The 72089-nt window shown below is 40.4% G+C and overlaps 3 protein-coding genes across 3 annotated transcripts in view; 2 read left to right on the top strand and 1 right to left on the bottom strand.

The window, feature by feature from the left end:
- Window positions 1–12212: 12212 nt before the first annotated feature.
- ugt1a2 (UDP glucuronosyltransferase 1 family, polypeptide A2) lies at window positions 12213–37935 on the top strand. Its single transcript, XM_073845280.1, has 5 exons — window positions 12213–13088; window positions 32975–33106; window positions 33482–33569; window positions 36835–37054; window positions 37450–37935. Exons 1-5 carry the CDS (start codon window positions 12246–12248, stop codon window positions 37727–37729), a joined length of 1563 nt encoding a protein of 520 aa, XP_073701381.1. The 5' UTR covers window positions 12213–12245; the 3' UTR covers window positions 37730–37935.
- A 2950-nt stretch (window positions 37936–40885) lies between these two features.
- prmt2 (protein arginine methyltransferase 2) lies at window positions 40886–47861 on the top strand. Its single transcript, XM_073845969.1, has 8 exons — window positions 40886–41069; window positions 41365–41541; window positions 41676–41837; window positions 42114–42278; window positions 42929–43104; window positions 44543–44672; window positions 44758–44894; window positions 45009–47861. Exons 1-8 carry the CDS (start codon window positions 40986–40988, stop codon window positions 45190–45192), a joined length of 1215 nt encoding a protein of 404 aa, XP_073702070.1. The 5' UTR covers window positions 40886–40985; the 3' UTR covers window positions 45193–47861.
- A 23347-nt stretch (window positions 47862–71208) lies between these two features.
- LOC141340588 (transcription termination factor 2-like) overlaps window positions 71209–72089 on the bottom strand; it is a 16358-nt gene continuing 15477 nt past the window's right edge. Inside the window, exon 23 of the mRNA XM_073845623.1 lies at window positions 71209–71515. Within this exon, the coding sequence (XP_073701724.1) occupies window positions 71371–71515 (145 nt within the window). The 3' untranslated portion in view covers window positions 71209–71370. The remainder of the gene's footprint in view (window positions 71516–72089) is intronic.

Below are 72089 nucleotides of genomic sequence, written 5' to 3'. Positions count from 1 at the left end.
CAGCAATCAGCATATAAGAAATATTTCTGAAGGATCAATGTGGTGTGACACTAAAGATAGCATTTTTTTTCTGACAATCAGTTACATTTAGCAGTTGCCATCAAAGGAATACATTTAAAATAGGAAAAGTTTATTTTAAACTTTAATAATTTTACAATATTACAGTTTTACGTTTTTTTTTTTTAATCAAATAAATGCAGCCTTGGTTAGCATAAGAGACTTCTATAAAACAGAAAATCTTGGATCTTACTGAAAGGTGACATTTTTCAGAACGTATGAGTGATCATTTAATGCACAAACATACCTTTGGAATCACCTGTGATTAGCTATGAATTAAAAAAACGGAGACAATATATATTATGTTTTTTTTTTTTTTATTGTTGTGGGTTTCATAAACTAATGTTATAATTAATAATAAAAATAAAAGGTAACTTGCAAACAGCAAACAAATCAATGGTATAATATTATAAAACAGTATTATAAAAATATTACTTTATAAACCACATTTTAAGAGCTTTGGTACACTGGACTGGAGCATAAGGAGAAAATGCTGAGCAATGCTGTTGACTGATGAAATTTGTCTTTATGCGTAAAAACACCAGAACACCAGAAGGACATGTAAACAACATTAAAATTGTTTCACTAATTATGGTCTTAAGGTTTAGTATTTTGCATAGTGCATAAATCAAACTCTAACCAGCTGTGGAAGGTCCACACCCACAGTAGAGTAAACACTAGGGTCTATGTCAGCATGATTCATCATGTCTGGTAACAAAAACAAAACTGTGTGCAATTTAAAAAAAAAAATTCAAAATAAAGTTGCTTAAAAAAAATTCAAAATTTGGGTTACAGTGAGGCGCTTACAAGGACGTGAAAGGGGCCAATGTAAATAATAAAATATAAAGCCTAGATAAATACATAATAAAAATATATCAATACATATATGTTAACATTTAAATTTTCTGTCAAATTATATATCATTTTACAACTTTACAACCAAAAACAGTACAACTACTTTCAAAAAAATATTTGATTTATAAATCAGACAAAACAATTATTAGTCTTTTTTTATACATAAAATCAAATGTAATCATAATGAGTGCCTCACCATTACCTCAAAAATGAGCGGTGAGTTGAATTATTACAAAATGAGGTAATTACAAAAATGCCCACTGTTTAAAAAAAAGTGTCAAAGTTCATTTGTACACTGGCTTTATCTTTGAAAAGAAAAAAAAGAGCCACACCTTCTTGGTTTTCCAGTCTTCCACTCACTCCCCTCTGTAGTACAGCTGATTTTTTTCCTTAATATCATCAAGTTTTCATTCATGATATCATTCTCAAATGTCAGATACATTTCTAGACTGTTTATAGCAAACAGTGATTTCTCTGCAGACTTTTTTTTTCTTGGTTGCCCTTTTGTGTTTGTTGCTTTCTATAACTTTTTCTCTCACGGCTAATTTCTATTTCGATGTTCATTCATGAGTAACTTTGAAATAGACGGGCAACTACTGTTTGAGAACATTCTGCTGCTGTTCAAATATAATATTAGAAATTATATTTCATATTTAAATGTACACTATCCTTTTATAAACACAATAAACACATAAAAATAACAGTGATGAGAAGTACCAAGTACTAAGAGGAAAAAAAGCATCCACAGTGTCGCAAGTTCTTCTGTTTGAGGGATTAGACTTTCAATCATTTCAGTTAAATTCAATTTAAACTATAAAGCAACTCTCCAAAGTATTTTATGTTTTTACTCGTGTCTGCTTCTTATCTAGATGGACCTAGAAAAATCATGAATGAGAAGGTGGAGCGAGCATATTGCGTAATCACCATGAACCAATGGCAGTTCGAGGGTGTTTATCAACCGGCGCAAAGTTTTCCGGTAGTGCTTTGAGGGTGTGGTTTTCCACGAACGAGTGGAAGGTGGATTACACGCTTTTGTGGCCCTGTCTTCTTTGTTGAGCGTAATAACATCTCCTAGAATTTCAACCAACTCTTGTGGACACTACCAGCTCATAGACTTGAAATTATTTTTGATTATAAATGATATGGTTGGTTGTCAAAATGGTTGCTTCTGTATTGTTCTTGTGTCTTTTCTACCTGGGATCAGCAGAGGCTGGGAAGTTATTGGTGATTCCAGCATTTGGCAGCCACTGGCGAGAGAGAAAGCCTTTGGTGGAGGAGCTTGGCTGTTCCACAACCTTTAACTCATTTTACTGACCGCATGAATCTCTTGTAAAGAAGTGTGAACCTGTACCCAGACAGCACACGTACATGTGCAGATGTCTGTTAAAGATCTCTTGATCTGGAAAGCATCTGCTGTGTACAAACATCTGGCAGATGTCTGTAAGATGTCAGTTTTACCTACATTCTGATTCAAGAACATCTTAAAGACATCTAATAGACATCTATTTGACAACTGATGGGAAACGTCTAATAGATGTATTGCAGATGAGCAAACTACCTCTTTCAGGTGTCTTGCAGATGTGAATGCAGATGTCAAATAGACGTCTCCGAGATGTATGTGTGCTATCAGGGTAAGGACTCAGCCTACGGCTTGTGGGCGTTTCTTTGCCCGTGCAGATGAGATCCGCCCACATGTACTTCAGAGAAAAACATCAATGGTGGAGATCATGAGCCGTGCAGCTCCCTGGTTTCTGTATTTTGACTTTGTGTTTGAATTACCTCGTCCATTGATGCCTAACATTATCATCATTGGAGGAATGGACAACAAGAAAGCAGCACCTTTGTCTAATAGCGCCACCATGTGTCTAAAAATTAAATGATTTAGAGTGCTATAATACTGTAGCCTGTTCTTTTAAATATTAACGGTTCTTTCAAAAGTAAATAAATAAATGGAAATTGTACATTAAATGTATCTAGCCAAAAATGAACGTATTAAATGTTTCTACATTGAATTGTGAACACTTTCTCACTAACTTTTGAAGTTTTTAAAGCAGTCTGTTTAGACACTCTTTTCTCAGTGTCCTGACTATAAGGAACACCACTTGAGCTATATTAATTTGCTTAGTGGATATTTAATCACATACTACATTTAATAAACAGCGGTATTGTAACAATTTCAGTTTTCGAACTGCTGTTCTGCTAAACTGTTTTTCTTAGTTTTGGCTGCAACCAAGAAAAACTCAACTAGGTTTTTCTTTCAACATGTAACTACTAGCATCATACCTGTGCCATCAGAGCATGAAGAGAACATGCCTTTTGTCAAATAACCAGAACATTTCACATAGTTTGGGTCCCCACTGCAGTGCAAACATGGCCATGCACAATTTATAGGTAAGTAATTAATGTGATTGCAAAAATGTGCTTGGTTGATGTGTTTTGTTTGCTGGAGTACTCACATCAGCTCAAAGTCTTTCTTCTGTCTATAAATGGTCTTTGTAAACAGAATCTATATAGTTTTTTTTATTTGTTATATAAAATGAAAACATAACTTGATAATTGTGCAGCTGTGTGGAAGAGAATTAGATGAGAAAATTAGATAAATTGGTGTCTTAAAAATAGTATAACAAGTATACTTTGCAAGGTCCAAACTCAGTGTATAGTCTATCTTATCATACCCTTTCTGTAAAATCTACAATAAAAAAAGTTTAAAAATGCATATAGTGGCACCAAAAAAGGCTCACTGTAAAATAATTTTGTCAACTGTTCTGGTCTTGCTGTGAATGATTCATCAGTGCACATTATATATAAATAAATAAAACTGGAAAGATTTGGATACTTTTCTTACTTTGTTATTAAGGCCGTGCTTTGCCGCTAAAGAATGAATGTTGTGATCTTTTCAGGCCCAACTTTGATTAGTTGTTGACACTCAAGACAAGCTTCTTATCAATACTTTCAGCAAACCTTGCTGATTATGAATGACAGGATTTTTAGGCTGTACAGATGTTCTTTAATCTTTGCAGATTGTTGCAAAAAGTTAAAAATGAACAAGAAGCATTTATAAGAAATATTTAACTGTGCAAATGTCAGGGTTGCCCAATAATATTTGCCCCACACTTTATTTTATTGATAACACAAGTTTTACATTTAACAAGAACAAGAAGCATAAGAAATGTTTAACTCGTGAGTCTGTTCCCCTTTTGTTCAGTTAAAACTTTGCAAAAGCATTGCTTCTGTTTCTGTGAACGTAGTTTGGGTTCATATTAATGAATATGTCAAATAGTGCCACCACGTGTCTAAAAAAGTAAATGATTTAGAGTGTTATAATACTGCAGCCTGTTAATTTAAATATTAACTGTTCTTTCAAAAGAAAATACATAAATAGAAATATTACACACAAATATGACATCTAGCCAGTGAGTGAAAGTAATAAATGTTTTTACACTGAATTGTGTTTTGCAACTGAGCAGACAGTGGAAATTTTCTCATCTAATTTTTGAAGTCTATAAAGCAATCTGTTTAGACATTATTTTCTCAGTGTCCTGATCATGGCCTCCTAATAATCCCCTTTCATTGGATTGGCTATATCACTCTCTCCTCTCCACCTGTAGCTGGTGTGTGGTGAGCGCACTGGCGCCGTTGTACTGTGGCTGCCGACGCATCATCCAAGTGGATGCTGCACACTGGTGGTGGTTGAGGAGAGATCCCCCCCATATGATTGTAAAGCGCTTTGGGTGTACGGAAATACACATGAAAGCGCTATACAAATGCATCATTCATTCATTCATTCATTCATTCATTATGTACTTTAAAGGAGAAGTCCGGTGTGATATTGACCTAAAGTGTAATGAATCATGATACCGAGTGTGAACTTACCCTTCATAGCTCATCTCTGCTTGTCCACTGCAGTCCGAAATCTGGGGTCAGTTAGCCGATGCTCACAACAGGTTATCAATGAGAGTCAATAGGGCATCGAAGTAGTCATGTAAATAAATCACTGTTTTACACCATTTACAAGGCACAAAGTAGCTCCACGCTTCATTGGTAGACTTCCAAGGGCCCTGACATTTAAAACGAGACATTGAGAACTCATAAAAAGCACCGGTAGTTTATTTATGAGAAGATTTATACAGACAGTAACTGCAAGAAGTTAAGCGATCGCCGCCATCTTGAATGTAGTCACGATAAGTCGAGCGACGAGACGAGTCTACCAATGAAGTGTGGAGCTACTTTGTGCTACTTAAATGTAATTAAAATGAAAACAGTTGTTTAGGACTGTAACACAAGGGAGCCCTTACCCAGTACAGATTGTTACTTCTCCCTCTGCAGCTTCTCTGGTTACTTCCTGTTTGGCAGTCATATAAAGAAGGCCATGCCAATCAGGAGGTTGTGAAGAATTGTTTTGCCCATGGGGACTCTACCAAGTGTTTTCTCTGTTTTCATTTGCCTTGTCTTGTTTCTTAGCCATAGCCATAGTCATAGCCATAGTCATAGTCTTAATCATAGTCTTAGTCTTGCCTTGTTGCATTGTTTTATTTAATTTGTTCCCTTGCCCTCTTGGATTTTGAAAAATTGGTATTGCTAACAAGAGTCAGAAGGTGTATGATGTTTGAAGTGTCATGCCATATTACAGTTGAATACAAAATCAGCTGCTTACAAACTATTACATTGCATGTGTTGTCCTTTACATTGTAGGCCATCCTAAGGTTAAGGCTTTTATTACACATGGTGGATCACATGGAATCTATGAAGGAATCTGTAATGGGGTGCCAATGTTGATGCTTCCTCTGTTTGGCAACCAAGGGGATAATGTCCAGCACTTAGTTTCTCAAAGAGTTGCAGAAACCCTGAGTATTTTTGATCTGACCTCAGAAAAACTGCTGGTTGCATTGAGAAAGGTCATCAATGACAAAAGGTAAACATTAGAATCATGTTCAGTCTGTGCATTTTCAATATTGAACCAAAATGAAATATTAGTCTATATTTTAGAGTACTGACTTGTACTGTATTATACTGAATTCCATGTTTTATTCAGCTTCCATTTCTTTGTGATTATTTGTAAAATTTACTAGCAATTTCTGTTTGAAAATAGTTTCAGTGTATATCGTACACCAAAATGTTTTTGCAGTGTGTTGATTATTGTTTTGAATCCATCAACATATAAACATACTTCCTAAATCTTTGACTCCACAGCTACAAGGAGAAGATGACAGAGCTTTCAGCTATTCACAGAGACCGTCTCATTGAGCCTCTGGACCTGGGGTCCGTTCTTCGTACCTCGCTAACTAAGTTAGCTGGATTTGATTGTTGACGATTTCGCGTGATCTTGGATCATTCGGTTCTTCGACGCTCATCCGGGACTTGCTGTCATAGCAACAGATCCGTAAGCGTAAACCTGCTCTGGAGCAGGCTTACTTTATGTAAACAGGATTAGATCGCGGACACTCAGTTATGTCTGCTTCATTTATACGAAAGCAACAGCGATATTTGCCCAATTAATTTGTACTATTATATTACAAGTCAAAGATGACCGCACATATATGTGATGCAGGGTAATTTTTTTTTTTTTTTTAAATGCAGTCTGTTGTTTGAAAAGTGCATATGTCACTTAAACATAGTTTGTGTAGTTTGTGTAACACTGTTTTTCCATAAATAAATATTATCAGTGTAACTAAAGATAATGCAGTATTTGATTCTCTTATTGATTTCATACAGATACATACAGGTGTCAGGGTTGCTGGGTGACACAGAGCTATAGTGAAAGTCCAAAAGCCAGGAGTATCCAAAGAACGTATTTATTTCCAAATGACAGATAGAGAATCCAAACAAACACCAGCAAACTAACTTTAAGACGACACAAAGACACAAAAGGGCAAACGACTTATAAAGGGTAACTAATGATAGAACACAGGTGACACAGATGACTAATAATCAAAGACAGGTGATACAGATAATGGCTAAACACAGGGCTAAACCAAATGAACACAGAGACAGGGGAAACCAGAAGGGAGAAACCAAATGATAAACAGTGCTAAACAAATGCAGAAGACATGTGGTGTCAGGTGAATCGTGACAGTACCTCCCCCTCCCGGTAGGCGCGTCTCGCGCCGTGATGGAAACACCGGGGAGGGGGGGCGGGCGCCCTGGAGGCTGTTACGGAGCAGGACCTTGCTGAGTTGGGAAGGCCTCCAGGCCGGAACAGGAAGCCATGGCGGGTCAGGCGGCCACGGCCGGACAGGTAGTTCGGGTGGCCATGGTGGGTCAGGAGGCCATGGCCGGACTGGCAGTTTAGGTGGCCGTGGCTGAGCAGTCCCCGTGGCTCTGGCCTCGGTCCTCGGCCAGGCCACGTGGACTCGGGGTATGTAGCCCCCCCCCAAAATTTTCTTGGGGAGGTTCAGCAGTTCATAGGGGGGATACTCTGGACGGCTGGACGGAACCAGCTGAGACACTGGCCGGCAGGAAGAGACCAGCTGAGACACTGGACGGCAGGAAGAGACCAGCTGAGACTCCGGACGGCTGGACGGGGCCAGCGAAGGCTCTGGACGGCGCTCTGGAGGAGCGGGCTCAGGACGGCGCTCTTGAGGAGCGGGCTCTGGACGGCGCTCTTGAGGAGCGGGCTCTGGACGGCTGGACGACCCCAGCGGGGATTCAGGAAGGCTGGGCGTCTCCAGCGAAGACACAGAATGAGTTAGCTCTGGGCGAGCGGTCACTGGAGGGCGCTCTGGCGGCGCAGTCACTGGAGGGCGCTCTGGCGGCGCAGTCACTGGAGGGCGCTCTGGCGGCGCAGTCACTGGAGGGCGCTCTGGCGGCGCAGTCACTGGAGGGTGCTCTGGAAGGCTGGGCTGGACCAGCGGGGTTTCAGGAAGGCTGAACAGGACCAGCGGAGGATCAGGAATGCTGGGCTGAACCAGCGGAGTCTCTGGAAGGCTGGGCTGAACCAGCGGAGTCTCTGGAAGGCTGGGCTGAACCAGCGGAGTCTCTGGAAGGCTGGGCTGAACCAGCGGAGTCTCTGGAAGGCTGGGCTGAACCAGCGGAGTCTCTGGAAGGCTGGGCTGAACCAGCGGAGTCTCTGGAAGGCTGGGCTGAACCAGCGGAGTCTCTGGAAGGCTGGGCTGAACCAGCGGAGTCTCCGGAAGGCTGGGCTGAACCAGCGGAGTCTCTGGAAGGCTGGGCTGAACCAGCGGAGTCTCTGGAAGGCTGGGCTGAACCAGCGGAGTCTCTGGAAGGCTGGGCTGAACCAGCGGAGTCTTTGGAAGGCTGGGCGGAACCAGCGGGGTCTCTGGAAGGCTGGGCGGAACCAGCGGGGTCTCTGGAAGGCTGGGCTGAACCAGCGGAGTGTCTGGAAGGCTGGGCGGAACCAGAGGAGGCTCAGGAAGGTGAATAGGTGCTGTGTACTCCTGAGAAATCGCCATCAGAGCCATAATGTCCTCCTTGGCCGGGAACTCAGGAATGGAGACCATCTCGACCGGAAATGCCTTGGGGTGTCTCCGGGTTGGCAGGTGGCCGGAACCATTGGTGGGGTATGTGGGGGGTCCTGGCTTATGGAAGGCTGGCACGATGTGCTGCGTGGCAGAGGGGGCTGGATGATGAGACTCAATCGGACTGATAGAATCAATTTCTTCGACTTCGAAATCAGACCCATTTAAAAACAGAATGAGATTGACTAGCTCGATCAAGGGGAATTGACAGGTAGGAAGATCGCAGCGAATAATCTCATCATCCAGTCCCAAAACAAACACAGCGCCGAGTGAAGCATCGTGCCAGCCCACCTGATGTGAAAGCTCGAGGAACTCCTCCACATACCTCTCCAATGTCCGACCACTCTGCCGTAGTCTCCATAGCCTGCCCTCAGCCATCTTTAATGTCTTGGTGTCGTCTTCTGTCAGGGTTGCTGGGTGACACAGAGCTATAGTGAAAGTCCAAAAGCCAGGAGTATCCAAAGAACGTATTTATTTCCAAATGACAGATAGAGAATCCAAACAAACACCAGCAAACTAACTTTAAGACGACACAAAGACACAAAAGGGCAAACGACTTATAAAGGGTAACTAATGATAGAACACAGGTGACACAGATGACTAATAATCAAAGACAGGTGATACAGATAATGGCTAAACACAGGGCTAAACCAAATGAACACAGAGACAGGGGAAACCAGAAGGGAGAAACCAAATGATAAACAGTGCTAAACAAATGCAGAAGACATGTGGTGTCAGGTGAATCGTGACAACAGGTCATTTTCTAAAAAAGGTAAATGTACTATTAATCATTCTATTTCATTTGATTATTTCACATTTAATTTATATTTTAGAGTAGTAATAGTAAATCACTTTGTGGAATAAAGATGAGAGACCACGGCTATAAAAGCGAAGGTGGGTTTACCTAGAAGCTTTTGTTTCTTTAGCTCAGTATACTCTATTTTTTGCTGGAGACTTCTCTTATAGAGCAAAAGGATGTCACCCTGTTTCATTTGTAGAGACAACATTTAATGGTCAATACATGTCATAAAGGAAGTAAAATTAATTGCAAGACTGTCCACCTCTGGGAACAGTTAAAAGTCATGGAGTGTTATGCAAAACTACACCAAAAAATAAAATAAATAAATAAATAAGTACAAAAAGCATTTTAATTAAGGCAACAACCAAATATTTTACATTGTACAAATAGAATTATAAGCTCATTTACCAGTTATGAAGGTGCTGCTGGTCTAAGGAAGAGCTGCCCCCAGGGATGCCCTCAACATTCAACCCTAGGGCCAGCTCCTCTGCCGGGGTATGAGGGGGTGCAGGACCACCACCTATCTTTTTTTGCTCTTCCCTTTTCTTGGTTGCTGTTATAAACAAACAAACAGATTTTTTCAGAGTCTCTTTTCAAGAGACTAAAAGCAATATAAGTGATAAATATTACCATTCTGTAGAATATTCTTATATTTCACTTTTACTTGTTCCTATATTCTAGTGGGTCCTGTTGTGACTCTAATGTGAAAGAGGATTCCCTTTTCTCTTCCCTGTAATATAATATAATTCCCTTTAAAATAATATAATTTTAGTCTCTTGAAAAGAGAAAGTTTGTTTGTTTATAAAAGCAAGCAAAAAAACGGAAGAGCAATATAATATAATATAATATAATATAATATAATATAATATAATATAATATAATTAATATAATAACTTACGAGTTTAATTTGTCTGCTTCGACATGTTCGCCGACCAATCAAAGAGTTGCCGATCAATGTTTCTACTATCGATACGTAGCCCCTTTTAAGCCACCCAGTGATTACTTCATCCAGCTATACTAATCATCAACAACAGGTGCGTTCGGAGAACCGGAATAGCGAGCTCATAGTTAGCGCGATGATTTGATCTTGGATGTGTCATTTGATCTTGGATGTAGTAAGCGAGGTACGAAGAACGGACCCCTGGTCCTGGGCGCCCCCCAACACTGCAAATTTTGTATGTCTTCCTTATCTGACACACCCATTTTAGGTCCTGGAGATATTTTCTAATGAGCTGATGAGTGCAATCAGGTGTGCTTGATTAGGGAGATACACAAATGTGCAGCACCCAGGACCAGGGTTAAGAAACATTGGTGTAGAGTACATGAAGGTATGTAAATTTGGGTACCTGGTGGTACAACTTTGTTGAACTAATGCGGTTCAAGGGGTTGGTTGCATAAACACATAGATTAGTCCAAATTGAATCTGAAAAATAAGACTGATTACCCCTTGGCTAATTGCTAGTTGGTTAGACTAGTTCTTAAGACACAGCCTTAACAAAGAGGTTAAGTTTATGCAACCGGATTGCATGACGGGGCAGGGTTTTTAACCCAAAGTTTGTGGATTCAAGTCTCGGGAGTCGATAAAGGCAACTTTGTCCATGTCTTTGACCTCTGTAAGATTCAGCCCAAGGTGGTGCCCAGGGGTCACCAATTTGGCCATGGCTTTGCCAGTCGCCTGCTGTTTCCTTTGTAGTCCACAGATCCAGGTCAGTTGCTGTGCAAGGCTCCTTAGAACCATCAGGACTTGGGCTGGACTTGTCCAGTTTCGGCTTGAAGCACCACAATCATGTGAAGCTCTGAGCCAGCCTGGATTTCCAGAGCCAACCATTCTAAGCTGTGTTCTGCTTTGTTTTTCTTCCTCTTTAGAGTCCAGTGAGGAGAAGATCTTCACACTAATGTACACAATTCTGATGAAATGGCATTTGGCATGACTTAGATGGTCAGCTTCGCCTGTTTTGTTGGACTGAAATGCAATTGGTTTGGGCAGCTACACAAATGTTAACAAATTAGGCTTCTGCTTTCAGAGTAAACAGGAGTTTCCCCATGAGCAGGTTTATGTAACATGACAGCCCATTTAAAAAGTAAACTGATATTTGGAATCATACTATCCATTTTATTGTTTATCATATATCTACCTTTTTTGCCAAATCCTGAATCCTGAACTAACTGGCAAATGTAAATGTTTCCTCTAGCCGTTTACAATATCACTCTAAAACTAATGCAGTTACCTTGCAGTACCTACAGAGGGAAGTCTCAATGTTTTAAACAGCGAGCCATGCAAGGTTTTGGATCGTTATTTTATAACCAATCATTCCGAATAATATCACAATTTACCTGGTCAAAAAATCCTTCTGTCGTTTATACTTGTTGATATGCCAGTATTTTTAAGACAGGCTGTGTTTTGCTTTACACTTTAAAAAGAAATGTTTGTAAAAAAAAAAGAATAAATAAAAAAAAAAAATTGCATTAGTAATGAACTTTATTTAATAACACATTGTTCTACTGATTTAGTGTCTACGTTTAGTGCTTCTTTAGGTTATAGATTATTGATAAATATTTACCAGTATTCTGATATATTTTAATGTCTGTTCAAATGGGAGGTAAACTTGCAAATATACATTTTAACATATCCTCATCTGTTTTAAAAACTTTTGTTGCTCTACAAACTCATCCTCTATTTAGCATATTTCAAAAAACAAGACCTTATGTTTGCCATGAGTTTTGCATTTGACAGAAACAAGAATTATTTGTAAAAAATATATATATTTATCTGTGCAATAGTTGCAATATGTTTTAATTCCTTTTTGTTATTTTTCCATTTTCATCCATGCCATTACAAGCCATATGCATCTGTCCCTCTTTAATTTTTTGCATGACATAACATGTTTCTAGACTTTGACCCTGATTGGTTGCTTCACCGCCTTATATAGACATAGTTCCACCTAGTTGCTGGGATCTCCACCTCTACTAACATAAACCAGACTCATTGTAAGATATTAGAGTCATTTCCTCTAGCTGGCAAAAGCCACAGTGAGAGATTTTATTATTCCACTGATAAAATGGCTGGCATGCGGCTGCTTCTAAGTCTCTTTGTCTTTGGTTTAGCTGAAGCTGGGAAACTGTTGGTTATACCATCAGATGGCAGTCACTGGTTGGGAATGAAGCCTGTTGTGGAGGAGCTGGGGAGAAGAGGAAACCAGGTGGTGGTTGTCATCCCAGATGCAAGTCTGAGTATGGGTCCTTCAGAGCATACCACCACTCTGACATATCCAGTGAACTACACCAAAGCTGAATTAGAAGCGAACTTAGCAGATCAGTTAAACACAATTCTGAGTATTGACATCTCCACAGACCTAGCCAGGTTTCAGACATTCATCATCTCACTGGATATTCTGCAAACTTTTTTATTGAGGAACGCAGAGGGTCTGCTCTTCAACAAGAATTTGATGAAAAAACTGCAAGATTACAACTTTGATGCGATTCTCACAGATCCATTTGAGCCTGTTGGAGCTATAGTTGGTGAATATCTCTCAATTCCAGCTATTTATATGCAAATAAACCTTCCTTGTGGTGTCGACACTCTTGCCAATCAATGTCCAGTTCCAGTTTCTTATGTTCCACAACCTTTTACTCACTTTACTGACCGCATGAATCTTTGGCAAAGAAGTGTGAACCTGGTCAGGGCCCTATTGAAGCCCACGGCTTGCAGACGTTTGTTTACTCTGGCTGATGAGATTGCTTCACGGGTACTGTGGAGAAAAACATCAGTGGTGGAGATCATGAGCCGAGCATCTCTCTGGTTTATGCGTTTCGACTTTGCCTTTGAATTCCCACGGCCGCTGATGCCAAATATGGTCATGATTGGAGGAATGGCAACCAAGAAACCAAAACCATTGCCACAAGTAAGTAAGAAACAATCGCATATTATAATTGTTTTAATATTTCCTAACAGGTCTGCATTTTTGCAAATTGTTTCTGTTTCATATTTCGGGTCTGTAACTTGTTTCATGAGGACAGTGATGCAGTCTAATTAATAGAGTCAGGTTGACAAGCAGAATACATCTGAATATAGTTGGTATAGCAGTGGTACTAAAAACCATGGTAGCGAATAATTTGTCAGAGAGGCGTAATGTAAATAATTTGATGCTATGCTGCATGTTACTTTATTTAAGAGCTGTCTTAATGGTAGAATCTTTTGAGTGCACTAATGTACATAATCACTTAATGCACAGTGAATAAGTGAAACCCCACAGTTGAATATGTCTAAAGTGAAAGTGAACAGTGCAGAGAAAAACGGATGCACACCTGTATATTGGATGCGTCCAGCTCTTAAAGCGACAGAACTAAACATGTTGCCGATTGTTTTTAAAGGGACAGTTCAGCCAAGAATGTACTCACTCACATGTTGTTCCAAAAGGGGGTCATATGATGATTTTTACAAAACTCTTTGTTGATGAAAAGTGAGGTGTTCTCCGGTGCGTTGTCATTGGCCGAATACATCAAGCATGTGAAGCATTTGTTACGTCCCTAACCATGTTGTGATGCCGTTTCTCAGCGCGAGTCAGAAACAATAAAACCCATTATAAACAAGGCATTTGTTGCATCCAGTGGGGACATAACTACTGATTATAATGACTCATATGGTCTTTTTAAGCGTTGCGCTGCACCGTCCCGCTGCGCCGCATAAACAGAACACCATGTCTGCATTTTCAGTCGTAGAACGATAAACAAGCACTCCCCTAAACTGCTCAAAACTCACATTTGAAAAGTCAGTAGCAAATTCTTTAAATTTGAAAACGGACTTACAGGCCATCAGTCAGAAGCGCTGTCCTTGCAACGTTGGAATTGCCCCATGCACTTCATAGCCTTAACCCTTTGTGTACATCTGGCATTGTAAGCTGCTCTCCCAAGTTCAGTAAACAGTCCTCTGTTAAATGTGCAGCACCCACTTGAATATTGTATTGTTCCGGAACAGTGTTGTAAATATTGCTTAACTATTGATTTCTAGTTCCGTCCTCATTTGATAAACAAAGTACTTTTGCTTTTGCAATGGAACACACTGTGTGTCCACAACATGGCGGGTGCAACTATAATACAACTGGTCAAGTTACGCCTTCTTTCTTTCCATATACATATGGGCGGTGTTAAGCAAATCTACCCACGCAGTGACATGAACATGGGGGCGTGTTTGAACAAGCTTTTTTTAGGAAGGTGTGGCTGAGTCTTAACTTTTATAATAAATATCTCTTTGGGTTTAAGACTTGAATCTTTGCAGGTATTATATATGCACAATCAGCTTGTAACACTCTAGAGACAAAAGAAAACAAGAAACCGCATCATATGACCACTTTTTGCTGAACACAAAAGAAGAATTTGGAAGAATGTAGATAATAGTAGCTGGTCCTCCCAGACTTTATTAGTGGGGGAAACAAATAATAAAATACTATGGAAGTAACTTGACTGCTCATGACTGAAGAACTTTAATACAGCTGCTTTGATAACAGTCAGTGTATAATATTTGCATATAATGTATACTGTATCGGGGTGTCAAACTCAGTTCCTCGAGGGCCACAGCCCTGCGAAGTTTTGTTCCAAACCTGTTCTAAAGCACTACTGTGCAGTTTTCAATTAAGCATAAATGACTTGATTAGTTGGATCAGCTGTGTTTAATAGGGTTTAGGGTTGCATCTAAATTCTGCAGAGCTCCACCCTTCCAGGAATTGAGTTGGACACTGCTGGTGTATATAGTATTTTATTTTATATTTGGTAATTCAATTTCTTGAGTGCTATTGCTAAATACACCTACCTGAAAATTAAGGACTGTTTGTTTTATTTGTATATTATATATCGGGGTATGTCATGTACAATAATGTAAAAAAACTGCTTGAAGCATATTGACAAGGTCTCCACCACAAGGTCTGCGTGCTGCTATGGCCATATATTATGATTCCGTCGGGTTGGAGACTTTCCTTCAGAAAACAACCAGGATTTCTCAACGCCTAGCCGTGGACGTAGACGTGGACGGATTCGCTACTCTTCACCCTTTGTCACACTACAAGTTGGATTATTTCACCAAGAACAGATTAAACTTCTGGTCAGGGATGGAAATTAGCACCCGCCACCAGCCAAATGCGGGTGATTTTGTGTTGTGGTGGGTAAACTCGCTTCACCCACCGGCCACAGTGGTGGGTAAATAAAAATAACATACTTCAACCGGACGGCGTGAGGCGGTAAAGCACCTTAACGTTGGTTGCTAACTGCCGTTAAAATACACGAAGAAGAAGAAGACTGCAGACACTTTTAGCGGAGGCACACCTTCAAAAAATGTGGCGATACATCACAGGCGTTAAGAGGTCTGTTAAAATATCTTTACAATCTGCTTTTGAAGAAATATATTGTATTTCGTGCTACAGCGCACATTCTGTCAGATGCAATTCATGGCGCGTCTTTCTCAATATACTGTACAACGCGGCATTCATTCACATCAGATAATAACTCGGTGGCAGAGATCCACTTACACAGGGGCGTAATTTCCACTGGGGACACGTTTTTCAAAATCCCGTTGGTGTCCACCCAAATGGTTTTGTTAAGTAATCTCTTGTATTTTAGAATGCACGCTCTACGCTGCCGAGAGTTTCGCGCTATAGTAAAAACGAAACCAAAAGTAAAACGCGCACATGCATTCAAAAGCAACTTTAATACCCTGCGTTTAGAGAGCGACTCCCCAATGCGCGCAAATTAGGCTACATAAAATATCTAGGCTGTTATAGTATGTGGGCTATAAGTTGTGTAGTTGTGAAGATAGCTCTGTATCATGATAGAAAAGTTCGGTGAAAATGTCAGCATTTTATTGAGACTTGAGATTAAATAAACTGCTCAAGTATAGTAGATCTTGCAGTATTAATTTTCACATGCAGCTACACATTGTCGGTTAAAAACATAAAGTGGCTGGTAAAAACATTTAGTGGCTGGTAGATTTTGAAATCCACCAGCCACACTGGCCGGTGGACAAAAAAGTTAATTTCCATCCCTGCTTCTGGTACTGGATAATTCCACTGTTGACATCATCCAATGACGTCCTTGGCTCCATCGTCACCATCCGGAGTTCTGCTGGGACCCATGTGACATCATCAGCTGGAGAAAGCATTGTTTGAAGAATTGTTTTACTCTTTACCATCTCCAGTTTCTGTTCCTCTATCCATAGCTTCCACCAAGATTGTGAGTCCGGAAACGGACAGTAAGGTTGAGGCCCCAGCGGAGTACTTGGACTATTTGGATGTGTTCAGCAAGCAAGCTGCCACCCATCTTCCTCCACATCGGCCATGTGCCATAGATCTGCTACCTGGTGCTCAACTACCCAAGGGACGCATCTATCCATTGTCCAACCCGGAGCGCCAGGCGATGGAGGAGTACATCCAGGAGGCTCTAAAGCAGGGATTTATTCGACCATCCACCTCACCAGCTGCTTCCAGCTTCTTCTTCGTGGGTAAGAAAGATGGAGGTCTCCGCCCTTGTCTTGACTACAGACAGCTAAATTCACAAATCATTCAACAGCCATATCCTCCCCACTCGTTCCCGCCACCCTAGAGGAACCCCGTGGGGCTCGCAGCTTCTCCAAGTTGGACCTGCGGGGTGCATACAACCTTGTTCGTATTCGTGAGGGAGACGAGTGGAAAACGGCCTTCATAACACCTACAGACCACTACGAATCTCTGGTAATGCCCTATGGTTTGTCCATCAGTCCTTCAGTCTTCCAAACGTTTATGAATGAGGTGTTCCGGGAATTTCTTCACAAATTTGTGGTAGTCTACATTGATGACATTTTGATTTATTCCCGGAACCAGGCCGAACATCGCCAGCACGTCCGTCAGGTCCTTCAAGTCCTACGTCACCACCAGCTCTATCTGAAGCTGGAGAAATGTGAGTGTCACCAAAAGGAGGTTCAGTTCCTGGGCTATAACATCAGCCCCGAGGGTCTGCAGATGAACCAAGACAAGGTGCAATCTATCCTGAATTGCCTCCAACCCAGTACAATCAAAATTCCTCAGATTTACCAACTTCTATCGTCGCTTCATCCAGAACTACAGCTTCATTACAGCACCTCTGACCTCCCTCCTATGTGGCCCACCCAAGCACCTTGTCTGGAACAACTCTGCCCACAAAGCTTTCCAACTACTTAAGAAGATCTTCAGCACTGCTCCCCTCCTACGTCATCCAGATCCTAGTCAAGTCAAGATTATTTATACAGCGCTTTTTACAATACAAGTTGTGTCAAAGCAACCTTACAGTATTAAAATAATAAAGTAAAATGTCAATAATAATGCAAGAGATCCATATTGCAACAAAGTCAAATTGGAGAGGACTCATCTGATTCCCATGGCCTTGTGCCAGTGGCCGTTTAGGGTAGGAGTTCTTTCTTAATGATGTGTCTCTGGGGCTCATCTAGTTGACACGGTATCCACTGACATTCGGCTGTAGGTGTTGATCCACCATCTGCTCTTGGTTTGGACTGGATCCGGGGGACTGCAGTGACCATCTGATCTGGATACGGACTGGATCTGGTGGCTATGGTGACCTGGGAATAAGAAACAAACAGACTAATATTAATGTAGATGCAAGAGTTCCAAGTTGCCACAAAATCAGATTGGAGAGGACTCATCTGGTTTTCGCTGTCTTGCGTCGATGACCGTCTAGGTAGGTAATGAGGTTTTCACTGATGATCTGTCTCTGGGGCTCTTCTAGTTGATGTGGTCTCTGCTGACATTCAGGGCTGTAGAAGATATCTCTGGGTGCTGATGGGTACGGACTAGATCCGGGAGACTGCACTGACCGTCTGATCTGGATACAGGTGGCTACGGTGACCTCGGAATAAGAAGGAAAGATACTAATATTAGCGTAGATGCCATTCTTCTTCTGATGCAACGAGTACATCAGGTGTTATAGGAAGTGTCCCCGGTTCCGGTTGACCTAAATAATGCAGCCTAACAATCCTTTAACGGATTTGGATTATGAAATGTATTAAGTGTAGGCCAAGTCAAAGAGATGGGTCTTTAATCTAGATTTAAACTGACAGAGTGTGTCTGCCTCCCGAACAGTGTTAGGTAGATTGTTCCAGAGTTTGGGCGCTAAATGTGAAGGTTTCAGGTTTCTCAGTGGGTGCGTCACTGAGTGGGGAGAACCTGTTTGATGTTCTGATCGGAACGGAAGAGCGGTGTTTTGACCTGCGACTATGCCATCTCACAGTCACCCAGTTGCCCTGCTACACGGGCGCTGTAACTACCGGAACCGAACAATTTGCATGTCTCCCTGAGCTAGTCACATCCAAAGCTGTATCTAAGTCCCTCACATTCTTACTATCCTCCATTAAAGTTTGGATGTGTGTCTCTAGTTCTGAAATCTTCTCTGTCAGCCTAGCTATTTCCTAGCATTTATCACATGTATAAGGCTCACTGCCGACAAAGATAGATAGCAAGAGAAGAAGCCATTACTCACTGTTTTTGTAGAATGGTTCCAACTTACCACTGTTGTTTTGATGAACTCTTGAAGAGAGGGATGGGACCCAGACCGTCCCTTCGTAGTTGAGGTTGATGCATCTACCATCGGCGTCGGAGCAGTGCTGTCGCAAGCAGCTGGTGACTCCACTCTCCTCCATCCCTGTGCCTATTTCTCGAAGAAACTGTCTCCGGCGGAGTTGAACTACGACATAGGCAATCGTGAGTGACTCGCCATCAAACTCGCCTTGGAAGAGTGGCGTCATTGGTTGGAAGGGGCTAACCATCCATTTCTGAACATCACAGACCATAAGAACCTCCAATACCTCCGTGACACAAAGTCTCTATCCACGACAAGCCAGATGGGCTCTGTTCTTCACCCGATTCCACTTCAAAATTACCTACCGTCCAGGATCCAAGAACATACCTGCTGATGCTTTATCCAGACAATTCTCCAACGATTCTTCAGCTGAACCAGAGAACATCATCCCTCCAGACCTGATTGTTAGCCCCATCCAGTGGGACATCGACACCTGGATCCAAGAAGCCACTCTCCAAGATCCTGCTCCGCCAGAATGTCCAGAAGGTAAAATCTACGTACCCAGCTCCCAATGTCAAAACCTTCTGGACACAGTTCATCAATCTCCGGGCTCTGGACACCCAGGTAGCAGACGGACCCTCTCGCTCATCCAACCTCGTTACTGGTGGTCCAGTATGAATGGAGATGTCATCAGGTACGTCCAAAGCTGCTCAGTCAGTGCAATTACTAACACTCTTTGTCATCTGCCTACAGGAAATCTGGTCCCACTGCCCATCCCACAAAGACCCTGGTCCCATCTCGGGGTAGACCTTGTGACGGATCTTCCGGACTCCAAAGGTAACGCTTGCGTGCTGGTAATAGTAGATCGTTTCTCGAAGGCCTGCAAGTTCATCCCCTTGTCAGGCCTACCAACGGCAATGAACACCGCCGAGCTACTATTCCAGCATGTTTTCCGTCACTTTGGTCTCCCAGAGGAGATCGTGTCGGACCGGGGTCCACAGTTCATTTCACATGTCTGGAAAGCTTTCTTCAAATCACTTGGTGTTTCTGTCAATCTCTCCTCAGGATACCACCTCAAACCAACAGCCAGACTGAGAGGAAGATCCAAGAGCTTTGGTCATACTGTTCAGCCGACCAACACAGCTGAAGCAGGTTCCTCCCATGGGCCGAGTATGCACAGAACTCCCTACGCCAGGATACCACCGGATTAACTTCCTTCCAGTGCATACTCGGTTTTCAGCCTCCGCTGTTCCCCTGGACGGAGGAACCTACCAATGTTCCAGCTGTAGACTACTGGTTTCGAGAGATTGTGGGACTCAGCTCATCGTCACCTCCAACGTGCCATCCAACGCCACAAGGAATTCGCCGATGTCCGTAGAAGACCAACTCCATCATACCAACCAGGAGATAAGTCTGGTTATCTACAAAAGACATCAGGTTGAGGTTACCTTGTCGAAATCTGAGTCCCCGCTACATCGGTCCATTCGAGGTCCATTCTGAGGCAGATAAACGAAGTGACATATAAGCTTCAGCTCCCACCCAGGTACAGAATCCATCCCACCTTTCACGTTTCTCTCCTAAAGCCCTATTTTCCCTCTGCCACAGAGAACCCCGGAGCTGAAGCTGAGCCTCCTCCTCCTGAGATCCTGGATCAACCCTCAGTCTACATTGTACGAGAGATCTTGGATTCCCGGCGTCAAGATAGTCGCCTGGAATACCTTGTAGACTGGGAAGGGTATGGAGCCGATGAGAGATCTTGGGTGGCCAGAGACGACATCCTCGATCCCCAACTCCTGACGGATTTTTATCAGAGCCACCAAGAGTGTCCTGCCTCTCGTGGTCGAGGTCGCCCTCGATGTTGGAAAGGGGTGTCGGGAGCCACCCCTGGAGGAGGGGGTAATGTCAGAGTTCTACCACAGCCAGACACACAGACCACGCCCTCTGAAGACACATACACGTTCACAATCACCTGACTATTGAACTCACCTGATCCCAATTGCCACACCCCTATAAATACCTGGATTGTTCACTCAGCTAGTGTCTGGTCTACAGATCACATCCCTTGCGATCGCTGCTCTACTCATCTGGCTTGGACTCTGTTTTTCTCCATCCATTCCGTTGGATGTGCTTACCTATGCTGTTGGACTTCTCAGATAAGATTACTCACCACAATACCTGCTGCATGTTACTTACCATTCTGTTAATAAACTTACCTTTGATGTTTTATATTTACCTCCATCTCTGCCTTAATCTATGCTGTGACAATTGCTCTGTGTCATTATTTATTTAGCAAAATATAAAGCCATGTGTGACAAAGTTAGGACATCCTTACTGCAATGTAGGAATTTAGAGTGTAAGTAGCAGCCAGGCACTGCTAGTCAAATATCTTTGATTAACTGATCATCAGCAAGTGTGTGAGCACATCCAAAAAAGAAGAGGTTTGGACAGTTTGCTGGTCTGGAGCCTTCAGGTGTGTGTGAAACGGCAAATCAAGGGGTTGCAGCAAGGGATGACCACCTGGCACTAGATCTGTTGCGGGACAGTAGATATGATTTTGCCAAACAACCCTGTTGAGAAAACTAGCATATGCTGATTAGGTATAGGTTTTAGGAATTGGATGACAGCATGGTTGCTTGTGCTAAGGCAAGTTTAGCGTCCTCAAAAGATTTAGTCATCTTCTCTGACCAGGTGATCTGCTTGTTCCCTTTGAGGGCCTTGTACAAAGGATGCATTTGTGCAGCTGCCCATGGAATGAATTTTCAATAGGCTAAACAATGTTATCACAGTAGTCTTTGGCATGTCCTCATGGTAGACTGGCTCCTGATGGTATCCTTAGGTCAACTTTTAAGAAAATAGTTTTTCCAGCCAGGTTGGGGGAAAAATTCTGAATGTGTGAAACTGGGTATGGCTCTGGCATAGTGACATCAAGCCGTCGATAATCCCCATGGGGTGGCAGCTACCATCTACTTTGGGGGCCATGTGAAGGGGTGATGCCCAAGGACTATTACTACACCCAGTCCTCGAGCCCGATCTAATGTGTGATCCCATGGCTGGCCACTGCTGAGGAGAAGGTGGGCTCAGTAAGATTGGATAATTTACCTAGCAGCTAAGTGAACTCACAGCCATCTGTCAATGCACTGGACAGAGTAGTCGCGGAAAAGATACACTTTGACAGGGTGAAACATTGAAGCCTTCCGCAGTTACTGAACAGTTTTTCACATCAACCAACAGTTCATTAGTGCACAGAAAGTCTGCACCAAGAAGGGGCCTACTCATATCCACTAACACAAACTCCCATGTAAAAGATTGTCCGTTAAAGCAAAGTGGTACTAGCCTTTTCTCATTTGACTTAATAATATTTTGTGTCCTTCGCGGTAATGTGAAGTGAGTCTCTGCTTGAGGGAACCACACGACCGCTTGTTGCTCCCAAAATTGAAGCTAGAAGTCATGAAATTACAAAAAAGGCTATTAAAGCCACAAACTGTGCATACATGTATTTGCATTACATTAAAGAACATTTCTCAAATGTATGTACTAAAATATATTCTGCAATTTGAGATCACAATACAAGGTGCAAGCTGGCTATGTATTTTTTTTAATTGTGTGTTAATGCATCAGTAAATGTGAGCATAGTGCATTTATATTAAAAAATATGCACTAAATAAATAATATAAATATGCACTTTTTTTCTCTCATTAATTTGTAAAGTACAAACAAAAAATAAAACCATTTCATAAAATAACTCATTTTACATTCTGGCATTTATGTGCTGTTGACTTCCGGCCTTTTTCACATTCTTATCACTATTTGCATCTCCCATCCATGAGTATTCAATGTTGGAGAACACGCTTTTGGGGGTTTTGAGAACCATAAACAAGCTGACTGTGCACTAGTGAGCCCCTACAAAAACTGTCATATTCATTCAGTATTACTTGAACTAATTCAAAAAATATCTCAATAACAATTAAGTAGAAATTAATTGAATTCAGTTGTACCCTGGAAATCCAGAGGTCTCGCGAGAGCACAATTTGAATTGTCTCTGCAAGACACTCTGGCATCGAGCAATGATGCAGGTTACTGCAATACGTAAGCAATTGTGGGAACCAATCAAATCGGTGTATCTGATGTAGGCGGGCCAGAGGCGAGCTAAGCTGATGATGACAGCACTGCGACGTCCGAATCATATAGTAAACTTTGAAAGATTGCTGTCGCTACAGATGAACAACAAGTTGTTTGAAACGGCTTTGCCCGCTACAATGAACGAGTTAGACTTGGCTTTCCATATAAAAGAGGAAAAGAAAACCAAAAACTCGAATCGTTCCTTTGCAAGAAGGACATTTTTGCTGTTTTGCCAACTGGATACGGCAAGAGTTTAATCTATCAGTTCACGAGTTCACGCTTACATATAATTAGCCGGAGAATAGTAGTGCATGTTTGGCGTGCTGTCCGGTGAAGGGCTCCGAGCTCGGGAGTGGCCCGAACCCAGAGTACATTACCCCCCAATAGGAGTAGCGAGAACTCGGAGTGATGAGATGGGGTGGTGGAGGTTTACTGATAAACCATTGAGTGAATTGAGGTGGGTCAGCTGTATTTAAACCTATGGCGCTGATTGACTTGTGATGTTTACGCTAAGCATCTGACGCGCTTCTCCCGAACTTTGTTAATGAAACATCATTTAGCTCTGCTGGTAGCTAAGCGTGTATTGTTGTGATTGGTCGTGGCGTTATCCAATTGCGTGCAGTTAGAGTTTCAAATGCATGCTTGGTGCCACCCCTCGAGTTAGGCAGTTTTCATTGCTCGATCCCAGACGCTTAATCTTAATAGATTAGGGTCTGGATTTTTCCAGGCTAATTCAGTTGTGTTTTAGTCACTAAAACAGTCCAATACTTTACAGTCAAGCACATTTTTATTTTGAAATAATGAGGTATTCTGTGCCACCTCAGACTGGTTGCTAGCTGGTTGAGCTAGGTTAAACTCTAACTTCAGCCTAAAAGTATTGTTAAAAATATTGTTTATTTTTGGTTCATGACACCTAATGCATTAAGTAATGGTTACATGTTGAACCTTACTGAAAAGTGTTTCCAATATATTTACCTGTTACAGACATTTGGTCCTCTTTGTCATTGTATGAACAAAGCTATCTCTAGATAACTTTGACAATTCTTAAATGCTTGTATGTTCTTGAAATAATTAATCCAGAGCTACATTTCACCCACTTGTTAGACTTTAAACCGCAGTGCAGCGACAGTGTCAATGTCTGAGGTCATTAGCTGTGTTGTATGCACATGCTGCCAGTGATCTATCAACACTCACTCCCATTTTGTTTAGTTTTGAGACCTGTATCTCAGTATGCTGTGTACAAACATTAGAGGGATGGTGAGAGTACTCAGTGTTTCTGCTCTGGGGCTTCTAGCCTGGCTGTGCTTGTTTGCTTAGAGCCTCTACAGGCAGGAAAGTTGCTTGTTATTCCAGTGAATGGCAGTCACTGCCCAAGCATGAAGATCCTGGAGCTTTCTCAGAGTCATGAGATGGTGATCCTGGTCCCAAAAAACAGTGTTCTTATTAGGGTATTAGGGTAATTGGCCCTTTTTGTGAGTTTTACCCATGCTGAGCTCAGTGCCAAATTTGACCACATAAAGTAGAATTCGTTTGAGAAGAATCCAATGATATCTTTGCAATTTCCAATTATATCTTTGTTACTCAGATAAGATGACTTTCCCTCAGAGTAAGAAACACGCTCATGGCAGTTTCCGAAGTGTTCCTCTCCCACAAAAGTAGATATTTGCAAATAGATATTTTTCTGTAATTTTACAGAATTTACATGATCTTGTAGGTGTTAGATTTGCTCACATTTAGATTTACTCATGTACTGAATTGCTCTGAAACCAGTGCAAGCTTTTAGATTTAGATGTGTTTGGTTCTAGATGTTGTTAATTTCTATTAATTCATTAGAAATTTGATCAATCACACTGATTTGCATTAGACTTTCTTGTTTCTTCCAATATAAATTGTTTTTATCTCTTCTAGGTATTCTTATTATGAAATAATGATTCTGTAGCAAACAGATCCTTGTGTGTAAAAATGTTCTCTGTAACCATTGTCTAAGCGCTTTCTTTCAGAGTAGTTTGATTTTGTATGTGAGAGTTCATTTTGTTTTTGCACGACTGCCTTGTGTTCCTGTGTGTTTAGGGAGGAGCTATAATTAATCACTTGACAAGCATCTCAATCAGCTCCCTAGTTCTGCCACAAATTTTGGCCATTTTTGTTGAACTGGTCAGTAGATATTTGCAGAAGGACTACCTACAAAGAGCTATTAGGTCACGGTGCATTCTGGCTTCTAATGTATGATTTTACCTTTAAATACCCCAAAACCCAGATTTATAAAAAGGGCCAAGCGGTTAGGCTAAGGGGTCATGTACAGTTAGCAGATTGTTATTCAAAAGAAACCTCTTTAGGGTTATACAAGACCCCGCTGCAAAATTATTCTGGTTATTATCTGGCTACTTGCCACATAAGTTAACAATTGGACATGAAAATTAATTTTTAGGACTGGGTTTTGACACAATTCGGTTAAATTTTGATTCACAAGCTTGTGATTTGATTAGATTCTGATATGGATAACTTTGGATATATATCAGCTACAGTACTTACATTTTCTTAAGGAAAAAAAAAACGAATGCTGTAAAATATACATGATAGTCAATGATAGGCATGTATATTTAGCAAAATGTTGATACTTATAAGCTGTTATACTGAACTCGTTCCGTGTTTGAAACACTGATTGAATGATTAAATGAAACTGAATGGATTGGATGGATTTCGGTAAGTTGTACTTGTTCTTGTTTCTTTTTCATACCTTCATATGTTCATTCATATGTATGTAATTCTGTAACTGCGTAGCTGAGGTGATGCCGCTTCTCTTGAAATAAGGTTACAGCGACCTGTCATTCCACATTAAACAGTGTCAAATGGTATTTATTGTTGGAATACGAAAAAATAAAAATGGACAGAATTTGAAATCTGAGACCTTGTTTCATAATAATATTAATAAATCACAAAGCTTATTGTAATATTTTAGATGGGATACACGCTATAATGTTCCATTCATTACCTGAAAACATGCTGAACAAATCAATTCTTTGGATATTCGTAAAATATATATACACAGTAGTACACACATATATTATGTTAATACAAACTTTTTCACTTCAAGGCCAGTCAACTGAGGACTGTGAAGGAGCTATATATGTATAGCTATATATATATATATATATATATATATATATATATATATAGACACACACACACACACACACTGACATACAATTCAGGTACGAACAACAGGTGTGTCTTATTTGCACTCTGAGTGTGAGAGTTGGTGAGTGACAGCGAGAACAGGCAGGTCAAAGTGCACATGTGACACTGCTCTAATCTAAGTTGATGCCATGAATTCATGAATTTATGAGCATTAACGTTACACCATATAACCAACCATACTTGGCCACACGTCACGTCCTTTCCAATTGAACAAGGAACACACTGTCTAATCTTGTTGTGTGAAGTTCTTCTACATGCATAAATATGAATAATCCACAAACAATAATGAATAATCAACGAACAATAATCAATAAGACCCATTGATTACTTCAAAATTTGGATTGAGCCCATCCTTCTAGTTGCAAACATCATCACCCTTTGAACCCAGTCCTGGCTCATTTACAGTATGAATGTTCTTTAAATTTAACTTGTGTGCTTACACTCTGTGAGTGTTTTCCTTCCTTGATCTTTTTCAACTATCACTGTACTTCACACCACTGATAGAATGACTGGCATGTGGTTGCTTTTGAGTATGTTTCTTTTTTGGTTCTACTAAATCTTGGAAACTGTTATTTTATTCCATCATAATGAGTCACTGGTTAGGGATTAAGCATATTGTGGGGTAGCTGGGCAGGGCCAGATTTACATAAGAGGCTTGTTCAAGATGAATTACACTAGCCTGGTGAGATCTGCCAGTTGCAAGTGGGGGAGGAATAAAGAGAATGCCATCAGGTTGGACACTTTGTGCCATTTATTTTCCAAATATAAGCAATAGGTTAACCAGAACATTTTCTTCAAAACTTTTACTCTTATACAATAAGAATATATATTACTAGATGGCCTAATCTTATTTTTTGTTAATGTTTTGTGTGTTTTGTTTGAATATCATATATTTAGTATCAAGATTGAATTAAAACAGGAACTTGTCCAAGAAAAACACACAACATATGTAATCTTAACACAACAGACTCTGACCAATAAGAATAAAGTGTGTTGTCATTAAGGCTTTCGCAGCCAATTTTGAGTAACTGCAGTGTCTAATCTAAGTGACTGGTCTTGTTTACACTCTGCAAGTTCACCGCAGGTCTTGTGCCAAGAACCAACCAATCAGCTTCAACCTTTACATAACAACATTGAAAGCTCAGCAAAGATGGAAGAACGGCTGATCACAGCTGTACAGAGAGGTAGTCATTTTTAAATAAAATTAGCAGAGCTCCTGTCAGTGATTTTCAGTGCTGGAAATCCATTGATCCTTTGCTGAAACTTCCATGCAAGCTCCTAAATGTTTTGCAAAAAAAAAAAAAAAAAAAGGAAGAAGGAGAAAGCTCTGCACCTAGCATTTTCCATACATTTTTTGGTGCAAAATGTGAATGGCCCCAAAAACATCATAATTGGTCCACTAGTTCTAGATCGACAGCTCCTCCTCTAGCCAATCAGTCGAAGAGAGGAGTGTGTGCCTCCTTAGCTGCCGATCAGTGTTGCCAAGTCCGTGCCTTTTCCGTGGAATTGGGCTATTTTAAGGGTGCTTGCACACCTGTGTGTCAATTGCTTTTTCCGAAACAGGGAATTAAATTACAATGTTTACACACGCAAGTAAACTGTCCTCTCACTGGTCAAAGTTCCACGGTTTATTTTTAGGGATTCTGCTCGTAGCTGACTTTTTAATGTTGAAGATGTGCATACCCACAGACATTCAGCTGCTGCTTTTTACGGAACTTACATAATTACCCAACATACTTTGTGATATAGCCTTGTTTGTTGGTCGGTTGGTTTCGGATTGTTTTCTCACTACAACCGAATGGCTACAGAGTTTGTTTTCAATCAAGCTGAGACCGCCTCTTTCAGGTGATCTCCGACCAGTTGTTTTGCCGTGGATATGAGTGCGATTGCAATGTTCACATATGCCCAAAGAACCGAGCTAAGGGGGGAAATGCACCAGGTTCCGAAACAATGGGCCAGGTGCGTAAGGACCCTAAGACTGTAGCTGCAGGTTGTTTTTAATGTTTGTGAGTTGAAACGACCCAAAATATAATAAAATTATATTTTGCTAATGAAATGCTAAATTTTGCCATTGGAACCCCACCAAAAAAACGCGTATTTTACCCCACGAAATGCAGCTCCCTCCAAAGCACATTAGGGCTAGTTTTGTCATGACTCTGGGCTGTGGGTTCCCTCAGCCACCCGAGGTCGCTGTTTCCCTTTCCCTTGCACTGCACTTCCCTGATTGTATACACCTGTCTGTGATCGTTAGCACTCATCATACCCACACCTGTTCACTATTATATGGACTATAAGAACTCTCATTCCCCACTAATCATCCTGGCTGCATTGTCTTCGTGTGTCTTCAGTTCTGTCTGTGTGTTCCCGGATCCTGTTCTTGACCGTGTTTCAGTTCTGTTTATTTTGTATTACATTTAAGTCGTGTTGTGCCGTGTTGGCCTTTTGTTTATGTTTTGGTTTGTTTGTTTAATTAAAAATACTTACCTGCATTTGGACCCTGACCTCATCTCTCAGCCCTGCAAACGTGACAGAATGCAGCCAGCAACTATGGGTCTAGCAGGGAAGTTTTTTTTTTCAAAGCAGCGATGCCCGCTCACCCTATTCCCGATGCAGCGGCGTCCGATCACTCTGTGCCCGAGTGGATGGCAGTCATCAACGCTCGTTTGGCGGCGGAGGACGCTCGCTTGGCGGCGGCATCCGCTCACTCTGTTTCCGATGCAGCGGTGTCCGATCACGCTGTGCCCGAGTGGATGGCAGTCATCAACGCTCGTCTGGCGGCAGAGGACGCTCACTCTGTGCCCGAGGCGGCGGCGTCCGCTGTCTCTGTGCCTGACGTGGCGGCGACCGCTCTCTCTGTTCCCGAAGCGGCGGTGACCGCTATCTCTGTTCCCGAGGCGGCGGCGACCACTATCTCCGTTCCTGACGCGGCAGAGACCTCTCGCTCTGTGCCCGAGGTGGCAGCGTCCGCTATCCCTGTGCCTGACGCGGCGGTGACCGCTATTTCTGTTCCTGATGCGGAGGCGACCGCTCTCTCTGTTCCCGGGGTGGCGGTGACCGCTATCTCTGTTCCCGAAGGGGCGATGACAGCTTTCTCTGTTCCTGACGCGGCGGTGACCGCTATCTCTGTTCCCGAAGGGGCGATGACCGCTTTCTCTGTTCCTGACGCGGTGGTGACCGCTATCTCTGTTCCCGAAGGGGCGATGACCGCTTTCTCTGTTCCTGACGCGGCAGTGACCGCTATCTCTGTTCCCGAAGGGGCGATGACCGCTTTCTCTGTTCCTGACGCGGCAGTGACCGCTATCTCTGTTCCCGAGGCGGCGGCGACCACTATCTCCGTTCCTGACGCGGCAGAGACCTCTCGCTCTGTGCCCGAGGTGGCAGCGTCCGCTATCCCTGTGCCTGACGCGGCGGTGACCGCTATCTCTGTTCCTGATGCGGCGGCGACCGCTCTCTCTGTTCCCGGGGTGGCGGTGACCGCTATCTCTGTTCCCGAAGGGGCGATGACCGCTTTCTCTGTTCCTGACGCGGCGGTGACCGCTATCTCTGTTCCCGAAGGGGCGATGACCGCTTTCTCTGTTCCTGACGCGGCGGTGACCGCTATCTCTGTTCCCGAAGGGGCGATGACCGCTTTCTCTGTTCCTGACGCGGCGGTGACCGCTATCTCTGTTCCTGATGCGGCGGCGACCGCTCTCTCTGTTCCCGAGGTGGCGGTGACCGCTATCTCTGTTCCTGACGCGGCGGTGACCGCTATCTCTGTTCCCGAGGCGGAGGTGACCACTCTCTCTGTTCCTGACGCGGCGGTGACTGCTATCTCTGTTCCTGATGCGGCGGTGACCGCTATCTCTGTTCCTGATGCGGCGGCGACCGCTATCCCTGTGCCTGACGCGGCGGTGACCGCTATCTCTGTTCCTGATGCGGCGGTGACCGCTATCTCTGTTCCTGATGCGGCGGTGACCGCTATCTCTGTTCCTGACGCGGCGGTGACCGCTATCCCTGTGCCTGACGCGGCGGTGACCGCTATCTCTGTTCCCGAGGTGGCGGTGACCGCTATCTCTGTTCCCGAAGGGGCGATGACCGCTTTCTCTGTTCCTGACGCGGCGGTGACCGCTATCTCTGTTCCCGAAGGGGCGATGACCGCTTTCTCTGTTCCTGACGCGGCGGTGACCGCTATCTCTGTTCCTGATGCGGCGGTGACCGCTATCCCTGTGCCTGACGCGGCGGTGACCGCTATCTCTGTTCCTGATGCGGCGATGACCGCTTTCTCTGTTCCTGATGCGGCGGTGACCGCTATCCCTGTGCCTGACGCAGCGGTGACCGCTATCTCTGTTCCTGACGCGGCGGTGACCGCTATCTCTGTTCCTGATGCGGCGGCGACCGCTATCCCTGTGCCTGACGCGGCGATGACCGCTTTCTCTGTTCCTGACGCGGCGGTGACCGCTATCTCTGTTCCCGAGGCGGAGGTGACCACTCTCTCTGTTCCTGACGCGGCGGTGACCGCTATCTCTGTTCCTGATGCGGCGGTGACCGCTATCTCTGTTCCTGATGCGGCGGTGACCGCTATCTCTGTTCCTGATGCGGCGGTGACCGCTATCTCTGTTCCTGATGCGGCGGTGACCGCTATCCCTGTGCCTGACGCGGCGGTGACCGCTATCTCTGTTCCTGATGCGGCGGTGACCGCTATCTCTGTTCCTGATGCGGCGGTGACCGCTATCTCTGTTCCTGATGCGGCGGTGACCGCTATCTCTGTTCCTGATGCGGCGGTGACCGCTATCCCTGTTCCTGACGCGGCGGTGACCGCTATCTCTTTTCCCGAAGGGGCGATGACCGCTTTCTCTGTTCCTGACGCGGCCACGGACGTTTCTCTGGCGGCGGTGCCCGCTGACGTTTCTCTGGCGGCGGTGCCCACGGACGTTTCTCTGGCGGCGGTGCCCGCTGGCGTTTCTCTGGCGGCGGTGCCCACGGACGTTTCTCTGGCGGCGGTGCCCGCTGGCGTTTCTCTGGCGGCGGTGCCCGCGGACGTTTCTCTGGCGGCGGTGCCCGCTGGCGTTTCTCTGGCGGCGGTGCCCACGGACGTTTCTCTGGCGGCGGTGCCCGCTGGCGTTTCTCTGGCGGCGGTGCCCACAGACGTTTCTCTGGCGGCGGTGCCCGCTGGCGTTTCTCTGGCAGCGGTGCCCACGGACGTTTCTCTGGCGGCGGTGCCCGCTGACGTTTCTCTGGCGGCGGTGCCCGCGGACGTTTCTCTGACGGCAGCGATGTCCGTGGACGTTTCTCTGGCGGCGGTGCCCGCTGACGTTTCTCTGGCGGCGGTGCCCACGGACGTTTCTCTGGCGGCGGTGCCCGCTGGCGTTCTTCTGACGGCGGCGGTGCCCGCTGGCGTTCTTCTGACGGCGGCGATGCCCGCTGACGTTCCTCTGGCGGCGGCGCCCGCTGAGGTTCCTCTGGCGGCGATGCCAGCTCACGTTCCTCTGACGGCGGTGCCCGCTGATGGTTCTCTGGCGGCGATGCCAGCTCACGTTCCTCTGGCAGCTGTGTCAACTGATGTTCCTCCGTTGCACGGGCCTGGCCCACTGTCCCTCCCCCTGTTTTCGCCAGTCCTCCGTTCCACCTCCCACCAGACATTATGGAACGTCTGGTATCCGTTCCGTAGAGAGGGGGTACTGTCATGACTCTGGGCTGTGGGTTCCCTCAGCCACCTGAGGTCAATGTTTCCCTTTCCCTTGCACTGCACTTCCCTGATTGTATACACCTGTCTGTGATCGTTAGCACTCATCATACCCACACCTGTTCACTATTATATGGACTATAAGAACTCTCATTCCCCACTAATCATCCTGGCTGCATTGTCTTCGTGTGTCTTCAGTTCTGTCTGTGTGTTCCTGGATCCTGTTCTTGACCGTGTTTCAGTTCTGTTTATTTTGTATTACATTTAAGTCGTGTTGTGCCGTGTTGGCCTTTTGTTTATGTTTTGGTTTGTCTGTTTAATTAAAAATACTTACCTGCATTTGGACCCTGACCTCATCTCTCAGCCCTGCAAACGTGACAAGTTTTGAGTAGCAGTTGGGCGGGTTTCATTGTGAAAACCTGGCAACCCTGCTGCTGATGCTCAGTGTTCACTTGTACAAGTTGAAAATGGATATCCATCAGCAGGGGTGACATCTTTCTGTACAAGACACTGTTATTTGCATAAGCTTCTATTCTTTTGTCAGCTTTTAACTTTTGATGAGACATGTTTTGAACCTTTGGCTTTAAACAGTGATGTAAATAGCAAATGAGGCAGACAATAAGGCACAAGAAGTCAAAGACTTTCTTTTTTCATCACCATTAGGCTTCAATTAAAATCTATTATTTGACGTGTGAGTCTTCAAAAATATCAAGGGTTTAAGCCACCAAAGCTACTTATCAGTTGCAGATTACAGAAGGATGATGCATCTGTTGTTATTTTCTGAGCTATTTTAGATGTGTCTGTGGTCATTTGTGTCATGTTTAATAGCACTCCATTATGATGATTGTCATTGATGCCTGCCATATCTGAGCATCGCCTAATTGAATCCTCCCCCCATCAAAAACTTTGTTCATACATAGTCACATTAAAACCTTTATTAAACCTTATTTTATTTTTTAGGTTTTTGATGACTTTGAATGCATAGTAAAAATAAAAAACTGGGAAATCATTAGGAAATCCTTGCGGGTCTGTGGCAGTGTTATGCAAATTTATGATGTGGCTATAGCCCTAGTGCCACCACAGTCTTAACAAGACGTAGTTTGCTGCATTACAATAGTTCATGTAGGTATTTATTTGTGTGAGTAAGCAATGTAATGCAAGGAAGAACTGCTTACATTGGAAAGAGTAGTTAACAATGAAAAAAAAAAAAAAAAAAAAACCTTTGTATCCTTAGAACATAATGCCTGTGTTCAATGCTGAAATCTGTCCTCTGTGCAGGAACTGGAGGAGTTTGTTAATGGTTCTGGAGAACATGGATTTGTAGTCTTCACTCTGGGCTCCTTGATATCACAGTTACCTGAGGCCAAAGCCAGAGAATTTTTTGAGGCATTTAGACAGATACCTCAGAGGGTAAGTGAGAATGCATTTACAAATAAAAGACTACTTTTAAATGCTTAAAGGTATAGTAACCAAAAAATGAAAATTCTGTCATTAATTACTCACCCTTATGTTGTTCTAAACCTGTAAGACCTTTCACAAATCAAGATATTTCTGATAAAATCTGAGAGCTTTCTGACACTGCATAGACAGCAATGTGACTGAAATGTTTTCAGGTAAAGAAAAAAAACAAACCCAAAGTCCCTTATAATAAGAAGACTTGGGAACTCTGATGGCCCACCACGTGTTTTCTGAAACAAAACATTATACATATTTAACCATGTCATCATATGATTAGGTTTATATGGCTTCATATTATTAACCTTCATAACTTTCTTTGATTTGTAGGTACTATGGAGGTACACTGGACCAGTCCCTGAAAATGCTCCAAAGAATGTCAAACTGATGAAGTGGCTACCACAAAATGATCTCTTGGGTATGTTTGTAATATTCTTTGATCAGGGGTGTCCAATCCTGGTCCTAGAGGGCCAATGTCTTGCAGATTGCAGCTCCAACCAGCCTCAACACACTTTTCTAGAAGTTTCTAGTGAATCAGATATACTTAATTCACAGGTCTTCAACCCTGCTCCAATGGACACACTGTCCTGCAGAGCTTAGCTCCAACCTTAATCAAACATTCCTGAACCAGCTAATCAAGGTCTTCAAGGCTAATCAAGGCTTGTCATGCTTGTCCTGCGACACACAACAGCCATCATAGCACTGTATAACCGATAGGCTGTGACAGGACAGGCAAGGTATAGAAGGCAAGGAATGACCTCCTTAGCTATGACAGAGCAGACTGAGAACTTGGCCTCTATGACCATGACAGGGCAATCAAGGGTTTCACAGGTCATCAAGCTCAATAGTGACTTCTGTGATTGAGACAGGATGGGCAAAGAACTCAAAACAGGACAGAGTTGTGGTGCTTGAGCAGACTCTGGTGTGGGCCCTGAAGCAGACTCATGAACTGGAGTGGGCTGGGCTCTGGAGCAGACTCATGAATTCATAGAGCGGAGCAGATGCAGATGTTTTGTCCAGACAGATCCATTGTTTTGGGAGCATGAAACCGCTATACTTTTTTAAACCACGTCCCAGAGTGGATAAATCTGAAAAGGACAACTTTGCATTTTCATGCATACAGCCAATCTATATATTTTGTGAAACGATAATGTCATCACCCCATGTCTCAACCCCAGTAAGCCTTTGTTATGTCACATAATGGCAGCAGCAACAAGAACAAAGCAGACTGATTGCTTGTGTTTGTGCTGCAGAAGCTAGTGAGCCTATTAGCTTTACTAACTTTACTAGCTTTTATTATTAGCTATGTTTCCATCCAAAAATGCGAATTTAACTTATGCGCAAAACTGGAACATCGCATGAGACATTTGCGCACAAAGCACCGTTTCCATCCAACGAGACAAAGAGAACAAAATCGTCACTTCCTGATAAACTTTCACTAAATATTAAAAAAAACAAAAAAAAAAACAAAAAAAAACAAAAACAAGGAGAAGTCATGTAAATAATAATTTTCAGAAATTCAGATTTCCCCAGCGGTTAATTGACATGTGACAACACGGGCAGTACCGGTATCACCGAGGGAAAGGTTGAGGGATAGTTTTCTCTCGTTTCCACGCTTTTATTCGCTTTTAAAAGCTTGTAAATGTCCGTAAGCATTTGACTTTCACTTTCGATTTAGCGGCAGTTCGGCGCCAATTGATTGAATGGACAACAACAAAACAGTACGACAAACTCACTTAGTCTATTTTAAACATATAATTATTAATTTATTAACAAAAACAAATAAACAACTGTTAAATAACTTCCACAAAGTTTCATTATGAAATATAGACCTACTGAAAATTGGCAAACACGGTGGAACCAAATAAATAAGAAATGAATGTTCTTCCAACCCTGGTGAAAAAAACAGCTAAAACCAGCCTAGGTTGGTTGGCTGGTTTTAGCTGGTCAACCAGCCTGGTTTTAGCTGGTCATAGCTGGAAGGCAGGCTGGTTTTAGAGGGGTTTTGGCCACTTTTCCAGCCTGGCCAGGCTGGGAGACCGGCTAAAACCAGCTACTTCCAGCTTAAACCAGCTAAGACCAGCAAACCAGCCTAGGCTGGTATTAGCTGTTTTTTTCAGCAGGGAATGAGCTTCCAAAATCACCTTAGATAAACGAAAACAGTCAACAGGCCAAAATACTTTTAAAACTAAATCTTTCGGCAACGTCTTGCCTTTCTCACCTCACTCCTCATGTGATAAATGAAATCGCACTCATACCGCGGATGTGACCGTTAAGGCACACTGCATTGAGCAGCCGCGTTCAGTTTTTAATTGTACTGTTTGTTCTGTAACTGAACTAAATGATTTTTATTTCTATAAAATAATCAAAACGACCACAGGGCCGGTGCCGTGGTGGGCAAGTGACGAAACCACTGAAGGAAACATTTCAGAATGACCAAAACAACATTTCTGATGCTGTGCAACAAGATGGGTCTGCTGGTTAGTCAAGTTATTCCGTTCCAGCGTGCAAAGTCACATGACTTTTTTAATGAGCATGGAGGAATTTATTCGGTAAAGTGTTTCCATCGTAGTTTATGCGCATTTTTTCTTATCGGATAAAAAATTTATCCTACTTAGTTGTGCGCGTGAGTTTTTTATGCGCATTTTCAGACTTTATGCGCATTTTCGCATTTCCATTCAGAGATTTTTTATGCGATATTCCAAAATGCGCATAAAAATAGGTGGATGGAAACACAGCTATTGTTGTGTTGGGTTTGTATACAGCATGCAAGGTTTATGTGCATGCTCCATGTCTTCTTCTCTATTTTTAGTGAATCTCAGCACCACAAACTGGACTGGCATTTATACTACATTGTTTTGAGTTGGTTTCAGTGGTTTCATGTGTACACAGGTATTTCTTGAGATAGTGCCGTGTTTACGGAAGAACAGGAAAAAAAAAGCTCTGTCTCCATGTGGGAGGGGCCTAAGGCTGCGGAGCTGGGGATGCCAACCGCCCGTACCAACATCAGTCTGCCAAACACTGGTCCACTAAACAAGAAGCCAGCCATCAAACACTTGGTGTGGTGGCCATGATGTGAGCTGGCTCTGGTGCAAGAACCACAGGACAGGAAGGTATAAAAAGCACAGGACTAGTGATCATTATAAGTGGAACTGCAGGTGACTATGGTGGGCTCAACAGCTTGGTGTGTGGTGAGGTCCATGTTACAAGTACAGTGAACAAGGATGGAGTGCCCTCTGGAGGAGCTCACAGATGGTGCGCTAAATTTCTATAGGAGTCTGTGCTCTTTGGGCATCAAGGGACAAAGGGGAAGGTGCTCAAGTAAACACTCAACACCCAAGACAAACAATCAGGTGTACAACAATAATTAAAAATGAAAAACAACAGTGAAAATATACAAAATAAAAAGTAAAATAATAAATAAGGGAAAATAAATATAATAAAAAAATGAAAACTAGTCACATTAATGAGTAAATGACAAAAATACACAAAACAAATTAAGGCATAATATGCTGCAAAATGTATAACATGTGCTAATAATTATATAAAAAAATACATACCCATTAACAAAAAAATAATAATGCTGTCAGAGAGTGAATTTGCACTCTCAATCAGCCTAACTGCTGTTTTTGTTTCCTGCTGTTATTTTTTAATGTATAATTGAATGAAATGTTGTGTTTTAGGCCATCCTAAAGTTAAGGCTTTTATTACACATGGTGGATCTCATGGAATCTATGAAGGAATCTCTAACGGAGTGCCAATGGTGATGCTTCCTCTGTTTGGCGACCAAGGGGATAATGTTCAGCGCTTAGTGTCTCGAGGAGTTGCAGAAACCCTGAGAATCTATGATCTGACCTCAGAAAAACTGCTGGTTGCATTAAGAAAGGTCATCAATGACAAAAGGTAAGCATAAGAATCATGTTTAGCCTGTGCATGAAATCAGTTTATATTCATGCAACATTTAATATTGAACTTAAAATGGAATAGTAGTCTATTAGAGTACTGTACTGTAAAAACATATTTTCAAAGTTGTAAAATTATAATATTATTATGGGAGTATGTTTAAATATTATGGGAGTATGCTTTAAAAAAGATGCTAATTCAGTCTTCAAAAATTTGCATGTAATACAATTATTAATAAAAATTTGCATGTAATTACAATTATTTGTGAAATTTAGTAGCAATTTCTGAGTGAAATTGTTTCAAAGTAAAATGTAAACTGTGTAGATTATTTTAAGGACTGCAGTCCTTTTGAATGCAATGAAATATATAAACAAACTCCATCTTTGACTCAACAGCTACAAGGAGAAGATGGCAGAGCTTTCAGCTATTCACAGAGACCGTCCCATTGAGCCTCTGGACCTGGCTGTGTTCTGGACTGAGTTTGTTATGAGACACAAAGGGGCAGCGCATCTCAGACCTGCAGCCCACGAGCTGAACTGGATTCAGTATCATTCTCTGGACGTCATTGGCTTTCTCCTTCTCATTCTAGTGACTGTTATTTTTGTGACTGTCAAAAGCTGCATGTTCTGTTTTAGGAAATGCTGCAAGAAGACTCAGAAAAAGAAGAGGGAGTAGATATATTAAATCAATGTTTTGTTTTTATTTGTGGGGTGATTGTTTAGAGATTTGTTTAATCTGTGTTTTTATAACTTGAATCCTTCCCTCTGGATTAATGACTACTGAAAACCTACTGAGTGTGTCAGGTAAGCATTTACATTTTTGTTATGTTTTATTTAGGACTGGCTATGTTATTTCAAATCAGATAAAAAACTAAATTATAGTAATAGGACATATATTGTAAAAAAAAAAAAAAACTTTGATCATGAATCTGTTATACATATCATTAGTTTTAGATAATATGGCATAATGGTGCTATGCAAGTGTATCTGAAGTTTACTTAGCAGGTGCCTTTATACAATTGCTAACTGTTAAGTCATTGACTAACAATGTATTTACAGATTTAAAACAGGAGAATATTATTGCAAATCCTCATTCAGGGTCTATGACAAGGGTTATTACAACACTACTCATTTTTAAACAATATGTGTGAGTTTTCTGTTCATAAACATTTTCTAGAGCAGAAATCAGCATATAAGAAATATTTCTGAAAGATCATGTGACACTGAAGATAGCATTTTTTTTCTGACAATTCAGTTACATTTAGCATTTAACATCAAAGGAATACATTTAAAAAAGGAAGAGGTTTTACAATATTACAGTTTTACGTTATTTTTTATCAAATAAATGCAGCCTTGCTGAGCAAAAGAGACTTTAATAAAACATCTTGGATCTTCCTGAAAGGTGACGTTTTTGAATTTATGAGTGATCATTTAATGCACAAACAAAGGGAATATTTACATAAACAATGAAAAAGACACAATGGGTGGGTAATTGTTACTGTAAGTCTAGGGCAGATATACACATTTCAAACATGCATACAGGTGTACGGTTCAGGAACATGCACTGCACCTTCAGTTTGATAATAAGAGCATGAAGACTAATCTGTTTTAGGTCTAATCTGTCTAACTGGTTTGTAAACAAACTTTTACTTCTGAGGTAAAGTGACCAGATATCTGAAATGGAAACCAGGGACATACCTTTGGAATCACCTGTCACAATATATATTATGTTTTTGTTTTTAATTGTTGTGGGTTTCATAAACTAATATTATAATTAATAATCAAAATGAAAAATAAAGGTAACTCTTGCAAACAGCAAATCAGTCGTATAATATTATAAAACAGTATTATAAAAAATATTACTTTATAAACCGCATTTTTAAGAGTTTTGATACACTGGACCATAAGGAGAAAATGCTCAGCAATGCTCTTGACTGATGAAATTTGTCTTTAAGCATAGGTTAGTAAAAACACCAGGCAGACATGTAAACAGTGTTGGGAAGTAACTAGTTACATGTAACAAAATTACGTAATTTAATTACAAAATAAATGTAATTCTAAAAAGTTACAGTTACTGAGAAAATAATGTGTGATTTTATTTATAAAAATGTTGATGATTACAAAGGGGGTCACTTCTGAATTTTTCACACACACACACACACACACACACACACACACACACACACACACACACACACACACACAGACAGGAATTTAGGATACAGAACAGGACATGCTTTTTAAATTTATTTTCCATTTGGGTTTATGTATAGGCCTTTGCTATATATATTTTTTCCAAGGCACTGTTTGATGCCAGTGTTTCCTGTCATATCTATGCAAAGATCTGAATTCAAAAACAATATCATAGCTGTTGAACTATTTCTTGTTATGATTTCTTGTTTTCATTCTCAGAACGATCTTAACATAAAAAGACGTGCTAAAGTCTGATTTTGTGATGTGCTTTAAATTACATTATTATAATGTCATTTCAATTGATGAAGTACTACTGTAAGGTTAACCCTGCCTTCTTTAAATGTTTGAAAACGATCAACAGTCGAAAACATTAGAAATTAGAAAAGTGATTAAAAAGCAATCAAATGAAATCAGTTTCATTACTTTAATAAAGTAACTGAAATAGTTACTAAATAGTTTAGCTAGGGTAATTTGTAATCTGTAATCTTACATTTCCAAAGTTACCTTTCCAACACTGAGACATTAACTAGGTCACGGTTTAAAAAGTTCAGAACGTTGTGTACATGCTAGGGTGACCATACGACCTCTTTTCCCCGGACATGTCCTCTTTTTGGACTTAAAAAAATGCGTCCGGCCGGGATTCCTAAATCGCCCAAAATGTCCGGGGTTCGGCTTTTGCTTTCTACAGTCGCCATTCATTGTCTCCGTTTTTGTATTAAAGCCTTGCGCGGGACTGTTGTCTCCCGCAAACATTCTAATATTGAATATAATCTTCGCGACATCATGGAGTCGCTATCAATATGCAGAGTATTTAAATCGCTTTGGATGCATTTCGTGTTGGATGTAGGGTTGCCAAATCCGCATTTTTTCCACGGAATTGGGCTGATTTTAACAGTTGCGGCGGGTTGATTTTTGAAAGTTTGAAATATTGCATACATTCCATTTGGCTGAAATGCTTGTATTGAAACATTTTGCATTCTGTGATAAAACTGTGGTAGATAGTTTTGTGAAGGATGGCCACTGTGGTACACACAAAAATAAAGATGCTTTAAAAGGTTCTTCATAGCGATGCCATGAAGAACCATTCAGTCAAAGGTTCTTTAAAGAACCATCTCTTTCTTACCTTTTTATAATCTGAAGAACCTTCTTTCGCCAATAAAATTCACAAATAAATTTATGGAACCATTTTAACAAAAAAGGTTCTTCTATGGCATTGTGAAGCACCTTTATTTTTAAGAGTGTAGGAAGCTTTTTAGCTGTGTTTATGATCAATCTCTATAACAGTGACTGTAAAATATGTAGTTTTGGTATGGAAATGACATATTTTGATACCAAAACTAGGACCCCACCCCCCACCCCTCGTCCTACGTCCTCTTTTTTGAAATCTAAAATATGGTCACCCTAGTACATGCAGTGTTGTACACAACGTTCTAAACTTTTTAAACCATGACCTAGTTAATGTCTGACCCTTTTTGTAACACATACAATAACGAATTAATAACTCCAGTCGATTACCGGCCATAAAATTACCACATTTTACCTATAAACTTCTTAATCGCATGCAGCAGCATAGTTTCTTCACAAGTCACAAATTGCAACAGGACTTTAATTTTGAAAATTGTGTGGTGGGCGGGGAACCGTGAAAGAATGCAACAGTTCCTGCTACTTTTTGTTGCAGAGATTTAATACGTTTGCGTTTCGTGATTGCTGTTTGTATGTAGCAGTTTTGAACTGCTGAAATGATTCAAAATGAAAGCAGTGATAGTCATGAAGCAGAAGAGTATGTCGGACTTGCGGATTTTGTGGCTGAAGGAGATGAGCAGGTACTGTGCACATGATGATCGCCTTTCAAAATAAACACAAAGTAGAGTATTTCATTTTTTGGGATAGAAGACTGATCAAATGACTTGGCTCATAAAACATCTGTAAATATCCTATCCCTATATTTTACTTTCCCTATATTTCCCTATACTTTCCCTATATCTTCTAAAACCATACAATAGTTTTAGGCAGAACGATTGAAAATGAAACGTATTAACAAGATACGCAAAAAAAAAAGAACAAATAAAAAATAAATGAACAGAAATGTATTTTATTTTCTTTTTCTTCAATCAACAGCTTAGTTTCTCAGTTGGTGATAAACTGAAGGTCCATGACAGGAGTTCAGACGTGTGGTGGTGGGCTGAACTGCAGGGTCACTTTGGTTATGTCCCATCCAGCTATTTGCATCAAAGAGCTGAGGACGAGGAAGATGCTTGGCAAGATGACGAATACTTTGGAAATTATGGGACATTAGTAAGTACTAAAATGTTAAGGTAAATAATCTAAAACTTAACATCCATTAAAAATTGTTTTAGAAATTAAAATCAAAGAATTCTTGATGCAGAAGCAAACTTTTGATTAACATAACATCTCCATCCTGCTATCAGAGGCTTCATCTGGAGATGCTTACAGATAAACCCCGCACAGAAACATACAGACAGGTGATCCTGAATAATAGCACTGCCCTGAGGGGAAAGGTGGTCATGGATTTGGGCTGCGGGACGGGGGTTATCAGCCTCTTCTGTGCCCGTCTATCTCAACCTGAAGCGGTGAGACAAACTAAATATTTGCTTTAAAATCATGAAATCTCATCACTGGTTTAGAATTATAGCAAATGTTTAGAAATAGCACCAAACTCTTTATATTATCATTGTCATGTGTATCTGTAGGCCTATGCCTGTTTATATCTAAATTATTACACAAATAGGCTCTAAATTCTTAAGTCTTTTTGCTGTTGCTGCTGGTTTGGAAAAGAAATAAAGCACTCTCGAAAACTTGCTTGTAATAAAATCGCAGCACCTGGCTTATTTGTTTTGTTCCTGTAGGTTTATGCTGTGGAGGCCAGCTCAATGGCAGAACACACTGAGAAACTCGTGAGGCAGAATGGCTGTGATGGAGTCGTGACAGTGTTTCAGGACAGAGCCGAGAATCTCTCTCTGCCTGGGAAAGTGGATGTTCTGGTGTCAGAGTGGATGGGCAACTGCCTTCTGGTATGAATATGGATGTTTTGAACAGACAAAAATCAACTGCATATCACAGAACACAGATAGTAGGTGTGTTGAGTAGATAAATAATGTCACCTTTCTTGAAAAATAATTTTCATTTTAATTGTAATATGACTTTGCATTCTTCTAAATAGTGGGTTTTACGTTGATTAGTGACCTTTTGTCACTTTTTTTTTTCATGTTTTAAAAAACTAAGAGTGACCAGGCTTTCTTGGTGGCTGGTCTTAGGCTCCGGAATAGTCTTACTCTTTAATTTTTCTGTTAAAATCCTCATTGGAGTCAGCGGCGATAGCCTTGTTGTGTGCCAACATATAGCGCAACTGTGCTCACGGCGACCCGAGTTCAATTCCCACCTCGAGGTCCTTTGCCAATCCTGCTCCCCTCTCTCTGCTCATTGATTTCCTGTCATCTCTCTACTGTCCTGTCCATTAAAGGCATAAAAAAATGTAAAAATCCTTTTTGAAGATTTGTTTTTATTCTTTATGTTTTAACTATTTTAAGGGTGTAAAATGTTCATTTGTCCATTTTGTATCATTACATGTCTAGTTAAATCTGTTTTACATTTCTTGTACAGTACACTGCTGTTTTCAGAATGTGCTTTGTAAATAATCTAAACAAAACTCTCTGTTTCTTAGTTTGAGTATATGGTGGAGTCAGTGCTGCTGGCACGTGATCGCTGGCTGAAGGAGGGTGGAATGATGTGGCCGTCCTCTGCCTGTCTGACTGTTGTTCCATGCCAGGCCTTCTCAGACTACAGGCAAAAAATGGAATTCTGGGAGAAACCATATGGCCTAGACTTCAGCTACCTACAGTGAGGCCTTACATATTGAAATACAGCTCTTTCTAACCTACAGTCAAACCAAAAATTATTCAGATTTTTGAACATATTTTAACTAGTGGGCGCAGAACACTATAGTTCATTTATGTAAGTGAGGATAGCAAAATAAACAGTGACATATTATACCCCAAAATTCAATTGATAAAAAAGTAAAACTGATACAAATTTGGGACCAGACACTTTGGCCTGACCATGTTTTGCTTAAATGTTTTTTCTTGCTAATGTGACCTTTCTACACCACAGACGGAACAACATTAAGGATTGATTGATAATTGGTTGACCTAAATAGGTATTATCTGATTGTATACTTAAATTTAACAGCTGGCTGCTGACAGCTATTCAACCTAATTCATTTGTGAGACCGTCTAAAAGAAGGATGGCATTATCAAGATGAATTTGTTCTTGTCATATTTTATTACCATGTTCCAACTATAGCGAATAAACTGTAAATAGATTTTGGTTTGATTGTAATTGTAGTGGGTATTTAAGCAACTTGACATTGCATTAGGTGGAAAAAATATCAAGTGGGTTGGAAATGATGATATTTAAAATTAAAGACATTTTTAAAATTATTATTAGACTTTGTGGTTGTCAGACATTAGGGGAACATTTATTTATGAATGTTTATATTTGATGTGATGCATTATACCTGTGGTTACTCCTATAGGACAACTGTGTTTAACTTCATATGTGACCCTGGACCACAAAACCAGTCATAAGGTTAAATTTGAGAAAACTGAGATATATACGTCATATGAAAGCTCAATAAATAAGCTTTCTATTGATGTATGGTTTGTTAGGATAGGACAATATTTGGCCGAGATACATCTATTTGAAAATCTGAAATCTAAGGGTGCAAAAAATCAAAATACTGAGAAAATCACCTTTAAAGTTGTCCAAATTAAGTTCTTAACAATGCATATTACTAATCAAAAATTACATTTTGATATAATTACAGTAGGAATTTTACAAAAAATCTTCATGGAACATGATCTTTACTTAATTTCCTAATGATTTTGGGCATAAAAGAAAAATCAATAATTTTGACCCATACAATGTATTTTTGGCCATTGCTACAAATATACCCCAGCGACTTAAGACTGGTTTTGTGGTCCAGGGTCACATATATCCACTAAAAATCAACTTGGGACCATTTGGGTTAAAGTCATTACAACAATTATTCAGAAGTTCTTAAAGTATTGTGCAATGCATTATAAAAAATAAATAAATATGCTAAATTAATAATAATATTATTTTTAAAATAAAAGTAGTTTATTTTATTGAATGAATAAATAAGTAATAAAAGTAATTAAAAACTGATTTGATACAAAATTACTATTCATTAGCTATATACATCACTGTTGTTCATAACTCTGTTTATGTATGTATATAACTCTGCTTTGTTTTGTAGGTCACTTGCACAGAAGGAGTTTCTCTCCAAGCCTAAATTTAGCCATCATCTTCTACCCAAGGATTGTTTGTCCACACCAGCCAATGTTATCACTCTTGATATGATCACGATACAGGTCTCAGACTTAGAGGTAAATGTTAGAATTTGGGTTAAATGAAATAACCATTATTTAAAAGGAGCTGCATGTTAACTACACTTTTTTGACTTCTGTTCAGAGACTCAAAGGAGAGTTTAGTTTCACTGTTGAGAAGTCAGGCATGTTTCATGGCTTCACTGTTTGGTTCAGTGCATATTTCCAGAGTTTAGAAGAGGATGGACCATCACTGGAGTTGAACACTGGACCATATTCAGAGTATGATGCATACAAGCTCTAATTTTAAATGTACAGTTTACAGGGCAATCTGTGTGTAAAAAAAAATGTTTTACTTTTAGGATTCAGATTAAACAAAACCTTCATTTTCCCCAGGATTACACATTGGAAACAGACTCTCTTCATGTTGGATGCACCAGTAACAGTTGAGGAAGGGGACATTATTGCAGGGTCCATACGTCTGCAGAGAAATCCAGTATGGAGACGTCACTTGTCAATCACATTTTCATGGAATATAAATAGCACAGAAGATTCTAAAGTAAGTTTCTACATTTCTTGATCTTCTTAAAAACAATTACATTCAGTGATTGAAATTAACTTTTTACTCACCAGCCAATTTGGCCACTAAATTTTTAAGTTACCAGCCATTCACTAGACAAAAAAAAAACTGAAATTAACCCGTTCAAATAATTATTGTGCTGATATCTTAAGGACTACCATAGACAGCTGACTACTAAAGTTTTTAATATTCTTCATATTCTGTGGTCAGTTCGCAGCAGTGATAGAAATTTTTCCCCAGTAAGTTTAAATTGATTTTTACCTTTATAAACCCATATTTAAGTGTGCATCATCTTTTGAGTCAAATTCTTACATTTAATCAGTCAATTATAATACATTTAGGCTGTTACTAAACAAGTGTGGAATCAGTATTAACAAAATTATTTTTTGCAGAAGTTGCATTTGAAGTGGCATTTAGATGTATTTTAATGTTCAGAGGGACATGGAATGCTTTAACCTGCAGTTACAGATGCATAAATAATGTTGTGATGTTTTAAACATAAAACGTAGAATATTTTAAATTATTAAAAAACTGAAAAGACACTTTAAATGTGAAATTAAAACCGCCAGTAGGTGGCAGGTGTGTTTTGTTTGGTTTTTGTGATATACTGATAATGTCAAGATGTCACACGAGTTTAGTATTTGTGCTAAACCTGTGCAGATTTGGCTTGCATGAACTTCCCCAATAAATGAACATAACCCGCCAAATTGGCTAGTGATTTCACAGCGTTACCTGCCACAGCTGATTTTTACCCGGATTTAGCAGGTGTTAATTTCAAACCCTGATTATTTTACTTGTTTTTCCATTGTTCAGCTTCATTTTGGCTATTGCTTTATTTTATTTATCACATTATCTTAGATTTTTGCCTTGTTTGCATTAAAATTCTCAGAGGTAATACCATACCACCATGAATATTTGAAGCAATCTTTATTCACATTCTGAATATTTTTGCAGGTCCAGACAAAGTGTTTTCCAATGTGGAGGTGACCCATCCATGAACTTTTTTAGTAAACCTTTTATTTCTTTTTGCAGTTATACAATCAGGAGTGCACAAAACTTTACACTACAAATCCTAATCTTATAAAAAGTATTTCTTAGATTTCTTTTAGCTAGATAAAACTAATTAATCACTAGATTAATAGCAAATATTTGCTCTAAAAATCTTTGAATCTAAAAAATGTTATTAAAAATTCCAGAAAACATGGATTTTGTGCAGATCTCAGTTATTTGACATTTGTCAGTATTTTTTTAAATATAGTAAATAAATAAGTGTGATGGTATAAAAGGGTCATTCTTCTATTGGGGTGGCAAATGAGAGGTAGAATTTGTAAAAAAAAAAAAAAAAAAAATTTAAATAAAATGTATTGCTATGCGTATAAAATTAGTTTAATATGCTAAATCCGTTAAAATTAAGCTTAATTTTAAATTATTTTACAAATTGAATCAAACACTAATGACAAAACCACTTATGTCTATGGTATTTGGGCAAGCAAACGCCCCCCTTGGTACAAATTAAAATGAATTAAAACTCTGGACATTTTTCATACTTTGTTTATAATTTGTCATTGTCACTAAAACTATGATAACTTTTCTGAACACATTTAACTTTTTTTTTCACAGAAAAAAATTCTTAAGGGGGGTGTTTTCACTCTACCCTACCAAGAAAGACCGTAACACCACAGACAACTTAGGCTAAATCCAGACTTTTCATGATGATGATGATTATGATGATTTCAAGATCAGGGGACATTTTCGAAATATTTGTAAGTATGTATTTATTAAAATTGTAATTAAAATATGTCAGATCTGTAAGTTATCGACATAAAACCACAGACACTAATAAATTGCGACACATGAAATTGTCAGAAATGTAGCTAACTTTAAGAAAATGAATAAGAAAGAATCTACTCACCATGCACCCCTGAGATCAACCAGCACCTGCAATGGCCTTTACACAAAGGTAATTGTCCAAAAAGATTTCCCCCTTTTCTTAAAGGGGCAACATCCATTGTTGTTTCTTAGATATAACAAAATATGTATTTTTTAAAAACAATTTAATAAAACTGTACATATTAAATAAAATCTATATTCACAATGCATTTTTGTTACAAATGCAATCTTATAAACTCAAATGTATTTTAAAACAAAAATGTAACTATTAACAGTGCACAATTGTGTTCACCCTACAGAAAACAAGCATGCAAACATTTTATGATTTATTGGTATTTAAAGTTTATTTCAACTGTTGTAAAGTAGATAGACATCACTTGCCACCACAAATGAAGAATGACCCGAATAACAATGATGGAGTAGGCAAAGCCCCTTTATTCTGTAATTGTTTTATTAACAGTAGTCCAGCATTTTGTAGAGCAACAGCATACTCTGTAGCCGGAGATGTGTATTGCAACTCTAGTTCAGGATATTATCTGACTGGAGGTGGTTTTCTGTCAGGCTTGCATTCTTGTGTGGGCTCATGAATACTTGCTCTCACTGTGAGGGCATGTGCTAATTGAATAGCAAGGAAGGGCTCATCAATGTGGTGCTTCAACAGTGGTCATACTGCATATGATTAGCTGTCTTACTGATGTTATATGATGATGCATAGCATGTACAGTCGTGGCCAAAAGTTTTGAGAATTACATAAATATTGGAAATTGGAAAAGTTGCTGCTTAAGATTTTATAATAGCAATTTGCATATACTCCAAAATGTTATGAAAAGTGATCAGATGAATTGCATAGTCCATCTTTGCCATGAAAATTAACTTAATCCCGAAAAAACTTTCCACTGCATTTCATTGCTGTCATTGAAGGACCTGCTGAGATCATTTCAGTAATCGTCTTGTTAACTCAGGTGAGAATGTTGATGAGCACAAGGCTGGAGATCATTATGTCAGGCTGATTGGGTTAGAATGGCAGACTTGACATGTTAAAAGGAGGGTGATGCTCAAAATCATTGTTCTTCCATTGTTAACCATGGTGACCTGCAAAGAAACGCGTGCAGCCATCGTTGCGTTCAATTCTTGTTAAGAAGGCTTCAGGGCATCCAAGAAAGTCCAGCAAGCGCCAGGATGGTCTCCTAAAGAGGATTGAGCTGCGGGATCGGAGTGCCACCAGTGCAGAGCTTGCTCAGGAATGGCAGCAGGCAGGTGTGAGCGCATCTGAACACACAGTGAGGCCAAGACTTTTGGAAGATGACCTGGTGTCAAGAAGGGCAGCAAAGAAGCCACTTCTCTCCAAAAAAACATCAGGGACAGATTGATCTTGTGCAAAAAGTATGGCGAATGGACTGCTGAGGACTGGGGCAAAGTCATATTCTCTCAATTCTGACAAACTCCAAGAAGTGATTATGAAAGAATGGGTTGCTATCAGTCAGGATTTGGCCCAGAAGTTGATTGAGAGCATGCCCAGTCGAATTGCAGAGGTCCTGAAAAAGAAGGGCCAACACTGCAAATACTGACTCTTTGCGTAAATGTCATGTAATTGTCGATAAAAGCCTTTGAAACGTAGGAAGTGCTTGTAATTATATTTCAGTACATCACAGAAACAACTGAAACAAAGATCTAGGAGGAACTTGTACAGTACTTAATGGCATAGGAATAAGAATAAAAATTGTGTCAGTAATTACTTGCCCTCATGTTGTTTTAAACCCGTAAGATCTTTGTTCATCTTTGGAACACATATTAAGATATTTTTGACTACATTTTGGTCTTCTACATATACAGTGCATTCAGAAAGTATTCAGACCCCCTTCAATTTTTTTTCAATTTTGTAATGTTGCAGCCTGATACTACAGTGGTTTAAATATTTTTTTCCCTCTCATTAATACTCCGTCCCTAATAATGACGAAGTGAAAACAGGATTTTAGAAATCACTGAAATATCACATTTACATAATTATTCAGACCCTTTACCCAGTACTTAGCTGAAGCACCTTTGGCAGCAATTTTAGCCTCAAGAGTTTTTGGGTATACAACAAGCTTTGCACACCTGGATTGGGGGATTTTCTGCCATTCTTCTTAGCAACTCCTTTCAAGCTCAGTCAAGTTGGATGGGGACCGTCGGTGGACAGCCATTTTCAGGTCTCTCCAAAGATGTTTGATAAGGTTCAAGTCAGGGCTCTGGCTGGGCCACTCTAGGACATTCACAGAGTTGTCCCTAAGCCACTTCTGTGTCACCTGGGCTATGTCCTTAGGGTGTCCTGTTTGAATGTGAACCTTTGGCCCAGTCTGAGGTTCTGAATGTTCTGGACTATATGTAGGTTTCATTAAGGCTATCTCAATATTTTTGTGAAATATGCTTTTCTTCTACTCTGACGAGTCTTTTAGTCCCTGCAGCTGAAAAACAGCCTCACAGCATGAGGCTGCTACTAGCACACTTTACTTTTGGGATAGTACTCTGCAGGTGATGAGGAGTTCCTGGTTTCCTCCAAACATGATGCTTAGAATTGAGGTTGATCAGACCAGAGAATTGAGTTTGGCCACGGCGCCATTAAGCCCAGATCAGTGTTGTAGTGATGTTTGTCCTTCTGTAGGTTTCTCCTATCTGCATATATGATAATGGAGCTCAACTAGAGTGACCATCAGCTTCTTAGTCACCAGTCTATACAAGGCCCTTCTCCATCAATTGCTCAATTTGGCTGGGTGACCAACTCTTGGAAGAGTCCTGGTGTTGCCAAACTTCGTCCATTTGAAAATTATGGAAGCAGAATTTTTTTTGTAGCCTTCCCCAGATCTGTGCCTTGATACAATCCTCTCTGAGCTCTGCATGCTGTTCCTTTGATCTCATGGCTTGGTTTTCCCTCTGACATGCACTGTCATCTGTGAGACCTTTTATATAGAGGTGTATGCCTTTTCTAAATCATGTCCAATAAATTTAATTTACCACAGGTGGACTCCAATCAAAGTGTAGAAGCATCTCAGCAATGATCAAGAGAAATGGGAGGCACTTGCGCTGAATTTGAAATGTTGTTGCAATACTTATGTAAATGTGAAATTTTAGTTTTTTTTTCTTTTTAAAAAATGCCCAGCCTTTTTTAAATGAAAAATTTCTGAATGCACTGTATTAATTTAGTATTTATAAATACACCACTATATTGAGTATTGAAAGGCCTATGTTTAAATAACCATGGCATAATACTGTAAAACAAAGAGTTTTTATTCATTAGACTGTACAGGCTGTCAAATGCATAAGATATGCTAATTATGCGCATGCAGTTCACCTAAACAGTTGCAAATATTTTCTCTTTGTGCCAAACAAGGATGTGGGTTTGTTTCCAACCACACAAGACTAAGTTCTCATGTTGGGCATTTTGCTTGGTGCTTACAGCTGCAGCTTAGTAAGCAGTGGCATCAATTGTAGAAAACGAGTGATAAACAAGTCAGGTTTAGCCTGAAATGCTTTGATACTGCGGCATTGCTATAAAGGCTTCAGAATTTTCAAAAACTTAACCGGTAAATTGACAAATGATGTGTATTTACCTTAGTATCTAGACAATCTGCAAGGAAGTTCAATAGGTACCTGTATCTCCTCAACTACAATGACTTATAAATTATCAGGAAAAGTTTACTGGGACAGCTAAACTTCACAGGGCCTTGTGGAAAAGGGTCTAGCGACACCCCTGGTATATTATTTGTGATTAAAAGGTTATTGTAAGGGTATTGTGATTACAGGTTTTATTAACTTAATGGGGTATGTTGCAAAGATACACACACACTTTCCTCATTTAGTTTATTGCATATACATGTGAAGTACCTGCATAAGGAAAAACAATGTTATTTAGATGGAATCCTGTTTCTTTAACACCGAAGTCAGCCTATGGGTGAGACTTCTGGTTCATTAGCCGCTGTAGGGAAAAAATTAGAAGATAGCAATGCACAGTAAATGCTAAAACTGTTTGTACTACAAACCAGTGTGCTCATAATTAAGATAATACATTGAAATAATATGGTAGGACACACCAATTTCCAATATCAAGCATGAAAAACAGCTGTTCTGTATAGCTAAGAATAGCTGGGCCCGGATGTGACTGGAACTGGATGTGACTCATACGGGAAGAAAAAGGTGGCAATGTAAATTGTAAAATTACCTAAATCAGCATATTCTGGTTTTGAAATTTAAACATCTGGCTGACTGTATGGAAGGATTGGCTGAATGCACACATTTGTGAATTTTGTCCAACCTATGGTCAGATCTGGGTAGCATGGAGAGGTAACAACAGTGTAAAATGGGGTTTTACGTGGGTTTTTTGCAAATTCTTATGAGTGCAGTAAAGTTCAACCGCTATTTCAAAATTCTAAAAATCCATGCCCTACTTCTTACACAATGAATTTGCACATAATAACCACATACAATACATACAACATAACTGTGGCTTTCTATACGAGTAAGATGCTTGCATCTCAGATTGCATCAATATACTTGTGGTACGTGAGGGCAGTGGCACTTACTTTCTGTCTGTGAGAAAGTCTGCTCACCAGCTTAATGTTCATTTTACTAGCGCCAAATATTAATTATCTACCAAGTAATAGTTTAGTATGTTGAAAAACAAAATAAATTGTGAAATTTACAAGAAACCAAGGATTAAAATAATGCTGGTATTGACACGTGCAAATGTTTTGTGTTGTTTAATTTTGTCCCCCCACACCAAGACAATCAGCTTTCATTATTGCAAGGGGAGGAGACAAAGGGGAAAGCTGCTGCTTTTGGAGTATGTTTTAACTACTGTGTGAACCTGTAATGTACTACTACAGATCTGTCTGAGCTGTAAGGATCTGTCAACATGGTGCATCCAGAATATCCAATCTTTGAATCCACCTTGCTGAAAAGGCTGACTTCTGGCAGTGCATTTGCACTTACTTTTATATTTCTTGTTTTTCAGTACACATTCAAATTGGACTTTCAGTGCCCATGTAATGATTTTTACCAGTGGTTCTGTGGACTATATACTGGTCTTCCATTTATCAGACTTTTTTAAATACTGACATTAACTGCTAAAACATTTACTATTATTTCTGCACTGTAGTGTTTTTGTACACGTGCGCTCTGCTCCCAATAAAACTGCACCCTTGTGGACATACCAATGGACCCTGCTTCTGTTCACCCTTCTCTCATGCACATTTCTATCAGGCATGCAAAAGATTTTCCTGTAAGCGTTTAAATCTATTTCTTTCTGCATTATAGATCATAACAGTATTGATTGATGGTGATGCTGTGGCGTGCTGGAATCTGACAGAAGAAAACATCACATGATCAAGGGATCAAATTCCTTAAGATAATAAGATTAGAATAATTTGTAGAGGTTTAATTGCACATGATGGAAGTCCAGCCAGAGGAGTATTGCAATAGTCCAGCCTAGAAATGACAAGGGTCTGGATGAGAAGTTGTGCAGCATGCTCCATTAAGAAAGGCCTTGCATGATGGGGCTGTATTTGCAATGTGATCTTCAAAGGTCAGCTGATCCATTTCTGACCAAACTCAATTATTGTTGATGAACTTAGCTGGATGGTCAAATTGTGCTGAACAGTTGAGATTGACAGAAAATATGAGAAGCTCTGTCTTTGATGGGTTGAGCTGCAGGTGATGTTTTTTTTAGCCCCTGCTTCTTTAATCGCTGATGCTCTAAAGTGTCCTCTTGGTGAATATACTAGTAAATTTGTTATGCTACCATGTGTGGAAATATTTAAACCATGTGTTACAATTAACCCTGCATTAGTTTGTGCCACATGCACCCTACACCGGAAGGAATGCAAGTTTAACATTGCATTACTTAGGCTGTGGATTGGTACAGCTTTTACTGCTTTACTCAAGTATGTTTATTGCTTAGCGTTATTGCTTCTATTACTTGCTAATAGTTTGTTAGCTACATAATACAATCTCATAGTTTAGTTACGAGACAAAAAAAAAAAAAAAAAATATATATATATATATATATATATATATAAAAATGAATGAATTAATCCTGTCAGGGTACCATATAAAACCTTAATAGGGCTACTTAATTGGGTCACTTAAAATGTCTTCATTCCATAATGTTGTTGAAGTTACATGAATTATGTTTGTTTAAATAAATTTATTCACGTGGGACTGATATACATGATTAAATCATGCAAATCCAATTTACAATCTAACGAAATACAAGCGACTACTCTTAACACGATGGTCAATCTCTCTCTTCCAGTCTGGGCCCTCAGCTAAACTGGCACATCAACTGCCTAGAGTTGCTAGCAGTACGCCTTGCCTTGAATCATCTCAAGGGCGTTTATGAGGCAAGCATGTGCTGTTGCACATTGACAACACTGTGACCCTTGCGTATATCAATCAACAAAGTGGTTTATGCTGCCGTCGCATGTTGCCACCCGCCAACCACCTCGTCTGTAGTCAGAAGCATCTGAGGTCTCTTCGAACTGCACAACCGTGCAGCCAACGGGCTGCGATCCCCGGAGAATGGAGACTCCATCCCTTGGGGGCCTTCTCGTACAGACACTGTGCAAGATCAGGGAGGACGAGGAGCAGGTCCTGCTTGTGGAACCCTACTGGCCCACTCGGACATGGATCCCAGAACTAATGCTCCTTGTGACAGCCCCTCCCTGGCAGATTCCTCTGAGGAAGGACCTACTGACTCATCCTGTGGCACTCACATCTAGACCTCTGGAAACCGCATGTCTAGTCCCTGGATGTGACGTGGAAGTTCTAGGTGAACCCAGGGGGTAGTAGACACCATCACTTCAGTGAGAGCCTAGTCCACAAGACAAGTTTATGCGTTGAAGTGGAACCTGTTCGCCCCCAAAGATGCTCGATCAGAGTTGTGCTGTCCTTCTTGCAGCAAGGGATAAAGCGAAGGCTGTCACCCTCCACCCTTAAAGTCTATGTGGCTGCTATTGCTGCACACCACGTCCCCATAAAGATGAAGTCGGTGGGGAAGCATGACCTGGTTATCAGGTTCCTTAGTAGGGGCGAGAAGGCTAAATTCTCCCCAGCCTCACTCTGTACCCTCTTGGGACCTGTCCTTAGTGCTCACAGCACTACAACAGGCCCCATTTGAGTTTTTGCAGTCAGTTGAGCTGAAGTTTCTTTCAAAGAAAACACTGCTCCTGCTTGCATTGGCCTCCATCAAGAGAGTAGGGACTTTTTCAGTCAACAAATCGGGCCTAGAGTTCAGGCCGGCAATTCCCAAGTAACCCTGAGGCCCTGGCCCGGCTATGTGCCCAAGGTTCCCACTACTTCCTTCAGGGATGAGGTGGTGAGCCTGCAAGCACTGCCCCCGGAGGAAGTAGATCCTGCCCTAGCTTTGCTTGTCCCATCCAAGCCCTAAGATGGTATGTAGACCGGACGCAAAGCTTCAGGACCTCAGACCAATGCCGTCTCCAAGCAGAGGATGGCCCACTGGATAGTGGATGCCATTACCCTGGCTTACCAGGCACAGGGTGTGCCCTGCCTGGTCAGGTTGCTAACTCACTCAACCAGAAGTGTTGCACCCTCCTGGGTGCTGGCTCGTGGCGCCTCGCTGACATTGAATGGAGACGTCACATCCCATCGCCACAGCTGCTGTACCACCTCTAAAATGCCGGGTCAGCTCCTCAGCGAAAATCCAACTATGCGCTGCACTTGCTTCCTAATTATACTTGTGCTGTGATCAGCGGCAGCTGGATGCAATCATTGCATGGCAGTGTGCATTGGCTCGTTTAGTTTAAACTAAGTGGATTGGTCTCTCTAAGCGAGATCCCAATTTGTCTTCACCGACGCAATGTCTCCATACCTTCTTTTAGGGAATGACGGTTACATACGTAACAGAGGCGTTACCTTAGTTTATATATATATATATATTTTTTAGATATTTTTACATTGCTGCATTTCTCTCATATCACTCAGCAGTATTTTTACATGATAAAAAATTTAACTAAAATCAATAGTTATTGTCCACTAATTTATTTGGCAAGTGTCTGTGTAATCAGTGTTGGGGATAATGCATTACAAGTAACCCAAGTTACATAAGTTACTTTTTCAAATAAATAATGCCAGTTACTTTGTTTTCCCATTTACGGACTGACAAGTCTCTTATGTTGGGAGAAATCAGAAGTACAGAGGTGTTGTGTGCGCTGTGTAAACATGATGTTACTGTAGTTCTAGACTAAATGTGAACATGCATTAAATCATCTTACTTGAAAAAAAAAAAAAACAGATTCAGTATTCATCAAAATGTGTTCGAAGTCCGAACTGATTGTACAGTATTTTATGTATCGTATTTTAGTCTGAACCGTTTTAATTCATTTAATTCAAATTCTAAATCATTTTAAAATCTTAATTCCTTTTTTTATTTTTGTGATTTTATTTATTTATTTATTATTAGTTTAATTAATTTTATGTAAAGCACTTTGAATTACCATTGTGTATGAAATGTGCTATATACCAGGGATGCAAACAGAGGTATGGTCAAAAAGGAGTTAGATTATCGAAGCCCGTGCCCCCACAGCAAATATCATATAATTACATTGCCACCAACCTCTGCCATCCAGGGCTCACCCTATACACACACAAAGATCTTTATATGAAAATACACAGATTCTGTAACATCAAAAATTTTACAGCCCTCATCCACTTTCTGCACTTAAAGTGCCTGGCTCTCATCAAATTCTCTCATTCTGCAAATGAAAAGTTGCATATTTTAGCCTCAGTGTAGCATAAAGCGACCTGACATCTATAATCAGGACGTCTGGATACCCTATACCAGGGCTATTCAATTAGATTCATTTGAGGGCCGGATTATCGAACTGAAAATTTGAAGGGGGCCAAGGGGGTGGGGGCCGTCCTGAACTCTTTCTAGGGAGAACTATACAATTACATTGAAATGCATATTCACTAAAATTAACTAATATTACCAACACCAGCATCTACAAAAGGTTAACATTAGTGCTGTCTTTCAATCAATAAAAATAAAAAAAATCACAAATTTTTCTGTAATTAATCATGATTAATCGCATTATTTATATATTTATATTGTCAAAATTTCACACTGAACCTCCAAATTAAGGTAGAAACAACATGAAGTATATTTTAAATATGTGTTTAATGTCATCTTTTTACCAAGTAGCCTATTATTAATGAAGTATTGATATCAATACTGCTACTGGTGTCTCTATTAAATGAATTTTCTCTCAGTTTTACATATTAATTATGTCCATTTCAACATTACAGTATAATTGGAAGCCAATATTTTCAACATTTAATAGGCTCTGAAATATATAAAAACTTTTAATTTAGGTAATTTTAAAACGATCTTCACATAAACTATAAATTGTATATACATAAACTATACAGATTATTACTGCCATATACTGGTTATAATTGTGATTTTATGCATTTTAATTTGACATAAGAGTTTGTTTACCACAAAGTATATTTTGGCCATCAAAATAACATTCAAATTGGATCATAAGAGCTTTAAAGTGCTGAAAATGGTTGTGCAAAAAGCTTGAAAGTCATTTAAAAGTGCTTAAATTTGTCTCTCAAAAGGTTGTACAAACCCTGAAATTAATACAGTAATAACATTCGACTATGCTTAAGTTGGTGTGACTTCTGGTTGTCTGACATAGTCTACATCAGCGTTGTTTATAACAGAATTCTGAGCAGAATTTGAATGATTCTCCCTAGATCTTGCAGCAAACTTAATTCATTCTGGGCGAATTCAAACACTTTTCACTGGATCTCGCAGCACTGTGCAGTGTCGCAAAATCAACTTTGGTTCTCGAGTAAAGGCTGTTCTGAGCTCGGTCAAGCGTGTTTGTGTTGCGGTCCTAGCTGATAAACGGTCCGCGCTGCGCAGCTCAAACGTGGCGCGCTTCGGTTTCTCGTTCGTTTCGTTTGCCGTTTTATGTTTCTCATATGAAACAGCAATAGCAGCCTTTATGAGTTGGCCCTTTCACACGGGACGCGGCAAGCGGTGAAATCGCCGCGCGGCTGCCGCCTTCTCTTGTGGTGGAAGCGTTTTGTGCAGTTGAGGCGGTGTTCGCGACGCGGTCTGGGGGCAGACGTTGCCATAGTTACAATTGCTTAAAAGACTAAGTAAAACGGTAAATTGTGTTTGTGTCATCCTGTCATTAATTATTGTCATTATTATTATTCAAACTTTTGAAAGATATAGTTTATCATAACACCACGCATAATAATGTATTGTTTGGACACTTTGTACGTATTTGTATTTTTACCTGGCAAACCAACTCGTGCTCTCACCCCAAGTATGAGATTTTAGATGATTCATACAGTTCTGGGAAATCCATCACACTTAAAACAATCTTTTCCTCTATTTTATCCGTTATAAATTCAGTTAAATATTATTGGTTGTTAATAATATGTTCACTGATTGGTTAAAGCCGACGCGGCTGCCGCTGCCGCTCACAAAAAGATAAAATATTTTTATCTTTGGCGGCGCCTGCCGTGAAGCGCCGTGCCCGTGGAAGCGGCAGGATTTTGGGTGCACGAGCACCGCTTGCACTCCGCCTCCGCGCCGCCAGCGAAACCGCCCGCGGTTTGCCGCATGTCTCCCATTGAAAATGAACTAGACACTCGCGACTGCCGCGTCCCGTGTGAAAGGGCCTTAACGCGGTGGTCGCGCCAGTGCGACAGCTCACAAAATTTTGCCGCACCGGCAGAAAAAATGCGACCATTTGGTCGCAGTCTGGAGCGCTTGTTAAATCTGCCGTCTATTGATGTTGCGGTCTCCGGTAGATTGTTGTTGTTTTTGGCTCTCTTGCTTTTCTTTTTTGGCTGGCCCGGGGCAGTGTTGCCGCCTAGTGGACAAACTAATTAGTGCAAAAGCACTCCAACGTACCCCCGCCCCCCCGCCCCCCAAAAAAACAAAACAAAAAACTCATTGGATCTGCACGATTCACACGTCCCCCACACAGCCGTGAAAAATGCGGCATCCGCCAAAAGGCGCGCCGTTTGCATCCCTGATATACATAAACTTGCCTTGCCTTGATGGGCAGCATTTGCATTACAAGCACATGAATAAAACCAAACAAACCATACATTTACTGATTCAAAAACTCCAAAGGGGCTGAATCAAAAGGCTTCCACACACAAAGCATTCATTGGCTTGCAATTGTTTTAATAAAGGTTGTAAAACAATATTATTAGCTATGTCACCTATGCGTCTGCTCACCATATTGTCCATCAAAGGCACACAGTCTACCTTTTGTGTCGTTTTCTCTCCCAATAATATTATTTGTAGTAGCTAGTAATAATTAAAAAACAATATGAGCTTTGGTTTCATAAACTTGTTGGAGAGAATCTCTTTCTGTCAAGTTTTCCATGGACCCCAGTTTGAAATCCCCTAAATTTCACGTTTCAAACTAACTTTTAAAATCTGCACTCCCTGTTTCTTCTACATTTATCAATCCATTTACAAACTTATCTCCACTCTCACCTTTATACTACCTTGCATTTTCTCATCATAACCAATTACTTTAAACATTTAACTGTAATTAAACAGCACATGATAAATGTACAAAGTTCTTTTTGTTTTTTGAAGAATAGTTATTAAACTTGTTATTAAGATGACCACACTTAAGTTTTTGTAACATAATTTATCATGGTATGAAAATTGATACCTTCACATGCCTACACTAAAAAAAATATTGTTTGTTTAACTTAAATCAGGTAACCTGGTTGCTTTTAAATAAAAAAAAATTAAGTTCATTGAAAAAAGTGAATACAAAGAAAGTAAGTTTTGGGCCTAATTTTTAGTCCATCTCTGACTTTTCAGGATCGGAGATGGACTAAAAATGAACTCCCAAAACTTACTGCATATTCTGGAAGATACATTTTTCAGACAGTGGTAAGAGAATGTGGTGCTGGTCTCATAAAGTCTGTAAAATCAGTTGTGTATTTCACAGCACTTCAGCATTTTATTCTAATGGAGTGAGGATCATTTTTAGGATTTTTTTTACCCAAGCAAAGTCTCTGAGAATCTGACACCTTGTACCTCTGGAGACTCTAGTTTTGGAAAATGCTGGCGCTGGAGACAAAATGGTTCCTGATGGTTTTCACACCTAATTCTTCACCTTTATTATTAATTCTTTTCCAATTAACATGTGTCTTTTCTTCTCCACCTGTTTTTTTTCTGACCCATGTGAGCATTTTGCTGTCCAATGGTCATTTCTTAATTTTGGAGTTTCTGTACTGTACTGTACTGTATTGGGCATTAATTAATTTTTGACTTTTTAGTGTCAGTTAAATCTCTTTTTTTGGTCATTTTATCTGTAAAATAAAACATGCCTAATAATTATGCACACCTAAATATAAAAAGTTTTCACTTCCAGCCTTCATGGACAATTATATATCACTTATAAATGAATAAATACAAAATGAGTAGTAGTTATTAAGCATGACATGGATGTTTGCATATGTCAGGTGGTTCAACAAACAAGACTTCTGCACAGACCTGTGTTTTCTCTTTACAGATCAACTGCAATTCAAAGGTGAGTGTCACAGTCTGTACCCATGTGTGCTGTCAGGTTTCATTAAAAAAAAAATCAATGCTGATTCAATATAGACCTACTTTAATCATTGAAATCTCAATTTTGAAAACTCAACATTGTATCAATGTCACTTTCTGAGTACAACGTATTTTAAGTATTGTAATGTTTAAAAAGATTTGTTTATTATTTTATTGGGCGAGGGGGGAATCTAGTCTCGAGCCCCATCCCCTTTGAGGTCCGACGCAAAAGTGCCCTTGCGGTCCGGTCTGCGTGAACAGAACAGAACATTCTTGTATTGTTCTCCGCTCCTCCACTCCTCCCACCACAGGTTAGCACACCTACTTTTTCGGGGGCGGGGGTGTTATTCCCCTTTAAATATGAAGGAACGTGTACAGTATTTTAAACGAGTCTAACCTTAAAGCTATCGTCATGGAGCATCATCCAGCATTTGAATCCACTATGGTGAATCAGTTGATCGCTCATGGCAGCACATTTGCAATCGCTTTTCTATTTCTTATTTTTCAGTACACGTTCAAACTGGACTTTAAATGTCCATGCAATGCTTTTGACAACTATGCGTTCTGTGGATTGTATGTTATTTTTCCATTTTCTGGACTTTTTTTAATATTGACTTTAACTGCTAAAACATTTACAGTAGTGTTTTCGCGGTGTTGTATAAACATACATGCGTTCTTCTGCTACTTATGCTGCTCCTCTGAATGCTGTCCAGATGCTTCTACATATAATCAGTTTGAATGCAAAAAATCTTGCACTTGTCCATCCTGCACCTTTAAATGTTTCTGTCAGTTGTGGAGATGGTTTTACTGGAAAAGTATTATAAGAAATCTGTTTCTTTCAATGTTATGGATCGTAACGGTTTTGATTGATGGTGACGTTTTGGTGTGCTGGAGCCTAACAAAAGATAACATCACGCATTGGTATGATCAAATTCCTTGTAAAGAAAACCTTACTGCTGAGGAGTCAATGAGTAAGAAACATTATCAAGCTCTATCACAGGTGAGTTACAAATTGTATTTACTGAATAATGAAATTAACTTAAAATACTTTGTATATAGAAAATTACATTATAGAATATAATTGAAAGTATTTTTAATATTTCAAAGTATGATCATTCTCTACAGACCAACATAACATAAATAAAATTTAAATAAAATGAAAATGAGCAAAGAACCCAACTGCAAATGCAATTATATTGTGTTGCAGTGCATATGAAAAGTTATAATGCATTTATATGAGCAAATAGTAGAATTGCATAGTTAAAAAAAGAGTAAAATTAAACCAAACTTCTCAACATATCTTGCTTATGAATGGTTCTTACTATTGCTAAAGGTGAATGATAAAACATGGAAAAAGGAAACAGGAAATCATGTTAACACCATTTATGTTATTAAAGAGTAAATGTATTTTGTTTGCTGTCCATAAAGTAGTGGCCTGATGATGAGGCTCAACTCAAGCTCTAATTTATGCCTCTATTGAACTAATTAAAAGAAAAGATTTATGCAAGATTTGTTATAAGGGTAAGCATTGGGATGTTGAAAGTTTAGAAGAAAATTTTGAGGAAAAGTTTTACATGTGGTAGATTAAAGGGGCAACCCACTTTCAATTAAAATGAGACATTTTAATTTGTATACAGTATCTTGTGAACAGTCCTATATCTTGCTCACTAGATGTGCTGGTATTCGGTAATACAGCACAACAAATATAACACTGGGTGCATGCTAAATGAGGCTTTGGAGGTAAACAACTGCATGATAAGCATGGATGGCAGAAAAAAACAATGTATAACCAGGGCCTAATCACGTCCCTGACCTCATGTAAAAATTGTCAGTTATTCTGTCACACAGAATGCTTGCCATTTAACAGCCTAAAAAAGGCAATTAAATTTAAACAGTTATAAATATGTAATTCAAAAATGTAACAAAATACGAAAACAAAATGTACACACAACTTCCTTCAGTAGAAATGTGAAAACCAACCCCATCCTAAACCTCCTGGTTCAACCCTTCAGTTAAAAATGTGCATGTCTGTTTACCTTGCATTAGTATCTCCCAGATTGGCTTTATCATTTTAATAACACCCAACAACTACTGAAAAGAATATGCTAATATTAGTTTGAAAGATGATTTAAGATTTTAGAACAATTTAGATACTCACAATCAGGGGCACCGACAAGGTATTTATTTATATACTACTGAGTATGTTTATGTAAGTGTATTGTTTTGTCTATAGGTAATCGGCTTGGGACTTCTCTTTTCTACACCAGTGGTTTGGTTGTGTATGTCTATGTTTTGTCAACAACCCTACTACAAGACTCTATTTCACAATGTGTATGAAGAGGAGACAATAGAGTCTGCAGAGAAGGAAATGCGAGAGAGGGTCAATGAAAATGCTAAAAGAAAAATTAAGACTTACTTAAATGCAAGAAATGATGCTTTGAACTGGTATGAGTTGTCAAAAGAAATAAATTCCTTAATCAGTACAGAAGACATTGAATTACTAAATGAGACAAAACCAGAACTTGCCTCAGCCAAATCAGAACCCTTCTCCGGAAAATCAAAACTTGCCTCAGCCGAATCAGAACCCTTCTCCGGAAAATCAAAACTTGCTTCAGCCGAATCAGAACCCTTCTCCGGAAAACCAGAACTTGCCTTAGCAAAATCAGAACCCTTCTCCGGAAAACCAGTACTTGCCTCAGCAAAATCAAAACCCTTTTCCGGAAAACCAGAACTTGCCTCAGCCAAATCAGAACCCTTCTCCGGAAAATCAAACCTTGCCTCAGCAAAATCTGAACCCTTCTCCGGAAAACCAGAACTTGCCTCAGCAAAATCAGAACCCTTCTCCGGAAAATCAAAACTTGGCTCAGCCAAATCAGAACCCTTCTCCGGAAAACCAAAACTTGCCTCAGCCAAATCAGAACCCTTCTCCGGAAAACCAGAACTTGGCTCAGCCAAATCAGAACCCTTCTCCGGAAAACCAAAACTTGGCTCAGCCAAATCAGAACCCTTCTCCGGAAAACCAAAACTTGGCTCAGCCAAATCAGAACCCTTCTCCGGAAAACCAAAACTTGCCTCAGCAAAATCAGAACCCTTCTCCGGAAAATCAAAACTTGGCTCAGCCAAATCAGAACCCTTCTCCGGAAAACCAAAACTTGCCTCAGCAAAATCAGAACCCTTCTCCGGAAAACCAGAACTTGCCTCAGCAAAATCAGAACCCTTCTCCGGAAAATCAAAACTTGGCTCAGCCAAATCAGAACCCTTCTCCGGAAAATCAAAACTTGGCTCAGCCAAATCAGAACCCTTCTCCGGAAAATCAAAACTTGGCTCAGCCAAATCAGAACCCTTCTCCGGAAAACCAAAACTTGCCTCAGCAAAATCAGAACCCTTCTCCGGAAAACCAGAACTTGCCTCAGCAAAATCAGAACCCTTCTCCGGAAAATCAAAACTTGCTTCAGCCAAATCTGAACCCTTCTCCGGAAAACCAGAACTTGCCTCAGCAAAATCAGAACCCTTCTCCGGAAAATCAGAACTTGCCTCAGCCAAATCAGAACCCTTCTCCGGAAAATCAAACCTTGCCTCAGCAAAATCTGAACCCTTCTCCGGAAAACCAGAACTTGCCTCAGCCAAATCAGAACCCTTCTCCGGAAAATCAAACCTTGCCTCAGCAAAATCTGAACCCTTCTCCGGAAAACCAGAACTTGCTTCAGCAAAATCAGAACCCTTCTCCGGAAAATCAAACCTTGCCTCAGCAAAATCTGAACCCTTCTCCGGAAAACCAGAACTTGCTTCAGCAAAATCTGAACCCTTCTCCGGAAAACCAGAACTTGCCTCAGCCAAATCAGAACCCTTCTCCGGAAAATCAAACCTTGCCTCAGCAAAATCAGAACCCTTCTCCGGAAAACCAGAACTTGCCTCAGCCAAATCAGAACCCTTCTCCGGAAAATCAAACCTTGCCTCAGCAAAATCTGAACCCTTCTCCGGAAAACCAGAACTTGCTTCAGCAAAATCAGAACCCTTCTCCGGAAAATCAAAACTTGGCTCAGCCAAATCAGAACCCTTCTCCGGAAAACGAAAACTTCCCTTAGCAAAATCAGAACCCTTCTCCGGAAAACCAGAACTTGCCTCAGCAAAATCAGAACCCTTCTCCGGAAAACCAGAACTTGCTTCAGCCAAATCAGAACCCTCATCAGGAAAACTAGAACTTGTCTCAGCCAAATCAGAACCCTCCTCAGCAAAACCAAACTTTGCTTCAGCCAAATCAGAATCCTCCTCAGCAAAACCAGACCTTGCTTCAGCCAAATCAGAACCCTCCTCAGCAAAACCAGACCTTGTCTCAGCCAAATCAGAATCCTCCTCAGCAAAACCAGACCTTGCTTCAGCCAAATCAGAATCCTCCTCAGCAAAACCAGACCTTGCTTCAGCCAAATCAGAATCCTCCTCAGCAAAACCAGACCTTGCTTCAGCCAAATCAGAACCCTCCTCAGCAAAACCAGACCTTGCTTCAGCCAAATCAGAACCCTCCTCAGCAAAACCAGACCTTGTCTCAGCCAAATCAGAACCCTCCTCAGCAAAACCAGACCTTGCTTCAGCCAAATCAGAACCCTCCTCAGCAAAACCAGACCTTGTCTCAGCCAAATCAGAACCCTCCTCAGCAAAACCAGACCTTGCTTCAGCCAAATCAGAACCCTCCTTAGCAAAACCAGAACATGTCTTAGCCAAATCAGAACCCTCCTCAGCAAAACCAGACCTTGCTTCAGCCAAATCAGAACCCTCCTCAGGAAAAACAGAACTTTTCTCAGCCAAATCAGAACCGTCCTCAGCCTTCAAATAAATATCTTAATCAGGACAGAAGACACTGAATTACTGAATGAGACACTTCAAAACCAGACCTTGCTTCAGCCAAATCAGAACCCTCCTTAGCGAAACCAGAACTTGTCTCAGCCAAATCAGAACCCTCCTCAGCAAAACCAGATCTTGCTTCAGCCAAATCAGAACCCTCCTCAGCAAAACCAGATCTTGCTTCAGCCAAATCAGAACCCTCCTCAGCAAAACCAGACCTTGCTTCAGCCAAATCAGAACCCTCCTCAGCAAAACCAGACCTTGCTTCAGCCAAATCAGAACCCTCCTTAGCAAAACCAGAACTTGTCTTAGCCAAATCAGAACCCTCCTCAGCAAAACCAGATCTTGCTTCAGCCAAATCAGAACCCTCCTCAGGAAAAACAGAACTTTTCTCAGCCAAATCAGAACCGTCCTCAGCCTTGCCTCAGCCTTCAAATAAATGTCTTAATCAGGACAGAAGACACTCAATTACTGAATGAGACACTTCAAAATCAGAACTTGCTTCAGCCAAATCAGAACCCTCCTTAGCAAAACCAGAACTTGTCTCAGCCAAATCAGAACCCTCCTCAGCAAAACCAGATCTTGCTTCAGCCAAATCAGAACCCTTCTTAGCAAAACCAGAACTTGTCTGAGCCAAATCAGAAACCTCCTCAGCAAAACCAGACCTTGCTTCAGCCATATCAGAACCCTCCTCAGCAAAACCAGACCTTGCTTCAGCCAAATCAGAACCCTCCTCAGCAAAACCAGACCTTTCTTCAGCCAAATCAGAACCCTCCTTAGCAAAACCAGAACTTGTCTTAGCCAAATCAGAACCCTCCTCAGCAAAACCAGATCTTGCTTCAGCCAAATCAGAACCCTCCTCAGGAAAAACAGAACTTTTCTCAGCCAAATCAGAACCGTCCTCAGCTTTGCCTCAGCCTTCAAATAAATGTCTTAATCAGGACAGAAGACACTGAATTACTGAATGAGACACTTCAAAATCAGAACTTGCTTCAGCCAAATCAGAACCCTCCTTAGCAAAACCAGAACTTGTCTCAGACAAATCAGAACCCTCCTCAGCAAAACCAGATCTTGCTTCAGCCAAATCAGAACCCTTCTTAGCAAAACCAGAACTTGTCTCAGCCAAATCAGAACCCTCCTCAGCAAAACCAGATCTTGCTTCAGCCAAATCAGAACCCTTCTTAGCAAAAGCAGAACTTGTCTCAGCCAAATCAGAACCCTCCTCAGCAAAACCAGGGGCCTCATTTATAAAGACTTGCGTAGAAACCATCCTTGATTTTATCTAAGAACTTTTCTGATTTGATCGTAAGAGCGATTCAGAGAAACGAACGTACCACGAAATCCATGCGTACGCCAGTCATTCGGTTATAAATCACAAATGATCGTGGAATTGTGTGCAGCTGAATGTTCCGCCGTCGAAACGCCCCTGCTTAATTAATTAACATAAAATGAGCTCATTCCTAAAGCAAAAACTCTGTGACAATGGCAAGTAAAAAGGAGCGCAAGAAATCAAATTATAGTGAGGCTGATCTATCTGCAATACCAGGCATTACCACAAGGAAACGGTCGTACGCCAAGCTGGAATCTGATGTGGAGATAAGTACTTTTCCACGTCAAAGACGGTTTTTATAAATCTGTACTTTGACGTGGATTTGATCGTACGAACACTCTAAGATCAAATCAGTGCGTAAGAAAGTTTTATAAATGAGGCCCCTGATCTTGCTTCAGCCAAATCAGAACCCTTCTTAGCAAAACCAGAACTTTTCTCAGCGAAATCAGAACCGTCCTCAGCCTTGCCTCAGCCTTCAAATAAATGTCTTAATCAGGACAGAAGACACTGAATTACTGAATGAGACACTTCAAAATCAGAACTTGCTTCAGCCAAATCAGAACCCTCCTTAGCAAAACCAGAACTTGTCTCAGCCAAATCAGAACCCTCCTCAGCAAAACCAGATCTTGCTTCAGCCAAATCAGAACCCTACTTAGCAAAACCAGAACTTGTCTCAGCCAAATCAGAACCCTCCTCAGCAAAACCAGACCTTGCTTCAGCCATATCACAACCCTCCTCAGGAAAACCAGACCTTGCTTCAGCCAAATCAGAACCTTCCTCAGCAAAACCAGACCTTGCTTCAGCCAAATCAGAACCCTCCTCAGCAAACCAGACCTTGCTTCAGCCAAATCAGAACCCTTCTTAGCAAAACCAGAACTTGTCTCAGCCAAATCAGAAACCTCCTCAGCAAAACCAGACCTTGCTTCAGCCATATCAGAACCCTCCTCAGCAAAACCAGACCTTGCTTCAGCCAAATCAGAACCCTCCTCAGCAAACCAGACCTTGCTTCAGCCAAATCAGAACCCTTCTTAGCAAAACCAGAACTTGTCTCAGCCAAATCAGAACCTTCCTCAGCAAAACCAGACCTTGCTTCAGCCAAATCAGAACCCTCCTCAGCAAACCAGACCTTGCTTCAGCCAAATCAGAACCCTTCTTAGCAAAACCAGAACTTGTCTCAGCCAAATCAGAAACCTCCTCAGCAAAACCAGACCTTGCTTCAGCCATATCAGAACCCTCCTCAGCAAAACCAGACCTTGCTTCAGCCAAATCAGAACCCTCCTCAGCAAAACCAGACCTTGCTTCAGCCAAATCAGAACCCTCCTCAGCAAAACCAGACCTTGCTTCAACCAAATCAGAACCCTCCTCAGCAAAACCAGACCTTGCTTCAGCCAAATCAGAACCCTTCTTAGCAAAACCAGAACTTGTCTCAGCCAAATCAGAACCCTCCTCAGCAAAACCAGACCTTGCTTCAGCCAAATCAGAACCCTCCTCAGCAAAACCAGACCTTGCTTCAGCCAAATCAGAACCCTCCTCAGCCTTGCCTCAGCCTTCAAATAAATGTCTTAATCAGGACAGAAGACACTGAATTACTGAATGAGACACTTCAAAATCAGAACTTGCTTCAGCCAAATCAGAACCCTCCTTAGCAAAACCAGAACTTGTCTCAGCCAAATCAGAACCCTCCTCAACAAAACCAGACCTTGCTTCAGCCAAATCAGAACCCTCCTCAGCTTTGCCTCAGCCTTCAAATAAATGTCTTAATCAGGACAGAAGACACTGAATTACTGAATGAGACACTTCAAAATCAGAACTTGCTTCAGCCAAATCAGAACCCTCCTCAACAAAACCAGACCTTGCTTCAGCCAAATCAGAACCCTCCTCAGCAAAACCAGACCTTGCTTCAGCCAAATCAGAACACTTCTCAGGAAAACCAGACATAGACATTGTTGTTGTTTTGTCCATTTCTGTGAAGATGTTATTGCTAGGTCTAGACACCACTTTGTGTTCAAAATATTACATTTTAATAGATTAAAATGTGTTAAAATGTAAATCTTTATTTGAATTTATTAAATCCGTTCATTTATTTTGTTCAGCATATTTGTACAGAGGTATAAATATTTGTATTATGTTCCTGTATGCATGGTCATTGGTACACTCTCAGAAAAAAAATATTAACTCGTGGGAACGTCATATTATGTTGTGGCCATAAGATCATTTTGTCAAGGTAAGGACATCCTTATGCCATGAGTTTAATGCGTAAAACAAACCTGCGTGACCATAGCAACCCGGGATTATCAGAGATGGATTTATTAATATTTTATTTCAAATTAAGAAATTATTAGGCGATGCTGCCTACGTGAATGCCGTTTATGCGCGATGTAGACAGCGTTCGAAAGAAGTTTATCATGAATAAATATTACATAAAGTACATCAAACAAAATAGGCCTGTAAGACACATTTTTATTTATCCCACAGTCTTGTAAGTCTATTAACTTGTCTTTTTTCTGTATTTGTATTATTATTATTAGCCTATTATTATATTTATATTTTCGTTTGTATATCATTTTTTTCCCATTTCCCACAGTTTAAAGGTTGAATTTAACATATTTTATTTCATCTAATTATTAAAGTAGCCTATATAAATACTATAGTGTTTCACTGAGGAATGTTTCACCGAAGAAATGTGTAACATTGTATTGAATCTGTGCAGTCGGACTTAAAGGGACAGCAGCCTATTAATACGTTACAATTTTTGCCTATTGCTTACACACTTTTTGCAGAATTTGGCTCATTATGTCAAAACTCTACACACAAGCCAATCAGACTTGGAGATAAACAACTCACATCTATGCCAAAACTGCCACACTGATGGGCTTTATATGAAAGTCTTTGTGTTTCTATTTCTATTGTCATTTTACAAAAAAACAAACATTCTTACAGAAATAAAGAAAAAAAAACATACTTTTTTGTATGTGTGTGTGTGTGTGTGTTGGGGGCTGGGGTGGGGGGGTCTTATGAAAACCGCCTTCTGTTTGGGTCTGGCCACAAGACCTCGTCAACATCACAGGCGATGTCCTCAAGGGCTAGACATTGGGGAAAATATTGCCTTGTGTGCTGAATCCACCCTTGGATTGGTCTCACCTCAATGTCTCTGCATACCTCTTCAATTGCTTGCAGAAGAGTCATGCATGTGGTTGCCGATCATATACTTTCCACCACAAAGTTGCAAAGTTGAAGAAGTTTAGGTATTGAGGCTTTGGTCTAAACATTCGGTTTTAGTGTGTAAGCAATGAGCAAAAACTGTAATTAATGTTAATCAAACAACAAAACCCACTCTAACAAAAATGTATCTACATTTAATTCATACAGTGAACACTATGCAGTGTTATTTTACAGTTAATTATTACAGTTCTGTACCTATATACTACTGTTAGACCTTATTTTATTTGTAACTGTTATCTTGTGTAACAGTGTCTATGCTTGCAGATTGTGAATTTGTTTTTATTTATTTATTCATTTATTTTTACTGACTGTTTAATTGCCTTTTATCATGTGAAGGCAATTAGTGATTGAAGTAAAGTGTACTTTCACGTAAGTAATAAACAGAAAGCACCGTTACATTGATATAAGTGGCATTAATTATTTGTTGTTGTTTTTTTGTTTGTTTGTTTATATTGATGTTGAAGTTACATTTTCAGATTTGTAACATTACTTTTTAGTGCTAAAACACTGCTGGTCACTTTGAGAAGTTGTAGTGATGCTTTCTTTGAAAGAATGTGTAAGCAAAATCCCAATTTTAGCTGAACACCTCTGGTGTGACTTCAAAAAAAGACCATGAGCCAAAAACTCATCACCAAACACCAATGACTTGAACATACACTATATGGACAAAAGTATTGGGACACCCCTTCTTTAGAACAGAAAAGGGCTTTTCCAAAACTGAGGTAACAAAGATGGAAACAATTCATGTATTTATAAATTGTATTTCCATCTCTGTTATAACCATTTTGGAAGTGTCAAAAATGACTGTACCCATAGTTACATGTCACTGGTGTTGAGTTTTTTGCTCAAGGTCTGCATTAAAAGAGCATTTTTCTTCAATATCACATAGCCCTAATGTCTTGAAATCAAGTTGGTGGCAAAAATCTAGGAGGAGTGCATCACATCCAGAGCATGAGTTTTTCATAAAACACAGAATTGCTGACTTCCTGTTGGGCAGAGCGCTAACTGTCAGCCCGTTTGGGCTGATAAGAGCTATGTGTGTAAGTTTGGTGACTGCAGTTGAAAATGGTGTGCTACAGAGCCCCTCAAAAGTGTCCCTACAAAAGGCTGTGCTATGGGGCCCCAATGTGACCTATACACACACACACACAATACAAAAGGAATATACAATCACACACACTCACACACACTCACACACACACACACACACACACACACACACGCATAAATAATTAAAAAACATTTAACACCAACAAAAGAAAAATATGATTAACCAATTTAATGCCAAATATATTTTATTCCTGGATATCCCAATAAAACAGACTGCCTTGACTGTAAAAGTCAACAGGAAAGTTAGCATTTTATATTGCTCACTAACATTTAACACATAACAAAAACACTTAATGACTATTGTTCCTTATTGTTAAATTATTGTTATTTGTAGTTTGAAATATTTATTTACTTTAAATATTTAAATATAACAAAACAATACACAATAGAATGTGTAAACTTTTTTTTATTTAAAGTTAATAAATTTGTTATTAAGGTGAACACACATAAGTTATGTCATATAATTTAATACAGTGGTTTTCTTACCATAGTTACTAGAATATTATTGTACTACCAGCCATGAACTGTGATAAAAGGTTCATTAAAATTTACTTTTAAGTTTTGAAATGTTAGTCTCAACCAAGATGATGGTTTGGATGAAACCTCAACATTGTATCGGTCACCTTGCTATCTAGGTTCAAAGTATTTAAATGTTTTAAATAGATTAACTATTAATACATGCGCCGAAATTCAAGTTCTGCTCTGTGTTCTCTGATAATTACCCGACTGTGAATGATGCAAGCGGCGTCACTATGTTGTCACTGAAAAGCTGCAGCCGCAGCCGGGATGATTTTTGGTTTGCCGGCAGAACAACAACAACAACAACAACGCGCTATAACAATGCCCCTCACTTTCCCTAATTGACGGAAATCTGTCATAGACTTGTTGCAGGTAACGGAAATCTGTCGTAGCGACAGAGAACTTTAATCCCTGTGATTGGCATTACTGTAATTTTTAAACACCCTTTGCCTTGTTTAGCAAGGACCTGAGATGGAAAACAAATTTCATGACAATTATATAGAGTTATCCTTTATATTTATTCAATATAAGCATTAACCATTTGAACATGAAGTCTTTGATTTCATGACATCTTCCAAGAAATACAATGCAGGGTTCAAGACAACAACACACATAAATAAAATTATGTTGTGTAGATTAACCTTAGCTTTCTAAAATAAAATACATATCACACACCGAAGATGACCCTGAGATCTGCCAGAGACAGTTTAGTGAACGTTGATCCAGTTCCAGACAAGACTTTCTGAGCCAGCTCCTTCTTCTTTTCCTGTAGTGAAGAGATTTTGTCTTCCACTGTACCATCACAAACAAACCTGAGGAAAGATTGACACACAACACCATGCAATTAGTCTGACTGTTGCTAATGCTTCTTTGCTTGATACGAAAATATGCCACATGCCATATTACCTCAAAATCTATACAAAATTTATTTTGCTCATGTCTGATTGATGAAGCGGCCTTTTTTCCCATCATTAGGAACCACTACTTGACTGTTTAACTTGTCTGTAACTGAATACAAGCCCGGGTGAAAAAAAGTGCACTTCGATGATGTACCTAAAGTGCTCTTTTCTCACGCACTAATTTTGTACTTAATATAGTAAAAATTATTCCTAACGTATTTAGTGTAGCATATCAGAGTGAATCAGAAGATTCGATTAGAAGTGTTGAAACAACCCAAAGAGCCAAATTCCACAAAGAGGCTCAGGATAACCAGACAATGCCATAAATCTGTCCGTGATACCCTGGTGCCACGAGTCTGAAGCGAGTCTAACCAACTAACTAGGAGCTTTGAACAGCTTGCAGCATTAAAACAAAAGAACACTTATTGATAATCGCAGCTCAGGAAGGAGGTTGTCAAATTTGGGGCAAGTAACCAAGATCAAAGAG

Source organism: Garra rufa, chromosome 8, assembly GCF_049309525.1.
Source record: "Garra rufa chromosome 8, GarRuf1.0, whole genome shotgun sequence".
Lineage (NCBI taxonomy): Eukaryota > Metazoa > Chordata > Actinopteri > Cypriniformes > Cyprinidae > Garra > Garra rufa.
The sequence above is the reverse complement of the archived record's forward strand: the minus strand, read 5'-3'. Positions and strand labels throughout refer to the sequence as shown.

Excerpts from the sequence above, each read along its gene's own strand:
- ugt1a2 (XM_073845280.1), top strand. The coding sequence starts at position 12,246 with ATGGCTGGCATGCGGCTGCTTCTAAGTCTCTTTGTCTTTGGTTTAGCT. Across the intron at positions 33,570-36,834 it reads ACCACAAAATGATCTCTTGG|GCCATCCTAAAGTTAAGGCT; the intron begins GTATGTTTGTAA and ends GTTGTGTTTTAG. Across the intron at positions 37,055-37,449 it reads AAGGTCATCAATGACAAAAG|CTACAAGGAGAAGATGGCAG; the intron begins GTAAGCATAAGA and ends TTGACTCAACAG.
- prmt2 (XM_073845969.1), top strand. The coding sequence starts at position 40,986 with ATGATTCAAAATGAAAGCAGTGATAGTCATGAAGCAGAAGAGTATGTC. Across the intron at positions 41,070-41,364 it reads TGGCTGAAGGAGATGAGCAG|CTTAGTTTCTCAGTTGGTGA; the intron begins GTACTGTGCACA and ends TTCAATCAACAG. Across the intron at positions 44,673-44,757 it reads TACAGGTCTCAGACTTAGAG|AGACTCAAAGGAGAGTTTAG; the intron begins GTAAATGTTAGA and ends ACTTCTGTTCAG.